Here is a 72,089-nt window from a genome sequence, read left to right as displayed (position 1 = left end):
TTAGCTTTATTTCCAAAAACGAGTTCATGTGGTGTAAAACCATGGTCTGAATGTGGGGTTGTATTATAGTTGAAAGCATAGAATTTTAACCATTCATCCCAATCAGTTTGATGTTCATTAACGAAAGATCTCAGGTATTCATTTAAACACCTGTGATTTCTCTCTAACGATCCAATCGTCTGAGGGTGATAAGCTGTACTGAATTTTTGTTCGATTTTAAGCATTTTACAGATCTGCTCAAAGACTTCGTTATTATACTCAGTTCCTTGATCAGAACGTAAAGTTAGAAATGTTCCATAAGTCAAAATAAAATTGTCTACTAATGCTTTAGCAATTACATTAGCTTCTTTTGTGGGCACAGGAATCAATACGACATATTTTGTCAAGTCGCATTGGACACTAACTGCATATCTATTGTTGTTGTGACTTCTAGGTAAAGGTCCAACTGTGTCTATGGAAATAATTTCGAATGGATAAGATGAAGTTGTAGTTACTACTTGTTTTTCCTTGGTATGCTTTATGATTTTGTTTCGTTTGCATAATTCACAGGCCTTAATGAATTCTGCAATCGATCTTTTCATATTGCTCCAATTGTACACCTCTCTTATTTGAAGGTATAATCTATGTTGTCCGATATGTCCTCCAGTAGGGGTATTATGATAATTGTATAATACTTTTTGAATAGTTTCCCTTTTTGTTAAAAATGTTGGTGGATTGTAAATAATAATTTCTATTAAATACACTCGTGCATTTGCTAACGTTTTAAAGTTTTCAATTGATAGCATTTTAAAAATTTCATCTTTAGTTGAGAGCGCTAATTTATTTTGGTTCATTTTAATCATTGATTCTTCCACTTTTAGAAGTGCAGATTCTAATGTCTGACTCCCATTTAAAATTCTTTGATGCACTTGCGCAATAATTTTATTGTTTTTCTTTAATATAAATTTTATTTCATTTTTGTCAACTTTTGTTTCAAGTTTAATTAATTTGTTGGTTTCTGATGGATTATTTGTCATGTACGTAGAGAAGTGATCAAGTTCTCTTGGTACAGAAATCTCTTTATCTGTTGATGTTACTATTCTGTCATCATTTTTTATGTTACGAGTCATTGCTCTCGTGCTTACTCCTAATATGTTTAAATTTTTTAGTTCGTCAGAAGTTGTTATTATTCTCGACAAAGCATCTGCTCCTACATTCGATTTTCCTGATATATATTCAATTGAAAAATCATATTCTTCTAAATCAAGACGCATTCTGGTTAATTTTGATGTTGGATTTTTCATTCCGAACAGATAAACTAATGGTCTATGGTCTGTTTGTACTAAAAATTTTCTACCGTATAGGTAAGGTTTGAAATAATTAATAGCCCAATGTATGGCTGTTAATTCCTTCAGAATAACTGGTTTATTTTTCTCGCCAGGTGTAAAAGTTTTACTTGCAAATGCTATTGGTAAATTTCCGTTTAGTGTTTGTTGTGACAATACAGCTCCACAGCCAATGTCTGAAGCATCTGTTGTTAATATAAATTGCTTCGTAAAATCTGGATATTGGAGTAATCTAGGTGACATTAATGAATTTCGTAATATGTTGAATGCGTTTTGGCAATTATCTGTCCATCTGAATTTTGAATCCTTTTTTAGAAGTTGGTTAAGTGGATTTGCAATCAATGCAAAATTTGGTACAAATTTTCGATAATAATTACAAAATGCAACGAATCTTCTGACTTCATCTGCATTTTTTGGGATTGGGTAATTTTGAATTACTGAAAATTTAGAATCATCTGGTAACATGCCATGCTCTGTTATTTTATGACCTAGAAAGGTAACTTCAGTGCTAAAAAATTTGCATTTCTGAGCATTAAGTTTCAAATTATAAAATCTTAATCGTTCAAAAACTTGAGTCAAATTTGAAATATGATGATTAACTGAACATCCCGTGACGATAATATCGTCAATATAAATAAAGGATATTTCTGGAGTTAAACCAGCCATTGCAATGGTCATCATGCGTTGAAAACTGTTTGGGCTTATATTTAATCCAAACGGTAATCTCGTAAACTGATAATGTCCATTTTGTGTTGAAAATGCTGTAAATTTTCTAGACTCATTGTCCAAAGGTATTTGATGAAAACCTGACATGAGATCTAAAGTTGAAAAATATTTTGCTCTTCCAAGTTGGTCTAAAATATCATCAATTCTTGGTAGAGGAAATTTGTCTGCTAAAATTTTCTTGTTCAGTTGTCTGAAATCGACAACTAAACGCCATTTCTTGTCATTGTCACAAGATTTTTTTGGTACAAGAAGAATTGGTGAATTATATGGTGAAACCGAGGGTTCGATTATATTACTCTCTAACATTTTATTCACTTGTCTATTTATTTCATTATGTTGAGCATGAATCGTCTTGTAATTAGGAATATATACAGGTACTTTGTCGTTAAGAACAATATTCTGTGAATAGAAATTGTTTCTAGTCACATCCTCCTCTGGGAGACAAAATATATCTTGATATCTAGCAATTAAATTTTTAAACTTGTCTTTAGCATATATGGGGATTTTTTCTGTATCTATGATTTTAAAAATTTCATCGAATCTCTTATTATTTTTGTTATTACTATTAAGTATTGTATAATTATTTAAAATACTTAATGTAGGTTTAAATTCTGAATAGTGTATATACAAAGGTTTGTTTGTGGTATTTACAAATTTTACATAGGGTTTTGCTGGTGAAATTATAGTATTTCCACAGAAAACTCCTGGATAAATTTCTTCCGAATGAACTACCATATCTTCTATAATATTTAAATATGGTATCCTTCTAACTACTTCACTACGGCTTGGTAACATGAAGCCTTCTTTTAAATTATCTTCTATTGGTATTGAAATCTGTACATTAGCTATATTAAAGGTAAGTAGCCAATATTCATAGTCTATTAAACACTTATAATTTATTAAAAAATCCCTTCCTAGTATACCGTCTGCTTGTATTGGTAGGTCTGCGGTAACTAGATGAAAATCATGATTTAAAGTTAAAGTATTATTAAAACACATAGCTGTATTTGTTATACCTAAAGTTTCTACACTGTTTTCCGTAATTCCGGTTAATTTAATTTTATTGTTACTATTTACAGGTTGAGTTGGGAGAATATTTCGTGCTTTAAACAACGAAATATCTGCACCGGTGTCAATGATTAGGTTGCATACTTTATTTCCAGTCATGTGCACTTTGACCTGAATAAAGTTTGATGCATTTAAATTTATTGTCAAAATCGGTGAGTCTGACCGTAACAATTGTCCAGTTAGTCGACATCTGCGTTCAATTGTTACTGGTTGACTAAAAAATAATCAGAATTGTAATTTCCTGATTGCGTCGTTTGATTGTTGGGGTTAGGTACTGTATTGTTGTTATTGAATGGTACCAAAGCTTGGCAATTATTATCCGATTCAATTTGTGGATAAAATTGATTATTGTTAGTATGTGCGTTCCGTCGAGGAATATTTTGATGATTTACAGCGTACATCCTAGCTGGAATGTTATTTCTATTGTAAGTTCCGTTAGGATTTCTATTGTTATTCTGGTAGAAATTTCTTTGAGTAGGATATTGTTGTGACCCTTGGTTGAAATTTCTGTTAATGGGATATTGTTGCCAATTCCGATTGAAATTTCTGTTGTTATTTGGGTATCTATTCTGATATCCGCATTGAGAATAATTTCTCTGGTTGAATCGATCGGTCATCATTGAATTTCTATGGTTAATATTGTGGTTTAAGTACTTGTTATTATTCTGTCCAGAATTGTTTGGTTGCCTGTTTTTTATCGAATGCAGTACTACTGCATTTGTGTCTCTATTTCCCGTCTTCTCGTTCTCCACCATGACATTGATGGCTTCTTGGAGATTATCAAATTTTCCAATTCTTAACATCATTTTCGTTTCTTTATTTGATGTCTCGTCGATAAGTGTTTGGATTGCTGCCTTTTGAGACATTTTCCTCGCTACATTGTCAGGAATTTGTTCTCTAATATAAGTGTCTTTCAATTTGTCTGCTAAAACATCGAGTTGTTTAATAAAATTCTCGATTTCATTGGCGTTTTTCAATTTTAAATTTTTCAAATTAGCTAATGCTAAATCTGAATTTCCTTTTTCTTCACAATTTGACTTTATCTTGGTTGTGATCTCGTCGTATTCGATGGGAGTTGTGGAAAATAAGTTTCTTGCTTTTCCACTCAACTTTGTCAATATTACTTGAATCGCTGCAGCTTTATTTACATCTGGTACTATTGTACTAGTCAGATTAACTGCATCAATAAAGGATTTTACTCCACCTGGACTTCCATCATAGGTGGGTATAAGTGTTGCTAGTTCAGCAGCTGTCTTAATACTTAACGCCATTATCTTTTTGTTGTTTGCTCTTAGATACCAAACTACAATTTTTGCTAGTATTTTGAGCTTAAATTTTCTCTTGACCAGATTTATTTCACTGCGCACTCTTAACAATGAGTCTTCAGTGTCTGGTTTCAAATATTGGAGTAAGCCAGGAGGTTTTTCGCTTGTTTCCGGCTCACTGTCATATTCTCGTTGTATAACTTGAGAATTGTCAAGTAATTTTATACACTTTTGGTATATTACCTTCAATGCTCCGTAGGTTTCTACTTCTTCATTCCACTTAGATGCATTGATTCTGAATTCGAATGTTTTTAAAACTATTCTATATTCCTCCAAGTTTTCTTGTATTTGCTGTCTTTTTATTTCAATATTTTGTAAGGTCCTAGGTCGAAGTTTATTTTTGGTTAGGTTTTGAAATTCTTTCTTTAAATGGAATTCGATTTCTCTAAGTCGATCCATTGAAGAGAACTTGTTCGTTTAATTTGTACACCCTACTTCTCATTTTGTTGGTGTAATCTCTTGCCAGTTTCATAATCTATCCAGGTAATTGGATCATCTCCAGGCAATTCACGTATTCGAGTTAACAATTCTTCCCAAGAATTGAATACTTCGCTCGTTTGTAATGGAGCAAATGGTCCCGTTCCTTTACCTTTTCCTACTTCATCTAGGAATTCTAGAAATTCTTTGAGCTCGACTTCCGAAATCATTTTGTATGTTATTTGTATTTAATTATTGATGAGAAAAAGATTAAATTTATTTTTAAATAGGAGGAGAGAGGAAGAGAAAAAAAAAAAAAAATGTATATACGCATATGTGTTTTTATGCTATCTCCTGTAGACCAGCGATAGTTCGAGCGGCTCTCAAAGCTTCTGTCCGCGTACAATTTTTATACAGTTTGTAAACTTTGTTTAATGCAAGCAATAGTGTGATGATTAAAATCACACACAATATAACTTCATTAGTTTCATGGAATCGAGAATGCTGCTCAAGGTAATTTAGAACTGTGACCTGTGGATCTCCAGTATTCGTTACCTTTTTAGAGCTAAACAATCCCATGTTAGTTCATATTCGAATTCCTTAAAGTTTCATTATTATTCGTGTTACATTTGTGATTCATTAATTTATTTCATTAATTTATTTCATTAATTCTTTGATGATATTTGAATGATAAAAATTATTTAATTGTATAATATCTACTTGCATTTCATTTATTTAGTCTTCTTTTTTTTTTTCAAATAACTCACTCTTGTTTCATCATATCATTTTGATTAAAAAAAAAATTTCTGAAGTGAACTTTCATCGTATATAATCTACAGACGTAATCGATAAAAAAAAACAGATTTAATCATTTACTTGAAAACTTCCTTTGGACCACCGTCTAGGTTGATTTGCTGCTCATCTGTTTGCTGCTCACGCTGCTGCTGCTAGTTGATGGCCTTCGCCGGGAATTTTCTTCTGCGCCTCTTTTGGTTTTCTATCTACCCGCCTGCCAGTTCCTTACTGCTGGCAGTGGTCTCGCCTTCCAAGGAGCACTTGCGAGCCAACTCTTAGGCAGCTTTTTTCCATGTTCATTGCACAGGTCGTTGTTCACTGGACACTTCGGTAATTGTTGTTACAGTCCGTTATCTGACTTTTTTTTTTTTTTTTTTTTACATGGCCCTTTCGCACTGCGATACAGTTAGTCTTTCTTCTGGCACTGTTTCTCTCACTACTCAGTTAGCTGCTTTTTTTTTTCTCTGGCACCGTTTCGCACTGCGATAAAAAAGTTCTGAAGTGATAATCAGTAATGTCCATGCTTTGTTCACTCCAATTTTTGGGTTCACATTTACTATCACAGTTTAGTACATTGTTGTCCTGTCACGGTCGCCATCAAATATTTTTTTACCCATTCTCAACTCACGGTTGTCATCAACTGTTTTTAGTTCACAAACACGGTCAACATCAAATAACTTCTATACACTTTATTTCTCATTTTTTTTTTTTTTACCAAAGACACGATACTCTTTATATTAAATTATCTGAAGAAAACTCAACACGACCTATCGCGTGGCGTGTGTCTCTAGAACTGCCTTAACACTGGTTACTAAAGTCCTAAGCTAGTAGTTACAACAATTTGTGTAGAGTTTCACTGGGAGGAGCCAAGTTGATTTCAAAGGGGAATAGCCAATCAATCGAATGCAGTGTTCGATGTGAATGAGGTCAAGAAATAATAATGCTTACTGCACTCGTAAGCGCGCATATCGATTTCATGGGAAATCGTAAAGTGTCACGACGACTTTGTATATGGTCGCGTATTTCATCAGAATAGAACTAGGTTTGTTTTGGCTACTGGTTTATTGCCTTTAGCTGCGCGCGATATGATGTAAGAGTACATTCATATCGTCAGCGCACGTTGGCTTGTTTCTATGGATGAATGTGGGGAAAAGCAATTAACTAAATAATGCAGTTGTGCTTGAGGAATGTTTCATGGGAATTGTAAATCGAAGTGACTACGCATGAGTCATTTATTAAGAAACAATCAACTGCTTATGAGGATGGGTTTTGGGGATGGATTTAAAAAATGGGTTATGGAATGATATATGGCCTATGAAATATGGGATTTGAAATGAGATTTGGAAATGGGATTTGAAATCATACTACACTTCCAAATCTATTCTCATTCTGGTCAACTTTGAGGAAGGGTTGGTCATTGAGAATAAGTAAACCAATGGGCGATGGTCAGTTCTTACTACGAATTTTCTACCATATAAGTATGGTCTAAAATACATAATAGCCCAATGTATAGCAGTTAATTCCTGCTCTATAGTAGATTTATTACTTTCGCCTTTCGTAAATGAACGGCTTGCATATGCAACTGGTAAATCTATATCGCCATGCTTTTGAGCCAATACAGCACCGCATGCTATTTTTGATGCGTCTGTGCTGAGGATAAATGTTCTACTGAAATCTGGAAACTTTAGGATTCTGGGCGATAAGAGGTTGTTTTGAAGTGATTTGAAAGCTTGTTTACAGTTTTCGCTCCAAACGAATTTAGCATTTTTCCGTAACAGTGCATTTAAAGATGCGGCTAAATCAGCGAAATAAGGAATGAAACGTCTGTAGTAATTGCAAAATGCTACAAACCTTCTTACTTCGTCTGCTGATTTTGGTTCAGGATAGTTTAGTATTGAAGAGTATTTGCTTTTATCTGGTTGAATTCCCTGCTCGGAAATATGATGTCCTAAATAGGTGACATCTGCACAGAGAAAATTACATTTTCCAGGGTTCAATTTTAAATTAAATTTTTGTATTTTTCCAAAAACTTTTTCAAGGTTAGCCAAATGATGATTAATTGAACATCCAATGACAATTATATCATCTATATATAAAAATGCGCTTTCTGGTGGTAATCCACTCAGGGCAATGGTCATCATTCTTTGGAAACTGTTCGGTGATATGTTCAAACCGAACGGTAATCTGTTAAATTCGAAATGACCAGTTGGTGTAGAGATAGCGGTGAATTGTTTAGAATGCTCATCAAGTTCAACCTGGTGGAAACCTGACATTAAGTCTAAGGTTGTAAAATATTTAGCTCTACCTAGCTGATCTAGAATATCATCAATTCTAGGCAGAGGGAATTTGTCGGCAACAATTTTTTTATTCAGTTGCCTGAAATCTACGACTAAACGCCATTTTTTGGAATCTGTTGTTGACTTCTTTGGTACCAAAAGTATGGGAGAGTTATACGGTGATACTGACGGTTGAATTATGTTGTCAGTCAACAGTTTGTTTACTTGTGAATTTATTTATTGTCGGTGAACTTCGGGTGAACGGTAATTTTTAATGTATACTGGTGTATTGTCAGACAAATTAATTTTCTGCTTATAAAAATTGTTACTTGATAATGTATCTCCTTTAGCAAAAAAGCAAATATATCATTGAACTTCGAACATAGGTCCAATAGTTTCTGTTTACATATTTCAGGTGTATCGGTTAAATTTAGTTCTTCAAAAAGTTTTTTGTTTCGGTTATTTTTGTTCGTTCTGTTAAAGTTGAAAACGTCGTAACTTTGAAGTGATATGTATTTTCTTTTAAAATTTTTGTTTATGCGAACTGGTTCAGTGTTCGTATTGATAATTTTTATTACATGATCTTTTGAGTTTACAACCGTGTTGGCACAGTAAACTCCGGGTATGATTTCTTGTGATAGTAATACGTAGTTATTGATTTCTTGTGTAAAAATTTGTTTGAAAACTTCACATCTAGGTGGTTTAATAAATTCTCCGTTAAGGTTATCTTCAATGGGTATTTCGATTATTTCTCCATTGTTAGCAATTGTTAAAAACCATGTATCGTAGCTTATCGAACATTTGAATTTCGACAAAAAATCTCTACCGAGAATTCCATCCGTCGGTATTGACAAATTTGCATCTACGATTTGGAATTTATGCTCGATTGTTGTTCTATTAGGAAGTAAAATTTTAGTCAGTGTTGTACCAATGGTTTCCGTTTGTATGTCATTTATGCCTGTAATACGACATTTTTCTGAAAAATTTATCTGTTGTGTAGATTTGACTGTGTTAATTTTAAAAATAGAAATTTCAGCACCGGAGTCAACGAGAAGGGTGGACTCTGATGTTGAAAATTCTAATTTCAGGTAAACGAAATTACTACATGAGGAGTTTATCTGAAAACATCGCTTAGTGATTAGTTCATTCGAGTGTAGGTCATTACTTGACCTTGCATTTGCCGTTGTGGTCGAATCTGTTGTTCCTGTATCACATTCTGGTACTGACATTGACTCTGTCTTGGATCTTGTCCAGTGCCTTGTCCAGTGACTTGTCCGGTGCCCCCAACAGTTATTTGCTGGGGGGTGAACGCGTTTCCCGATTGCGCTAAGAAAACGCGCGAGCCGTTGTTTCGTGTCGAATTGAATGGTGCCCTGTTCTGCGGGTGTCGATTATAGTTTTGATTATTTTGTTGTCTCTGATAGCCATTGTTAACATCGAGAGTATTTCTATATCTTAAGTATAACTTCGCCCGAATTAGAACATTGGACACTTTTATGTCCTCTGAATCTTCTCTTGTTAATAGATCTTGATACGCTTCCTTTCTGAAAACCCAGACCCGTTTGATTTCCGGACGCTCCTTATTAGCCACGGTAACGGAAAATGTCTCGTCTATCGGTATAGGCTCCTCCGAAACACTAATTATATTATTTGGAGTTCCGCGTGCAACAGGGAGATATTCTGTCTTAGGGAGCTTAACAGAAGGTAACTTCAACTCTGTTGCTCCTACCGCGGGGCCAGGTGGTTTGGGTTTGATAATTGGGAGAATTTGGCTATGCGTAGGTAATGTTGTTGTAGAAGTCTGAGCAGGTGTAACGGGCACTTGTTTGTCTATGCGGATACTTTCTACCATTTCGTTGTTTTGGACGTGGAAGATAATTGACTTGCCATCAGTGGTTATGAAGGTCACTCGATTGCTAGGATCTTGGTTTATGAATCGTAATTCCCTGTTTAAATACTTAAATAACCAGTTATCTCTAGTTTTGTCTTCTTCATCTGGGATGTCGGCCTGATGGAGGCGGGTTTTATTGGGAGTGTCCAGCCCTATATTCAATTCCTGCATCTCTGCATGAAGATCCCTATCTTTGTCCACAGGAGACACTTCCGTCCCACCTGATTCCTCAGATTCAGCACTGTATGTTATATCAACAGACTGATTTTCTTCATCTACCGATATGTCTAATTTAGCTCCTCCAAAGACAGGTGCTTTCTCAATTACAGTTTTGGTGAATTTGCTTGGTCCGGCCAAACTGTGACTGGACAAATCTGGAGTCTCTCCCTGTTTAACATCTACTCCTCCAAGAGACTTAATAACGGCTCCAAGTTTCTTTGAATCCAACCCTGGCCTTCCATCCGGCCCCACAGGAAGCTTCTTTCCAATTTTAAAATCAGATTTACGCGACATTTTGGATCAAAGAGTAGGTGAGTTTACCATATTCATTTGATGTATCTCCTCGATATTAGGATTCTGTCGTGTTTCTTCTATCTCTTTACCAAATATTGGTGTGAGATATTCGTATTGTTTCGTTGTCTTGAAGGTACTTTTGAATGTAAAATTGTGTATGGTGACTGTACAGTTACCTGTTTCGATGATGACGGGTGTCGAGACAATTCGGGAATCCCCGCATGAATCCAGTATATTAACTGCTTTGTGACTGTTAATCAATATAGTTCCTGTATTGATTTCTTTGATGATTGGGTGATCTGGTTCTTTGGACATCAGGCATTTGGCTTTTTGGTTTGTCAGTATGCTGAAGATGCACTCGTCGTTCACAGGGTAGGTGTTCTCACAGATGAAACATTTATCTTTCTGTTTGTAAAGCGTTTGTTGATGCTTGGTAACGTAGCGGATGTTCGTGTTGATTCGGCTTCCATTTATGTTGATGGGTTCCAGCTGCATCAGTGTGTATTCCTCCGGTTCGATTACAGGAATTTTGATGATTATTATGATATGATTGTTTTGCAGGGATACAATTGATTTTATGAATTTGTATATTTCTTCTTCGAACTTAATATTTATTTGCTGATTTGTTAAAAATTTCCAAATGTATTCTTTTTCTTGCGCATTTAAAATATTTTAGTTCAAGAGGTTAGATTTTGAGAATGCGATTTGTTCCTCTAAATCTTCTAAGGTTTTTATTAAAATATCGATATTGAAAATTAAATTGATGAATTCTAGGTCCTTTCGAAAAAGTGTGTCATTTGTGTTGATTTGTTCCTTAATTAGTTTCAATGTTTTTGATACCTTGTTTATAGTTGTCTGCAACAAGTTGTTAATCTTTATCGGTTTTGCTTGATTATCAATTATTTTGTTGCTATTGCTCTCTAAAATTTCCATGTTTTGATTAATGAGGTCTAAGTCCTCTTCATCGGGATTACCAGCAATGAATTTTATAGCTTTTCCTAATACATTAACAAGTCCTCTTTTAGATCTTTTCGGATAAAGTCCATCCAGTTTTTCATGAGCCTTCTTTAATTTGAACTGTAGTGTGTGTTCCAGGTGGTCTGTTACATTTAGAGCGATGGCAAGATTTTCGATGTAGTTGATGTTTTGTCTTATGTCCTCCAGGTTGATTTTGTGCATTAGTATTTCGTAACCTATCATTGTCCTGCCTGTGTCTAGTTTGATGGTCAAAAGTCCATTTTTTGTTGAAACGTCGTGATAGAGTGTTGTTTGCGTCAACGTTATTAGTCTGAAATAAAGGTAAAGGCGAAGAATTACATTTTCAATCTATTTTTATGTACTTTAATGCCATATGAATCTTTAAAAGTGAGCTCGTTGTTTTCTTTAACTTTAGAAACTTTGAAAGGCTCTCTGTCCTTAGTTATTCTTTGAGTAACTTTCACATAAACGTTCTTTCCTATTTCTACTTGTTTGGGTTTTTCTCTCGATTTGTTATCTTCCTCCACTTGTTTTTTATGTTTTCTCATCATTATTTTGATTGCTGACTGTATATTGTTGTACTTTTGTAAAATTTCTTCCGTATCTGTTTTGTTCTGGTAATTGAAGATGATTTGTCTTGGTTTATACCCTGTTGCTGAATGTATTATATTATTATGGATGTCTGTTATAATATTGATTCTGTCGGAGAAACTAAGTTCTTTATATTTTGCTTGTAGAGTTCTATATAACTCAATGAGGGTTGAGTGGAATCTTTCTACAATTCCATTAGAGTTACTAGAGCTCGTGTGGTGTATTTCAATGTTTAGATCTTGCAAAAATCCAATAAAGTCGATGGATGTTAATCCGGGTTCTTGGTCGCAAATTATTGTCTCTGGTCTGCCAAAGATTCTTATGTGTTCCGTGATTGCTCTTTTCAGATCTACGATAGTTCTGGTTTCAAGAGCGATCACGTTTGCGAATTTTGAAAAGGCGTCCACAACCGTTAGCATTTTCTCTCCTTTCATGAAGAAAACGTCGATGTGTACTTTCTGAAATGGTCTTTCCGCGGAGTTGGTTTTTTGAATCAATTTTGGTGGCTTTCTGTCGTACTCGCATTTTTTACAGGTAGGACAGTTGCTTATAAAAAATTTTAGCCTCTTGTCAATTTCTGGGAAGAAATAGTCTGCTAGTATTTGTGCCTTGTTTTCTTTTATGCCTCGGTGCGCGTATTCATGAGTCTTGCGAACGATCTAATCTTGATCTTCTGGCAATCTAACATCCTGTAAGAGTACCTGTGAAATAAAAATCCTAAAGATTCTGTTGTGAGAAAAGTGTTTTCTGTACGTTTCTTGGATTAGTTGTATTAATTATATGGGACAATATATACAATTTATACCTCTTGCATTCAGTTTTGTTTTAAAAATGTTAACTATGTCGATTTCTTTGTATTCCGGTTTTGATATCGTAAATCGGTGGTATTTCGGGAAAATCTGCTCATGAGCTTCGACGTCAATTGTAGAGATTTTGAGTACTATTTGAGTTCTAAATGTGTTAATAGGTTTTTCTGTAGTCCAAATGTAGTGGTCATCGCTTGTGTCAGCTGAGTGCACTGTCATTCCGTCGTTGTCGTCTTCTGTGTTTGTTTCGCATTCTGAATTGTTTTGGTCGTTTGGACTTTGATTGTTTGAATTAATTTCGTTCGGTTGTAGCCTAGATAGAGCATCCGCAACGACGTTCTCTTTTCCAGGCTTGTACACGGGTTCGAAATCGAATTCACTCAAATCCAGTTTCTACCTAATTATCTTTTGATTGGCACTTGTCATGGAGTAGATTAAAGGTTTATGGTCTGTAATGAGCTTGAATCGGCGCCCGTATAAATAAGGGCGGAAGTGTTTCACGGCCCATACAATGGCCAGTAACTCCTTTTCTGTTGTGCAGATATTTTCCTCTGACTTATTTAATGTTCTTGATGCGTAGGCTAAGGGACGATCTTTTCCGATTTGTCCTTGCGACAATACCGCACCAACAGCAAAGTTGCTTGCGTCTGTTGTGAGTATAAAATTCTTCGTGAAGTCCGGGTATGCAAGAATTGGATCCATTGTCAGTAAGGCTTTACATCTTTCGAAACATTGAATTCTGTCCGGGGTGAATTCGAAGAGTGTGTCTTTCCGCAACAATTGCGTCAATGGTTTGACCATCTTAGCGAAGTCTTTGATAAAACGACGATAATACCCGATTGTTCCAAGAAATTGTTTCAATTCTTTCTCGTTTTTTGGTACAGACCAGTTTCTTATTACGTCAATCTTGTCGGAGTTTGGTTTTACTCCATCTTTGGTCACGGTGTGCCCCAAAAATTGCACTTCGTGCCTGAAAAAATAGCATTTGTCTAATTGGATTTTTAGACAGGCTTCTTTTAATTTCCTGAATACTTTGCGTATGTCCTTGATATGCTCTTCAAATGAGCTAGAGAAGATAATTATGTCGTCCATGTAGACTAGGCAACATTTACCGACGAGGTCTCTAAGAACTGCATCCATAACTCTTTGAAGTGTAGCGGGTGCATTCTTGAGGCCGAAAGGCATACGAGTGAATTCGTATTTGCCTGAACTTACAGCAAAGGCCGTTTTTTCGAAATCTTCCTTATCTAGCTGGATTTGGTGAAATCCGGAGACTAGATCTAGTGTAGAGAAGTAAGTGGCTCTACCTAGTTTGTCCAAAATTTCGGTGATATCGGGAATAGGATATCTGTCTGAAATTATCTTTTCGTTAAGTTTCCGATAGTCTAATCGAAATTTCTTAACGCCTGATGGATCTGTTTTTTAGGCACTATCCATACAGGAGATGTGTAAGGAGATATGGATTCTTGAATGATCCCATCTCTTAGCATTTTTTTATTTGTTTTTGTACTTCTTCTTCAAAAACCTGTGGGTATTTGTATGACTTTGTGTGGATTGGAATATTATCCACGGTACGAATTTTATGTTTGATTTGATTAATAAAAGTGAGCTTTTGGTCATCAAAATAAAAAATTTCAGCATTTTCGTCGATTATTTTTTGCAATGCTTTTTTTCTAGAGTAGTGAGTGATTCATCGGTTACTTCGAACCGAATCTTTGAATCGTTCGGCGGTTTTTCTGAGACCGCGAATTCTTCTCCCTTCGTACTCAGTTCAGTGAAGTTAGTCTCAATGGCAGTTTGCTCATGGTTCCTGACTGCCACGTAAGCTTCATTATTGCAGCTATGGTACACCCCAGGAAGGATTGAGAATTTTCCGAATGCTTCCTCTTCGCTTACCACAAAGTCACCATTAGCTGCTATTTTAATTTTCAACAATTGGAACTCTTGTTCCGTTAGGTTAACTTTTTGTTCCTGCAGGAATTTCTTCCTTAGATTAAAGATTTTCCTTCCCACTTTCAATTGATTTCTGCCTATGTCGAGCTGAGTTTTAAGATCTCTCAGTGTCTCATAACCAATCAGGCCGTCAAAAAAGTCGTGAAATTCGAAGACGTAATATTTCACCTTTTTCTTGATTTCGAAAAGATCTAGAGAAACTGATTTAATGATTTTAAGGGTGCCGTTTATATTCTTTACCGTTATTTTGTTTTCGGTTTTAGCGTTTTCTAGATTAACATGACGCGGAGAGATGTAGTTTTTATTCGCGCCTGTGTCGACTAAAAATTTCATCTCTCCCTTCGTTGTGTTAACCGTTAGATATGGGATGAAGTTATTATTTATGTCGGTTCGTTTGGCATGTGTGCCAGCTGAAAATTCAATTCATCGCCTAAAGCTTCGTCGTCTTCAGAATCCATTAAATTCTCCAGTTGTTCCGGTGATTCTGTTTGTTCATAGTTTTCGGGTTCGTTTATTTCGTTGTTATTCACCTGCATTTTTGAAGTGTAGGTCCTCATGGATACGTCTTCGTCATTATTGTTTTTGTAGTTTTTCATTCTTCTAGAACCTGGCTTGAAATTTCCCGAGGGGGGGTTAGTATTTTGTCTAGTCTGTATTCTTTGTGATTGAATTTCGTTTAATTTTGTTCTATATGCTGCATTGGTGAACTGCATGGTTATGCTATATGCGTCCTCTAACGTTTCCGGTCGGCAGCTTCTTACGTGCATAGATACATTCTCATTAAGCCCATCTATGAATCGTGTAAGTGTTACTAAGCTGATTAAGCTGTTAATGGCCCTTGTTGAGTCTTTGTAATCATCCATAGTGGATGCTGTTGTTTTTATAGCTGTATCAATTGATTTAATTTTATTGTAGAACTCTGTCAGTGTTTTCTTCCCCTGTTTAATATAAAATAAGGATTGAATGTGCGAAGTTAAGTCGCGACGATCTCCGTATGAATTAAGGAGCGCGTCCTTGATTTCTGCCCATGTGTTTGGGTTACCTGAGGCGATTAAAATTTCTTTTGCCTCCCCTATTACTTTGGCTTTTACGGCCCTTATTAGCTGCGGATACATGGGTTTGTCCACATACCGTTGGAATAAATCAAGCGTACTTTCTACGTCTTGTATCCATGCTTTAGTTTCTTTTTTATTGCCGCTGAAATTTGGCAATAATTTGATGGGATCCGGCGTCCTGAATTGCAGGATAGGATCCTCTGTTTTTCCTCTTAGATTTTGAATTTGACCAATCAGTAAATTTTGGTTATCCGTTAGAGTTTTTATGTGTTGCAATAAGTTATCAACTGTTATTTGCTGTGGGGGGCCTGTTTGGGGCATTTGAGCTGCTCTTGGTCCCTCTATGTCGTCCAGCTCTGGTGCTGGCATCAGCTTAGGCTAAATCATTAGTTCCCGCTGATCCATTAAGCGTTAAAAAAAATTAATGGGAAAGAACCTTTTAGTTTGTTCTCCCGAAAGTGTTATGAAATGGACTTTTACTGTCTGTCACAGATAGTATTCCCGGGGAACTTCCCGTTTTATATAACAACTCACTAAATGTTGTTTTGTGTTGAAATTCTTTTAGTACTCACGCTGACAGGATGATGATTCTTTCCATCTCCCGGAGTCTTAGTTATAGCGTTGGTTCCGTGGGTGGTCCTTCCTCGCTCCTGTGCTACACAAACAAGATGATGTCCGCTCACTGGTGGCTTTCCCGGTAGCTCAGTCGTTTGCAGTAAACTGTGCTCGGTCGGTTTTCGATTTTATTTTTCTTATGCACCTAGGAAACTCTTGGTTCACAGCAATCCTTATGTTCACTAAGTTTGCTCACACTTTGCGCTTTTTTATTTTGCACTAAGTTTCAGGTCCCTCTGAAATCACATCTACTTCACTCCACTTCACACTTCACGTGAAGTTCATTACTTTAACAATGCAATCGTTCGCTTCGCCGATCGTTGGGGTATTGACTATTCTCGAATTATTGCATGAATCTGAAATTGTTACTTTTTGGTTTGTGTCTATGAGTATGATCCCTTTCTTGATCTCTTCTATACGAATAGGTTGTTTGGTGGCTTTGAAAGCACATTTTGGCGTTAGGTGATTTAGGAGATTATAGATACATTCGTCTTTGATAAGTGTTGTTGCTTCGCAAATATCTCAATTTTGCGTCTGCTTGTAGATAATGTCCCCATGCTTTGCCACTAACTTGACGTCTGTGTTGATCCGTGTGTTATTGATGTTCAGCGTCTGTACGTTGATTAGGTCGAAGTCGTCGTCCTCCAGTATTGGTATTTTGGCCAGGATAAAGATTTCGCTGTCTCTCACGATTACGCTTCCAGAAGTGTATTGAAATATTTGGTCTAGGTAGTTTAGCTTCAGTTTCTGTGCTCTGAGCCTACTTGAAATGTATGTTTTCTCCTCGAAGGAAAATAGGTTTCTATTCAGAATATCTAGCTTTGCGAATTCAATTTGTTCTTCTATGTTGCTAAGTATTTGAATTATAATGTCGAGGTTCACAATCAAATTAATGTATTCTAAATCTGTTTTTATATTTAGTGAATTATTATTCTGTGCTACTATCTGTCTGTTGATCTTTTTAAGAACGTGTGTAACATTATTGATTTTGTCTTGTAATTTTTCATTGATAATTATTTGCTTTGATAATGATTTCGAGAATGAGTTTTCCTGTCTTTCTAAGATGCCTAAGTTGTGTTGTGATTTACAATTTCCATATCGTCGCTGTCTGGGTTTCCAGCTATAAATTTAATTACTGTTCCTAGAGCGTTGACTAGTGCTCTTTTGTTTCTATGCGAATATAAGCTCATCATTTTTCCTCTGGCCTGTTGAATTTTGAAATCTGATGTATTTCTAAGGTGATCTATAACTCTGAGGTTTTCTGAGGTTTTTTGGATATAATCGATATTTTTTTTTTCCAAAATATATATTTTTATCAAGGCTCATATGGCGTTAGCCTCACGGGGCCGGGAGTTCAAAACTTTGACAATTTTTCTTATTATCTATGTTAGTAATATGTAACCGATTACTCGCGGTTGGCTCGAGGTTAGTATTACAAGTGTTTTCGTAATTCGGATGTTGCTGTCTCCAATGCTCTGTACGTGTGCCCGATACGGGATACTTCCTTTTGGGATGCAGCTGACCCTTAATCAGCAACGCCCCCCTAGTCTGTACCTCATATCTAGCGTGGTGCGTCTTTCTCGCCTCGAGGAATCCAGGATAGCATGGTCACTAGCCGGCGCAATCATCAGTTCGTGTAGAGTTGTCATAAGCGGTACAACCTTTGGCTCTTGTTGAATGATCAGTGGACTGCACAACCTTTGGCCCGTGTATCTGTAAAGAGTGTGTGTATGTATTGCCGCGACTAAGTAAAAGTTTATCGATCGGATAGGAGGGATATAAAACGGGGACACAACGAAGGAAACATCATTAAACGTTGACATCGGCGTTTCTGAGGAACAGGTATAGATGAAGCAGAAGATCAGAATCACGGCTACCTAAGATATCCCGGACGGGGATCTCCGATTGTCTGCCTTGTGCTCTCAGTGCTCTAGAGAGCTGAGAGCGAGCAGTATGGAACCGGATACACGACCAGACAACATGCTCGATGTCGTGGTAGCCATCGCCACAATCACAAAGATTATTTGCTGCGAGCCCAATGCGATAGAGATGCGCGTTTAGGTTGTAGTGATTGGACATGAGCCGAGATATCACGCGAATGAAATCACGACCTACATTCAATCCCTTGAACCATGCACTCGTCGAGACCTTAGGGATAATCGTGTGTAACCAACGACCGAACTCATCTCCACTCCACATGCGCTGCCAACTTACGAGCGTGTACTGACGAGGAATGTGGAAAAATTCATTATAAGCAATTTGCCTTTCAAAAAGTGTGCCTTCTAAAGCGCCCACCTTAGCTAGCGAGTCCGCTTTCTCATTCCCCGGAATCGAACAATGAGAGGGAACCCATGCTAAGGTAATCTTGAATAATTTTTCGACCAAAACACTCAATAGTTGTCTTATTCTAGTTAGGAAATAAGATGAGCGTTTATCAACCTTCATTGAACGAATTGCCACTATTGAGCTGAGACTGTCTGAAAAAATAAAATAGTGGTCGATGGGCAATGTTTCAATGATCCCCAGTGCGTAGTATATCGCACCCAGTTCAGCAACATACACGGAACAAGGATCTTTGAGTTTGAAAGAGGCACTGGAATTTTCATTGAAGATGCCAAAGCCAGTGGACCCGTTTATGCATGAACCGTCAGTAAAGAACATTTTATCAGATCTAACTTTCCCATATTCTGCCGAAAATATCGGCGGAATAGAATCTGAGCGTAGATGATCTGGGATTCCATGGATTTTTTGTCGCATGGACAGATCAAAAATGACAGAGGAATTGCAAAAGTATGGGAAGCAAACTTGGTTGGAGATGCCTGGTGAAGGGTGCACGTCGTGGGTAAGGTACTCATGGTATAAAGACATAAAACTTGACTGAGGAATCAGCTGGAGTAGATTTTCGAAGTTATCAATCACCAATGGATTCATGATCTTGCAACGGATGAGAAATCTGTAGGATAATTCTGTGAACCGAAGAGTAAGCGGGGGTACTCCTGCCAAGACTTCGAGACTCATCGTATGTGTCGAATGCAAACACCCCATGGCTATACGCAAGCAACGATATTGTATTCTCTCCAGCTTGAGAATATGAATCCTGGCAGCTGATCGGAAGCAAAAACTACCATATTCTAACACTGATAATATCGTTGTTTTGTACAACTGAATGAGGTCTCTTGGATGGGCGCCCCACCATGTTCCGGTTATTGTTTGGAGAAAATTGATTCTTTGCTGGCATTTCTGTTTCAAATACGCAATGTGTATTCCCCAGGTACATTTAGAGTCAAAATATACTCCAAGGTATTTGAAAAACATCGAGTGCTTGATCGTTTTGCCGGATAGGTGAAGCTGGAATTGGGCGGGTTCGTGCTTCCTAGAAAAAACAACCATTTCAGTTTTCACCGTAGAGAATTCGATACCCAGCTTTAGGGCCCACGTGAACAGATTGTTCAGGGTATCTTGCAACGACTTTTGCAGAACGACGGGATTAGTACCCGTGATGGAAATAACTCCATCGTCTGCAAGTTGTCTCAGCGTGCAATCTCTAGTTAGACAATCATCCATATCATTGACGTAAAAACTATACAAGAGGGGGCTTAGGCAGGAGCCTTGTGGTAGGCCCATAAAACTGTATCGAGAAGATTTCAAGCTGCCATGATTGAAAAACATGTGCTTTTCTGACAGTAAATTGTACAGGAAATTATTCAGAATTGGTGAAAGTCCACGATTATGAAGTTTCTCTGAGAGAATTTCCATGGAAACTGAATCAAATGCCCCTTTGATATCGAGGAAAACGGAAGCCATTTGTTCTTTGCGAGCAAATGCGATTTGGATTTCAGAAGATAGCAGCGCCAGACAATCGTTCGTCCCTTTACCTCGGCGGAAGCCAAACTGCGTATTTGACAGCAAATTGTTCGCTTCAACCCACTTGTCCAAACGAAGTAGAATCATTTTCTCTAACAATTTACGAATACAGGATAACATTGCAATCGGCCTATACGAGTTGTGATCGCAAGCCGGCTTGTTGGGTTTCCGTATGGCTATCACTCTCACTTGTCTCCAGTCATGCGGGACAATATTCAGCTCCAGAAACTTGTTGAACAAGTTCAGCAAACGCTGTTTCGCCAAGTTGGGAAGATTCTTCAACAAGTTGAATTTAATCTTGTCCGACCCAGGAGCTGAATTGTTACATGAGAGGAGGGCAATTGAGAATTCTACCATCGAAAAATTCTCATAGTCGCATTGGAGCGGAATGTCGCGTACGACGCTTTGTGCAGGAACGGAATCGGGACAAACCTTTCTTGCAAATTTGAAAATCCAACGGTCAGAGTATTCCTCACTTTCATTTGTATGGTTCCAGCCACGCATTCTCCTAGCCGTATTCCAAAGAGTGCTCATAGCGGTCTCCCTTGACAAACCATTGACGAACTTTCGCCAATATCCACGCTTTTTTGCTTTAATCAGACCTTTTAGTTTGGCTTCTAGAGCTTGGTACTTTCGAAACCATTCCACTGATCCAGTTTTCCTGAATTTTTTGAAAGCGGATGATTTTTCAAGGTAGACCTTTGAACACTCCTTGTCCTACCAAAGTGATGGAGGACGACGTCGGAAAGTGGTAGCAGGAACACGTTTCTTTTGAGCTTGAAGTGCGCTTTCATAAATCAAACTCGATATAAAGTTATACTCTTCGAGTGGAGGAAGTTCATGCATTGAAACAAGTGCTTCAGATATTGTTTCTGCAAATTTTCTCCAGTCAATATTTTTCGTGAGGTCATACGCAATATCGACTGTCTCACGAGAACCTGATTCATTGGCGATCGATAAAATTATTGGCAGGTGATCACTACCGTGGGGATCTTGGATTACCTTCCACGTGCAATCCAGGGATAACGAAGAAGAGCAAAGTGATATGTCTAGCATACTTGCCCGTGCAGGAGGGTTGGCTATTCTAGTTGCTTCCCCAGTATTCAAAACTGTCAATTTGAAGTTGTCGCACAAATCATAAATCAACGTGGCACGGTTGTCATCGTAGAGTGAACCCCATGCTGTTCCATGGGAGTTGAGGTCACCTAAGATTAGCCGTGGCTCCGGCAGTGCCTCGATGATATCAAAAAACTGATGGCGGCCAACCATAGTTCTTGGAGGAATATATATCGAGGCAATGCAGAGGTCTTTGCCATTGATTTGTGTCTGGCAAGCGACAACTTCAATGCCTGTCATCGATGGGAGAGTGACTCTATAGAAGGAGTGACATTTTTTGATCCCCAATAGTACGCCACCAAACGAGTCATTTCGATCGAGGCGAATAATGTTAAAATCGTGGAAATTCAGTTCGTCGGCTGAAGAAAGCCATGTTTCACAGAGGGAAAATACATCACAGTTAGAACTATGAATTAAAAATTTAAATTGATCTAGTTTAGGGATGATGCTTCTGCAATTCCACTGTATTACAGTGGTCAAATCCTTGACCTCTTGCACTGAATCAGGCATCGAGGGAAATGAACGCTGCTAAAAAACCACATTTTTCTTTCAAAAATGTTCTCACAATCGGGAGCAAACATAATACTATGCTTTTAAGAGGGTCATTTATATTTAAAGCATTTAAAATATTGTCCACAAGGTCAGAAAGCGCAAGCAAGCCAGATTGTGGCTGTTGCCTCGACCGCGAAAAAGGAACAGACGTGTTGGGCTCTGCTCCGGGAAGTGCTGAGGACCCCTGGTGCGTAGAAGAACCGCTTAAACCAGGAGGTACTTGCTTCGGTCTATTCTCAGCACGTTCGATACGAGGTTTCATTCCAACTTGGGAAGTTTCGGTCTTCTTTCTGGGGAGTGATGGAAAAGAAGTAATTTTTCTTTTCCTAATGGCACCCTGCGATGTACCGGAACTTCCTGCATTAGGAGCGTCAGCAACAGACTCGTCGTTCTGCAGAATGGAGTAGGGATTGTCCTGAGTCGTTGGAACGGAACTCTTAAGCATTTCTGCATAAGTCCGCTTGGAACGTTCCTTTAAGGAACGCTTGATTTTTTCCCCTCGTTGTATGTACACCGGGCATTGAGAAAGATCATGGGGGGCCCCGTCGCAATGAAGACACTTGCGCTCTTTTGCGCAAGAAGTCCCATCATGACTCTCTCCACAATCTGCGCAACGTTGTTTATTGCAACAATAGGCGGCCGTGTGACCGAGTTGCATACATTTGTTGCATTTCATTACCCGGGGTACAAACAACCGAACAGGTAAACGAAGTGCACCTATTGCAACGTAGTTTGGAAGAGCGGAACCCTCAAATGTCACACGAAAAGAGTTTGTCCGATTGAGAACTCGTTTTCGTTTCCCTTTTCGTTTATTACACCGTCTATTTCAACGTTGCAACAGGGTACGTATACGCGATACTCAATCGCAAAGAGATCACAGCGCGTTATTGCATTCGCTTGGGTCCTGCAAGAGACGACAACTCGTAATTTGTCTGGCCCCATCCGAGTAATTTCAGTAACTTTGGAAAATTTCTGCGTTAGTTCTTTTGAGATGCGAATGACATTAAGAGGTTTTGATTTTCGTCTAAAGTATACAATGAATGGACCTTTGAATCCCTCCGGGTATTCCTTTAGACGAAAATCATGTTTTTCATCAATTTCCTCATCTTCAGAACTTTCTACTTCATACACAGAATTTTCCTCCTCAATGTCTGCTTCATCCTCCTGCTCTTCAGGAGGTGGGTCAGCATCAGAAACATTCAATGACGTGGATGGGGGATCCTCCCCGCCCTCAGCCATAATAATAAATTAGTCACCTGTTCGATGTGAACAGTATAGAATAATAATAAAAAAATAGAAAAAAAAATAAATGAGTAAATAAATTATATTTGTATTAAAGGTATATATAAATTATATTTATTTCAATTTTTTATTGTATAAATTCAAAAATGAAAAAAAGTTTCAACAAAAGTTCAACGGTAATGTATGAAAAATGTACACCCCTAATGCCAACGCTTGCCGATTTGGTAAATACAATGTTGGACAATGGTGTAAATCGTACACAGGAGGTTGAAGGAATGATAAATGGAACAATAGAAAAATAAACTTCTACTTGCCGCTGCTGTGTAACGTGTGATGAATGTGTGTTGATCTGAACTGGATCCTCAGCGTCTCGATCGTGCACCACTTTTTATTGAGCTCGCTTCACTCGCAAGCGCTGATGAAAAAAGCACAATATAAATCTGCGTGAAAAAAAACACCGTTATCGGATCGATTCTCAAACTTGTCCGATCAGCTCGCGAGTTCCGATATCGGCCTCGTCACCATGATTCGTGGCAGTGCTGGTTCTCCAAGCTTTAACTGCAGTGGGATTTTTCTTAGTTAACTCCTATGCCGGCTACCGTGCATGCGAATGGAGGGAGTTAAAATACCCAGAAATCGAGTCATAGAGGTATATCATAGCGTATCGGCCTTCAGCTATGAGACGGCGATAACGTATTTGGTTATGCCGTACGGACTCATCAATTGACATGATAGGTTGGAACGGACCTTCATAATCAAAGCTACTATTTATGGTATCAATCCAGCCCTCAGGGACTTGGTCTGGATGATCACCTGCGGTCTTGTAGCAACAACCGGGTGACTCAGGTAATCTTAGGCGGCGGTATGTATTGATAACACTGGATGATATACTTCCTGGATCTAAATCCGCGGGGGAACACAAAGTGCCACTTTCAAAACGAAGGATATCGTCTAACTGGCCACTGTGTCGCATGAAGCCGTATAACGCCAGGGAGCCTTTGTCTATTGGAGGTAGACCTTCCATAAACTTCATCTTCTCACGTAGAGGTATGAAGGCGGCTTCCTGCTTGCTCCAGAGTATGGGATTGTACTGCAAGCGTGATCCAACTGCAGCTGTGGACCAATGTCGTTGAGCGTCCTGATAATCTTGAACGCATTCTGGATGCCAGGCTCTTGATTGTGGATAATATCCTAGGAAGTTATTAGTGGGCTGCATCCTGTGTGGTGTCAAAGCGGGGGGGAGTGGTTCGTAATCTACGATTCCTGGACCTACATGTAGTAGCTGAGCTTCAATAAGAGCTCGCGTTGTGTAGGGAGCGATCGCAACCTCATAAACGTTGTGATTTTCCGCGTCTGGTAATCCAAAATCCCCTCCTGCTAATTGGGTCCTGTTGTGGATGCGGCGAGGCTTAGGTATAAGTAGTTCTGGTACGTTTGCCGCATACTTGTACCCCTCTTTGTCGGTTATGTGACCGATGCCCTGAAGCCAGCTGTAGACCTCGATTGGGATGTGCACTGTTGTGGAGTTAACTAAACGTTCACAGTCAACACAACTTAGGCGACTATCCCATAACGACGAAACAACGATATTGTTCTCTATAGATTTGATGTTGATTTTATGTATAACTCTCTCGAATCCTACTCTTATTCTGGTCTGCTTCAGTTTTATGGCGATTCTGCCATTATTATGGGATATGTCTTTAAACTTTGTAGCGTTTGTTAGAGCGACGCATATTAATCTGCAACGAAATCGAATGGTTTATTTAGAAATTAGTTCTTTATTCGGTTTTTGTGTATTTTGATGTCGTAAGAGTCTTCGAATGTAAATTCATTGTTTTGTTTAACGGTTGCTGGTTTAAATGGGTCTTTGTCTTTTGTTAGTCGTTGTGAATTTTTAATGTATTTTGTCTCTCCAGGGTTGAGATTTTGAGGCTTTTGGTTATTTTTGTTTAATTGTTCATATTTATCTTTCCTTTAGCTCAATTTTTATCAATTTTTACTGTCGATTGTAAGTTTTGAAATTTATCTGAGATTTCCTCCATGTTTGTTGAACCCGAGTTGTTAAATATTAAGTTTCTTGGTTGATTTTTGGTTGTAGTATGGAAGGTGTTGTTATAAATGTCTATGGCGATATTTATTAGATTGTTTAATGTGACATCTTTAAATTTCGATTTGTTTGTTCGAAAAATTTCGATGAGGGTGGAATGAAATCGTTCTACGATGCCGTTTGAATTTGAGCTGCTTGCGAAGTGTATTTCAATTCCGAGATCGTTTAAAAATCCTATGAAGTCTATGGATCTGAAGGCCGGTTCTTGGTCACTTACTATAGTTTTGGGTCTTCCAAATTGACGGATGTGTTCTGTTAATGCTGTTTTGATGTCAACGATAGTTCTACTATTTAGTGGAATTGCGTTGGCAAATTTAGAGAATGAATCGACTATAGTAAGCCATTTTTGACTTTTTAGGAAAAATATATCGATGTGTACTCTATCAAAAGGCTTTTCTCCGAAAGTACTTTTTCGAATTAATTTAGGCGGCTTCCTGTCGTATTTGCCTTTTTTGCAAATGTCACAGGAGCTGATAAAAATTTTGAGCTTCCGATCTATCTGTGGAAAAAAGTGGGTTAATAATATTTGATTTTTGTTCTCTTTGATACCTCGGTGTCCGTGGTTGTGTGCTTTCCTTATTATTTCGTCCTGTTGATCTTCCATCCTCACATCTTCCAGCAGGGTTTATTTTATTTATTTTTATTTTACCATCTTTGGTCACAGACCACACAGACTATTTAGACATTCTTAATTCTATCTTTAAAAACTAGTCTACTTATGTTGAAATCAAAAATATCGTGCACATCGTTAAAAAGCCTACAGCATCTATCTAGCGGATTGTTATATCCGTATGTAGTACGGTGCCCTTGAACTCTGAGAAAGGAAGTGCTTCGGAGTTGGCGGTTCGGAACGTGAATATTAATATTTTGCAGTATGCTGCCGCAGTCGATGTTGTTGCTTAGTACGTCGTAGATGAACAGCCTTTGCAGAAAACTACGCCGGCTCGACAGAGTTTGGAGTCCGATGAGCGCGCATCGATGTTCGTAAGGCGGTAGATTGTCGGGATTTGTCCATGGGAGCCGCCGTAATGCACTTCTTATAAAACGTTTCTGGATTTTTTCGATACGTGTTACGTGCACACTGTAATACGGGGCCCAGATCTGCACTCCATACTCTAATACGCTGCGAACCAGAGAACAGTACAGTGACTTCATGGCATGTACGTCGTCAAATTGCGCTGTATTTCTTCACAGGAAGCCAAGCATGGAGTTTGCTTTAGTGACTGTCATCGATATGTGCTCGTTGAATCTCAATTTCCTGTCTAAAAGTAGCCCAAGGTCCTTGATAGAGCATACTCTCACAAGCGGTGACTCATTCATCGAATATTCGAACGTGACCGGTGTTCGACTTCGGCTGAAGGTGATGATTTTGCATTTGGCTGGGTTTGCCAACATTCCGTTCATCTTACACCACGATGACAAGCGTTCAATATCAGCTTGCAGAGCCAGGCAATCAACCGTCGTCTTGATAATGCGGTAGAGTTTTAGGTCATCTGCATACAAGAGCTTGCAGCAGCTTAGGTGGTCGCATACATCGTTTAAAAAAAGTATAAAGATGAGAGGACCAAGGTGACTACCCTGAGGAACCCCGGACGGTAGTTGAAACGCATTCGATGTGGCATCGTGAACCTTCACGAAAGCTTTCCTGGACGAAAGGTACGATTCTATCCAGCGAACAATCCACGAAGGAAGACCGAGGCGGCTCAGTTTTGTGATAGCGAGACCATGCGGAACTTTGTCGAACGCCTTGGAGAAATCGATATACACGGCATCAACTTGACGACGCTTCTCGATGGCACCAACCAGAGTGTTAGTGAAGGTCATCAGATTGGTAATGGTGGAGCGTTTCTTCATAAACCCGTGCTGAAATTCCGAGATTAACGATCGGACTGCCGTGTATAGCTTATCGTGTAGCAGTCTTTCCAGGACTTTCGCCAAACAGTCCAGTATCGAGATTGGACGGTAGTTTTCCACGCTGTGAATGTTTCCAGATTTGAAGATCGGGGTTATGGATGCTAGCTTCCATGACTCAGGAAAGACGCCGTCAAGAAGTGATCGATTGAAAATAAACTTCACAGGGATGGTCAATGATGCAGCACAATTCCTAATGAAGGAAGGTGGAATTCGATCCGGACCAGGACCTTTCGAGGCGTCAACAGAAGAGAGGGCTTTGAAAATATCGTCGTGGCTGAAGGTGATTTGCTGTAGACGAATATCAAAACTCGGCAAGTTATCGATGTATTCCTGCGGAGTCGGAGCCTGATCGACTTCGTAAACGGTTCGGAAGAATTCCGCAAAGAGATTAGCAGAGCTAGCAGCGTCAGAGGAGCTTTGACTACAGTATGTAACGTCCACTGGAATACGTGCAGAGCCTTTTCGGGAATTTACGAAATTCCAGAAAGATGATGGATTTATCTTGAAACTACTCTGCAAATTGTCAATGTACTGCCGAAAGCTAAGTTCATGTAAACCACTATACTCGGCTTCAGCCGACTGTACAGCAGTTTTATTAGCAGCTGTTTTGGAGCGGAAATAACGTTTCCGAGCTTTTCGCAGACGGTTACGCAGATTACGGAGTTCGGAATTCCACCATGGTTGTGTGAAATTTAGGGAAGGCTTACATCTTTTAACAGGAACGGTGTCTTGAATTATTTGATATATGTTGTCGTAGAAGGCAGAGACGGCTGCATCAATGTCAGAGAGGTCAAGAAGCTCTGTCCAATTCAACGAGCCGATTCGCTCGTTGATAGCGTTAAAGTCACACCGTGCAAAGTCATACTCACTGCGAGCTGCTGGAACACCGGGCGGGCGGATCTGGCCAGGCGAATGGACGTCAAGTTTTAAAAGTAACGGCTTATGATGATCGTCGATTTTTAAAATAGCAGATGGTGGATCAAACAGCTCAATACCGTCTGAATCGCTAACGAATACCAGGTCAAGTAACTTGCCATTCACATTGACTAGATCGTTGATTTGCTTGAGTCCAACGGACAAAATGGACTCGACAAGAGCAAGTTCTTGTTCAGACGATGCATTGAGTGGCAACAGGCCGTTGATGTCTTCTTCGAAATTCCACACTAGATTTGGTAGGTTATAATCACCCACGACGATAGTTGAATCATGAGGCTTTGCCATATCTATAAGTTGTTGCACAGACTCGGCGTGTTTGGTATAAATATCCAGATGGCTGTTGGGACGAATATAGATGCAGCATAGGAAGAGCGATCGATGTAGAAGAACAATTTGTACGGCAATTTGTTCAAGGTTCTCACTGTCTAACAGATGCACGGATTTGCAATTAAGTCTGGGATTGACAGCAATCAAAACGCCGCCGCCGCGTTGAAATGAGCTGGTGCGAGAGTTCCGATCACAACGATAGATTGTATAGTTAGCTGCCAACTCGGTATTCGCAATGTCGGAATGAAGCCACGTTTCGGTGAAAATTACCACGTCGAAATCACAGGAGAGCAACGAGTGAAGCAAAGCGTTCGTTTTAGTACGTAAACCACGGACGTTTTGATAATAAATGGTCAAGAAATCACGAGTGCTGATTGAGGTTGGCAGAATTGTTACGTCGACGTTGCTCCCGGGTCGGCTATTGGCACAGGTTTCCAAAAATGCCGTGTGGAGGTGCCATTGTCCACGAATTCGCGAAATTCAATTCCTTGCGGCCAAGTAGAGGGGTCCATTGCCTTCATCTTCAGGTTTTGGTTGATTCCCAACTTAAACGACACAAACGTCAACGTGGTTGACGGTCGGCCCCTTGGAATAAGCGATTTTGCCACTACATCATCCGTCTGCAGACATTCCTTGGCGAGGTTTTGGATCTCCACTTCAGAAACTTCGGGTGAAATTTTCGAAAGATACAACCAAAATCTGTTATCTGATCTTTCTGTGGCTGCGATAGTTGCTCCGTTCGCCATCAAACCTGTACCACGAAACATTTTCGTTGGCCGTTCAGGTCGTTCGGGATCTTCGTCGCGGGCTCTTTTCGGTGTTGATCGATTGCCAAATTGAAAACGGTGAGGCAGGGGCGACAATACCGCTGGAGAAATTTTATTGAAGCCTCCTTGTATCTCCACTCTCAGCTCGGCAATCAAGCTGTCTTTTATCTCCGTCTTCAGATTATCGACAACCTTTTGGTACACATCGTTCAGTTCCTTGGTGGCAGCATTCATCGATGTTATCGTGTTCTTAAAGCGTGCGTTTGCCATGATGTCGCGACATCCTTTACACATCCAGAAAATAGCGGGATTTCCAGAGATTTCCTTGTATAATGTATCCGTTATTCTGGCGCATTTAAAATGGAAAGACGCTTTACAGAAACCACCACAGACAACTTCAGCAGATGTCATGTTTGATGCGCAACTATTGCAGATTTCCATTTTACGGAAGAGCAAAAGAACTGGCAGCACTGTAATACTTCTCGAAAAACACCACCTGGGCGCACGTATAGATGTCAGATGGTAATCAAAACACACAATAGGCAACGGAACGGGACGACGAAATAGAAAGAAACTATTCGCTCTGAGCAATACGCACACTAACTCACGATTGGTATGTTTTTGTTTTGCTCTTGGATGACGATGAGGGTGATAACTGCCGCGATGCGGAAAAACTGATGATGATGGATGTATGTGCGAGCTGCTTGTGGGTCTGTTTCGGAATCCGGAGTGAGAAGATGAGCAGCAGCGGGATAAATATATTATCAGATTGATACAGATGAATTTTTATGACAGTGGAAATTGATGATGAGATGATGAACGAATGATGAGCTAATGTTTTTATTTCTATAATATTGTATTTCTCCCACAATATCACCACCGCTAACGGATATATCAGTTTTTTTAAATGTTTTAATTCAGGAATGTGAACTGTTCGAAAATGGACTATCCTTTGCGCCCAAGCTGGATCATCTAAATCAAATAATTCCAAATTACTTAGAAATACCATTGGTATTCTATCTAAGACTTGTAAATCGCTGTATTTTTCTCTAATTGCAGCTTGTCCTCCACCAGCAATATTCTTTATGTACTCACTCTCACTACTAGAAAATTTGATATCATTTGCTAAACCTATTCTTGCTCGCAAAAGACCCATTGTAGCGAATAAATCTTGCTTACTTAACGAGTTCATTTGGCCAACTACCAAACAAAAATTTAAAAACGGATCCATTATAAAATTTTTACCACTTCCCGGTGCTCCATTTATGTATAACGTATTGCACTTTTGATTTTTTCTATCAATTATTTCATAGACTGTTTGCAAAAATTTTTTGACGTCTTCGAATTGAACTTCAATAGCTTTCTCTAAATACTTAACAGATTTTCCTAATGAATAGTATATATCCGAACATTTGCTTGTTGCAATGAATAAAGGCCACCTGTTTAACATTTCATAGTAATGCACAAATTCAGCTACAGTGTAGTCAACAAATCTTTCTTTTACTGAACGAATTGCTTCTTCAAATATTTTATTTTTCGATTTATAATGAATCAACACAGGATTATTTTTCCATTTTCGAACCTTAGCACAATTTTGTAGAGGAGTACAGTTATATTTCAAAATTTCTTTCATTAAAATATTTTTCAATTGTATTTCCTTTAGTTGTTCTTTAGTACACAAATTTAAAATACTTTTATTTAGTTTTTCTTCTTCAGAGCTTCCGTCTCCAGTTGCTCCCAAAACTGTGTTGACTTCACTGCGTTGACCAGAAGATTGTTTGCGTCGGCTTCTAAAGGTGTCACCATTGTCGGAATTTTTCCTTTTTCCTTTGAAACCACTAATTTGTTGCTGGCTTTGTACTGCGCCAACATCTCTTTCGTCGATGTCACAATCGTTCCCCGACAACTTGCTGCCTCCAGCGATCCATTTTGTTGCAGCTCATGTAGGAATTTGCATTGTCGTAAATTTTGAACTCGATGATCCTGCTCCTGGAAGAGGGTTTGACCATCCCTTTGTATGAGTAGGATGTATCGCCACGTACCGCATAAATATTCGATGCAATTTTTCCAGTATTCGGCCGAGAGTTCCGACAGAGGAAGAAAAGGTCCTCGTCGTCGGAGTCGCTTTGTTCCACGTAGGAAGGTACAGCGGCACTGCGAGCTGGTGAAGGTGCACGAATGGTAGACATGTCCGTGGCCGCGCGCTTCGATGGTACATTGGTCTCTAATTCTTCGCTGTTGTCCGTGGCAATACTCACAGTTGACTCCACCGATGCACGTCGCTTCCTCGATGTGGAAGGCAATGACGAAAGATTTCCGTCCACTTCGCTCGTCTCTTGCCTTTTGAGCAACTGCAAGAAGTCCCTGAAGACTGACATCGATAACGACATCTCTAATCCAATAATAAACAGGTTCACTTGGGTCTCGAGATCTGCTTGGCCCTCGTTCGATTCCGTCAATTCCGAAACGTTGCGACAGCTGATGTTTAACTGGTACATGAACTGTCGCAATTTCGCTGCTTTTGGCTTCTTGATGGATTCGATCCATTGTTCAAGTTTTTTCACGAAATTATTCTCAATTATTGCTGCAGCGAATCCACGAATATCTAACACTTTGGCGATTGCCAACGGCGCAAGTATTTTAAATAATTCAAACATCCTTTTGGTTCACTAAGTTTTCAACTTTTTCAAACAAACAAGCACTTAAGTCTTCACTAGTGGTTCACCCGAAGAGAAGTCACTGACTGGTAGCTTGTCCATAATTCCGGAGGAATTATATCAGCCAGCAGCACGGCACAACATGGGTTTCTGAAATTACTACTTTATATGTTTTATTAGATGCGAAATGTTTCTTGAAGGTTTCCTGCACCAGTTGTGCTAAAGATATGGGCACTTTTAAACAGCTTACGCCTTTCGGGTTAAGGGTTCGTTTTAGTATTTCTACTACCTCCTCCTCGGTATAACCTTTTTTTACTATGATGTGTCTATGGAATTTGGGAAAGATTTGTTCGTATGCTGTAATTTCGATGTTTCCAATTTTGAATAGGATTTGGGTTCTAAAAGAATTAATTGGTTTTTCAGTATAGGGTATGAAATAGTCGTCGCTCGTATCGGCGGAGTGTACTGTCATACCGTCGTCGTTTGAAGTGTCGTCTTCTTGTTCAGAGGGTTCGGCTTGCAAGGAGTTTATGTTGATGTCGTGTTTCGGGTTTAATCGAGATAAAGCATCGGCAACTACATTTTGTTTACCAGGCTTATAAATCAACTCGTAGTCAAATTCTTCTAATGCAAGTTTTCCTCTTATGATACGGTTGTTTGCATTCGTAAATGAAAAAGTCAATGGTTGATGGTCGGTGAACATTTTGAATTTTCTACCATAGAGGTAGGGTCTAAAATGGTTCACTGCCCATACAATTCCGAGGAATTCTTTCTCTGTTGTAGAGTAACGTTCCTCTGTCTGATTCAGTGTTCTTGAAGCATAAGCAACAGGTCTATCGTTGCCTATCGGCCCTTGAGATAGTACCGCGCCTATTGCGTAATCGCTTGCATCTGTCGTCAATAGGAATTCCTTGCTGAAATCCGGATAGGTTAATACCGGGTCTAGCATTAGAAGTTGCTTGCACTTCTCAAAACATGCCTCGATGTCAGGTGTGATTTTGAATTCAGTATCTTTCCTTAGGAGTCCTGTTAATGGCTTTACTATTTTTGCGAAGTCTTTGATGAATCGCCTGTAATAGCCTAAAATTCCTAGAAACTGTCGAATTTCTTTTTCTGACTTTGGAATTGACCATCGTTTGATCGCTTCTATTTTGTCACTATTGGGTCGTACTCCCTCTTCCGAGACAGTATGACCTAGAAATTGTGTTTCCTTTCTGAAAAACTCGCATTTATCAAGCTGTATTTTCAGTCTGGCCTCTTTAAGTTTCTCAAGTACTTGAGCTAAGTTCTTAAGATGTTCTTGAAGAGAGCTGGAGAATATTATTATATCGTCCATATAGACGAAGCAACATACTCCTTCCAAATCTCTTAGAATACAGTCCATAACCCTTTGAAAGGTTGCGGGTGCATTCTTTAGCCCGAATGGCATACGTGTAAATTCGTATTTGCCACCGTTCACTGTAAATGCCGTCTTTTCCCTATCTTCATTAGCCAACTGGATCTGATGGAAGCCAGAAACTAAGTCGATAGTAGAAAAGTATTTTGCCTTTCCCAATTTGTCCAGGATATCCGTTATCTCTGGGATAGGGTACTTGTCATTAATGGTCTTCTCGTTTAGTTTCCTGTAATCGATAACTAAACGGAATTTTTTTTGACCTGAAGAGTCGGTTTTCTTAGGAACCACCCATACTGGAGAACAGTATGGTGAAATGGATTCTCTAATAATTCCGTCCGCAAGCATTTTCTTTACTTGCTCTTGTACTTCCTTTTCATACACATACGGATATTTGTATGATTTGGTATGAACGGGAATATTATCCACTGTGCGAATGTGATGCTTGATTTTATGGGTAAACGAGAGCTTATCTGTTTCCACATACAAAACATCCTTGTATTGTTTGATCACTTTTTCCAGAGCGTTTTTCTCCTCCACATTCATGTGATCGTCTCGAAATTTATACTTAGTGGGGTCGATTTGTTCTAATGATTCAGTCAAATCGAACGGGTCATTTTCTAACATTTGATTCGGTTTACAATGTGTATCAACCTTGTTGAATAAATCGTTATCAATTCCAAGTTCATTGGAATTGATTTCCATCTGAGTTTTTGAATGATTTTGTATTGCTACAAATGCTAAATTGTTCGAGCTCTTGTAAAGTCCAGGCAAAATCGTAAAATTTTTGTGAGGTTTTTCGTCCTCTATGAGAAATTCTCCATTCATTTTTGTTTTGATTTTAATAAATTGAAATTCTTGTTCGGTTATATTTACTTTATGATCTTCTGGAAATCTCTTCTGCATTTGAATAGTCTTTTTCCCAATTTTCAGTAGATTTTTACGAATGTCCATCTGAGCATTCAGGTCTCTGAGTGACTCGTAGCCAATCAGTCCATCAAAAAATTTGTGAAATTTAAATATGTAAAATTTCAACTTTTTCCTAATTTGAAATGGATCGAAAGATGCCGATTTGGTAATGTTATGTGTTCCGCTTATGTTCGTGACCTTGATGCCATTTTCCGTTTTGCAATTTTCAATGTTGACATGTTCGGGTGAAAGATAATTTTTGTTCGCTCCTGTGTCGATCAAAAATTTCATTTCTCCTTTGGATGTCTGTATAGCAATGTATGGAATAAAATTATTGCTCTTTATCTTTCGGTTTGTGGGGTTTCTTCCAGGAGAAAATTTAGTTCGTCGTCAACGAAATAATCATCATCATCTGACTCCATCGTTGAGTTGTTTTCATGAGTGGGGGTTTCATGTTCCCGCTCGCAGGCATTGCTGTTTTGGCATTGTGTAGCACAGCTGTTGTGGTTATTCACCTCCGCTCTGGACTTAGCTGTTTTCATAGAAACATCGTCATCCAGGTTGAGCTTCTGGTTTTTGAATTTTCCGGATCCATTAGATTTATTCTGATAATTATGTGAATTAAATTTACTTTGGAAATTTTGATTCTTAGGTGGGGCTAATGGCAGTGCCTGTGGTAATGATTTTTTGTTATCCGCATACAATTGCCGGTCTTGCGTTGGGTTTTTATCAAACTTCTGCCGGTAAGCGGCATTTGAGTATTCTCGTGTAATAGAATACGCTTCTTCTAAAGTTTCTGGACGGTAACTTCTAACGTGCATAGACAGTTGTTCGCCTAAGCCATCCATGTAACGGGTGAGCGTCATTAAGCTAATCAGTTTATTTATTGCTTTTGTTGCTCCCTTGTAGTCGTCAAGCGTTGAGGCTGTTGCTTTGATAGCAGTGTCTATCGCTTTTATTTTATTGTAATATTCGACTAAAGATTTATTTCCTTGCCGAATGTAGAATAATGATTGGATATGTGATGTTAAATCACGTTTGTCGCCGTAGGAATTTTGAATGACTATTTTGATATCGTCCCAATTACTTGGGTTACCGGCGGCAATAAGAATCTCCTTTGCCTCTCCGATAATTTTGTTTTTTATTGCTCTAACGAGCTGTACGTAAATTGGATCTCCTCTATAACAGTTAAATAAGTTTAGAGTAGTTTCGGCATCTTCCAGCCATGCCTGAGTCTCCTTTTTGTTGCCTGAAAATGTTGGCAGATTTTTGATGGGATCAGGTGTTCTGAACTGTAAGAACGGGTCGTCAGCTTTCGCTTTCAGCCTATTTATAGTACCTATCAGTTCATTCTGGTTTTCGGTAAAGTGTTTTATGTGGCTGAGCAGAGCCTCGATTGTCATAGGTTGCTCTTGTGTTTGGGTTAATTGCTGAACTGGTTGAGCAGTGTGTAGCTCATCTAGTTCGGGTGCGGCTGGCACGGATGGTGATATCGAAAAGTCACGATCCATATTCGCCAAGTTTGCTTTCTGAATTTCTATTCGTTAGTTTCTTCTGCGTTTCCCGCAGGTGTTTCGTTTATCGTTTGTGTGTTTTTAGCGTTAGTAATGCACACTTGTGATATTCAGGTGTTCGCTTACCTCGAGTAGGGGCTAGCACCTCTGAATTAGTAATGGGGTTTATGTGTTTTAGCAATACTTGCACTCTGGGTGTCTGATTGATTTTAAAAATGTTAGGTTAAATGTTGAAAGAAAAAAAATTCGATCACTTACAGGAGAATGGTTATCTGCATTTCCTGGAGTCCTCTAATCGTTTAGTCGTTGTGTGCGGGTTCTTTGTTGCGGATCCTTCTTCGTGACTACGTAGCATTAACTGACTGATATACACTCAACAGCGGTTTCCCGGCGTACGCAGCTGTTTTATTCTTAAACTTCACTCGGTTGGTATTCGCGCAACACTCCGTCGACTGCGCCAATTATGTCGGGTTTTTCACAAGCGATATAAAAAAAAACACTTAATTAACTTTCGACACTATTTAATTTCTTACACTACGAACATCGATTTGAGACTCTTAAAATCTATCCTGCACTCCTTTTTATAAATTACATTCTGCTGACTGGCGGTTCCTGTGGTGGCCTGATATTCCCGCGACCCTCGATCGCGTGGTCCGATTTATATTGCACGCGTCATCGATTTGTCGGTAGCGGTCGCACGTTGTTGGTTATATATTGGTTATACTAAAACTAACTAGATTTTATTCCCATTTCCAGTCTCCGGGATCGCTGAATCTGCACCTCGCGCGCTTATCTGTTGGCGGCAATTATGCCGTTCAAATTTGATACCGCCATGGGTGGTATCAAATTTGAACTCTCTATAATATAGTCCTCTAAGTCTATCATATGATAGATTTTGTGATCGCCGTCTTTTAAAAAGCTATTTCCTGTTACCAATATGAGCAATCCGGGATTGTTGCTAAGATCCGTGATAACCATCTTGGTTGCGCATAGTGGGCTACTACAAAATACAAGATATAAAATTAGCTTGATGTCCATGATTATCGTCGCCTATAAAATAAAAAAAACATTAGAATGTTGTTCGAGGAAGTAAGTTTGATATTATAATTGTTTTTATGATAGTTTTTTTTGAATGAGAAAAGGTTACTCTCGCTATTCTCTTACTCTTCGCATTTTTGCTTTGTGTAATTTTCTGTTATTTTCGTCTATGTAGGTTTGGTTCTTGTCTTCCGTTACAAGAGCAGCTTCGAACCAATTCTTGGTTTTAGCTTTAATGCCTTGAATTTTGGCTCTTATTGCTTGTATCCAGGCCCTATACACGGGGGTATTCCTAGCGGCTTCAAGTAGAGGAATAAGATTATCAATTGCTTTAATAAAGCTATGAAGTTTAACTGGGTTGCCATCAAAGCATCCTAATTATCTGTGGAGTCTGTAAGGATTTCAAAATCCTCTCCACTGGAGATAATTCTTGATTAATGTTAGGTACTGCTGCTGCTGCTGCTTGACCTACGCGAGCAGCTTGCACAGCGTGAGCGGCACCTGCTGCTTCTATTTCAAGCTGCTGGATGTGGTCATCCCGGTCCTGAACCGCGGCTTCTAATTCAGCTACACGTTGTTGGAGCTGGTAAGGATCCATTTTTTAAAATTGGAGTTTTGTTTATATCAGTAGTAATAATGCTTTGGAACGTTCGAGTGCGGAGAACAAAATTGATAAATTCCCACTATTCAATGCACTGGTGAGTAAAAGCAAACGAAAAAAAAACTTCGAGGAATCCACTGAATTTCTTTTATTGAATAACAACACAAAAAACAAACAGACCGTATGTGGTTTATTTCAGAATGAATAAAACTTTTTCACCAAGGGAAATTTAATTGAATTCACTTTTTTTTAAAAAAAAAGATAATGTTTCATTCAGCAACTAAAAAAAAAATTAATGCCATTCACGAAATTCACCGGAAAATTTGAATTGATTAATTATAATTCACGAAGTTCACAAAAAAATCGTTGAATAAAATAATTACAACTAATTACATTCACTGCAAAATTTTTCTTCGAAAATTGATTAAATTCACACAATTCGGTAATAATAACTAACACTCTAAATCAATCAATCAGTAATCAATTATTTCTGCACAAAAAAAATATACAACCAATTTTCACTCGGTTGGGAGAAAACTTAACACTAGCACTTTTACATTAGCTAATCTTAATAAATTACTTACAAATTACTGCTCACCTTGGCGATATGCTGTCGTCTCGGTGGCTGATAAAGCGTGGCTCGGGTGCCTCGTTGTTGTTCCACAACTTTTCGGTAATCCGCCGAAAATAGCTGCAACGCTGGAAACACAACTTTCAACACCAACTACCGACACGCGCCAGTTATAGTTGCTGGGCAACGTTCGGGTTTTTTAAAAAACTAACACTTGACTGCGCCAGGTCCTAACTAGAACTAACTAGATTTTATTTTCCAAAAGCTTTTATTAATCACAAAACACTTCGTCAGCATTCCATGCCGTTGTTGTAGTCCGTCCGTTGTTTATGGTTATCCGATGATGCGAACCGATGCTGTCGAGATATTTATGTTCCCATTTCCAGTCTCCGGGATCGCTGAATCTGCACCTCGCGCGCTTATCTGTTGGCGGCAATTATGCCGTTCAAATTTGATACCGCCATGGGTGGCAGCAATGCAGCTGCTGTTGATAATCTATTGTAGGGTTCTCTGACACACCCGTCCGTAACTTATATATAAATATATATATATATATATATATATATATATATATATTATATATATATATATATATATATATATATATATATATATATATATATATATATATATATATATATATATATATATATATATATAATAATAAGACTTACGGAAGGTAGGTCATAAAAAAAACTTTATTTCTTCGCTTAAACACTAATGTTACACTTTTGGGATCGTAATAATAACTGAACTGGCTAATTTGGTTACGGCCCTTATTTAAAACCTAATTCTGTTGAACTTGCAACTTCTGTCTGGCGTGGTCCGGCTTCTCCAATTATGCTGACTTGGCTGTGGTGGCGTGATTGGTGATATGGATGGTCGAACGTGTACTTTGATCCTCTGACTCAGCGTACACGTGGAGGTCTGTTGCATAACTCCTCCGGGGGTAGAATGAAGGGCGTCCTCGAACTTCTACTCAATCTCTTTGGGATGATTCTCGTTTTCCAATCTTAATGACTACTCGCTTCCTAAAAACGCAAGTCGCTGTTATGACGATTAGAATGATCATTGACGTTGATAGGCCTCCGATTAAATTTGCCTTCCCTCTTCTTGAGATTTCGTGGCAACCGGAAATGTTTTTGATTTGTTTATTCTTTATAGTTTTTAGGTTTTTTAAAACACCGGGTCGTATAACATTTTTATTCGCCCCTGTATCTATGAGTAGTCTAATTTTTGTTTTCGTTTGTGAGTCCGTGCATGTAATGTAAGGTAAGTAATTTAGGTTGTCGCTCGTTTTTGCTGTGCCAAGCAAAAATTTATGTCTACATTTTCGCTTTCGCTTTCTGTTTCTGTTTCCGATTCAGGGTTCTTATCTTCGACTTCGTTAATGTTCACTTGGCGCCTGTTGAGCGTCAGTTTACTTCTAATGGATCCTATGTCCATTGGCTGGGGAGTGTCATTGACCGGCTCCGACTTTTCAGTTTTATTTTTATCGAATTGGGGTTTCTTAAAATTTTTATCATGGGGTTTAAAATCTCTCTGTTTTTTATTGAAGGTGTCCATGTGCAAGGCTGTTGTCTCCTTACACTTAAATTTACATACGAAGGCATAAGCTGCCTCCATGTCATCGGGTCTAGCAGCTTGTGCATAGCCGAAATAGGGTTCTTTGAGACCGGCCAGGAAGGCTGCCAGAGCATCTTCCTCAATAAATGCATTTATTGCATCCCAGTGTTCTTTATATTTGGGTTTCTGTTTTGCAAGAGACTTGATATTCTGGCAAATCTCTTTGCACTTGTTATAATACTTGTGTATTGACATATTATCCATCCTAGTTTGCCAGAGTTGGCTTTTGTAGTACGTTAACTCCTGACGATCACCAAGAGCGTTAGTTAATATTTCTTTAATCTCGTCAAATTTTTGTGGGTTGCCCGCAAGACAAATAATGTCTTTGGCCTTTCCCTCGATTTTGTTGATAACTGCAGTTACAAATATTCCAAATTGTTCATCTGGTACAAGGTCTTTAAATACATTCAGCGTATTTTCCGCTGTCGTGAGCCATGCGGCGAGTTGCTTCCTATTCCCATCAAATTTGGGAATAGATTTGATTGGGTCTGGAATTTTGAATAATGCTTCTACTGTTATATTAGTAGGAATAAGTTGTGTGCGGGCTTGTGCAGTGCTCGTTTGCGCTTGCCCTTGTGATAATGCATTCAATGCATGTTGTTGCTGCTCCTGCTTATTTTTTATGTCTTCCAGCATTTGAGCCAGCGTACTGATTTGGGCCGTCAGCTGTTCCATATTGTTGGAATCTACACCGTCGTTTAATGATAGATTTTGCAAAGAAGGCACGTTTTTCAGGGGGACGTGCGAAAATTCTGTACTTTCGTCACTTTGTGCCTCCGATTCGGAGCTGCTTTCGGTTATTTTAATTTGCACCGAGTTAAGCAAGCGCCTTGTTTTCTTGAGGGCGATTACTTTGTCAGCTTTTGGCATTAGAAATTGCCTAAAGCCTAGTAATCAATGTTACCACAAAAGAAAAAATAGAAAGTATACTTTGTTTCACAAGCACACTAAATGGTGTTGATTCGCTTGTTTCTATGAGCACACTTAAGAGTGTTGAATTGCTCAATTGGAAGCACACCGTAATTGGTGTTGATTCGCTTCCTTATCGTGAATAATAAAAAAAAAATACTCACAGTTGTTTTGAGTCGTGTGCGTAGTCCCGGCCAAACGCTGCTGGTGCTCCAGGTGATGTTAGCGGGGGGATCCTCGAATCTTCGGCGACGTCGTTTAAATCACTCTGTCTGTTTGCCTTAGACGCCTTTTTCGGCGGAATCACTTTTGCTAAGTTGGTTTTTCTTAGCTACCACTTTTTGTCACTAACACTCACTTCAGCCGGTTTCCGTACGGCTGCGCCAATAATAAGACTTACGGAAGGTAGGTCATAAAAAAACTTTATTTCTTCGCTTAAACACTAATGTTACACTTTTGGGATCGTAATAATAACTGAACTGGCTAATTTGGTTACGGCCCTTATTTAAAACCTAATTCTGTTGAACTTGCAACTTCTGTCTGGCGTGGTCCGGCTTCTCCAATTATGCAGACTTGGCTGTGGTGGCGTGATTGGTGATGTGGATGGTCGAACGTGTACTTTGATCCTCTGACTCAGCATACACGTGGAGGTCTGTTGCATAACTAGATATATATATATATATATATATATATATATATATATATATATATATATATATATATATATATATATATATATATATATATATATATATATATATATATATATATATATATATATATATATATATATATATATATATATATATATATATATATATATATATATATATATATATATATATATATATATATATATATATATATATATATATATATATATATATATATATATATATATATATATATATATATAAATTATGCCGTGACTTAACTCGCGGTTTAAAAAAAAACTTTTATTTAATTTCTAATTACCCTTTTTATTCGTTTATAACACTTTACATTCGGTTCATAAACCTTTATGCCCGTATTCAACTCGGCTACGCTCAAGACTAAATTCTATAGTCGTATTACAAGGCTTAAATAGACTACATCTGCTGATCTCATTATTTCCGTCGGTGGTTCGAACCTGATCGAACCTTTGTTCGCGTCGTTCGATTGATTTCCGCGGCGTCGGCAAATGTTGGTTTACACGCGCGGTGTAACTTTGACGCCTCTGTCTGTTGCTATGGGTCTCGGCTGAGCTTTTGCTGACGTCTTGACTTCTGGGACGCCTTGGTCGGTCGGTTGTGGTGTAACGCCTCCCCCCTTAGATTCTCGTCCGTCCTCGGACGATCTTTCGAAAAGGACGAGACTCGGTAATGGTCCAAATTCTCCTTTTCCAATGGTTTGTTTAAGTTCCGTGGTGGTTCCAACATGGCTTCGAATTTCCAGAGTTGCTCTTTCCTTCGCTTTGAATCTTCTGTCGATGATATAAATGGTAAAAGAACAGATAATGATTAGCATGAGGAGGACTCCTCCTCCGATGGTTGTTGTCCTTTTTGAACGATGCAGGTCTAACTTTATGTCCTGCAGACTGTTAAGGTTTTCCAATTTGAGGTGGTTGATTTCATTATTCTCCTCTGTATAGTTTAATTGTATCAACTTATTTCCGTATATTGGGAGAAGGTATTCTTCACTATTTCCAAAAGTTACTTGGTTATTGAAGGTGATGTTCATCACTTTGATTGTACAGTTGTTTGTTTCGATGATTGTCGGGGTGTTGATCAGTCTGGAATTGTTGCATGAATCAGAGATCAATACATTTTTGTTTGTGTCAACAAGTATGACTCCTTTCTTAATTTCTTCGACACGGATGGGTTGTCTGACGGGTTTTATGATACATTTTGGTGTTTGGTGATTCAGAAGGTTATAGATGCAATCATCTTCGAGAAGGGTTGTAGCTTCGCAAATGTCGCAAAGTTCGCTTTGTCTGTAAATGATGTCTCCATGCTTTGCCACCAGTTTTACGTCTGTGCTGATTCGTGTACTGTTTATGTTGAGCGTCTGAATGTTGATCAGGTCGAACTCGTTGTCCCCGAGGATGGGTATTTTCACCAGTATTATAATTTCACCTTGGCTTACAATAACGCTTCCTGAGCTGTACTGGAATATTTGATCTAAATAGTCTAGCTTTAGCTTTTGAGCATTGAGTCTGTTGAAAATGTACTTCTTCTCTTCAAATGAAAATAAATTTCTGTTTAAAATGTTGAGTTTAGCAAACTCGATTTGTTCTTCAATATTTCCGAGAATCTGAATTATAGAGTCAAGGTTTACAATCATGTTGATATATTCCAAATCTGCTCTGGTTACCAAAGAATTGTTCCTCTGTTCCACAATCTGTTTATTGATCTTTTTGAGTACGTCTGTTATGTTATTAATTTTGTTTTGTATTTTTTCGTTAATGATTATTTGTCTTGATATAGATTTCGATAGTAAATTTTCCTGTTTCTCTAAAGTTCCCAAACTATGGTTTATAATTTCTAAATCGTCATTATCAGGGTTTCCTGCTATTAATTTTATTGCTGTTCCTAATGCGTTTACTAATGCTCTTTTACTTCTGTGGGAATACAAGCTCATCAATTTACCTTTTGAGTTTTGTATTTTGAAATCTAAAGTACTTCTTAAGTGGTCTATAACTTTAATATTTCCTGCGATTTTTTCAATGTAATTGATATTATGTTCGATAGAGTGGATATTAATCTTTTGGATAATTCTCTCGAATCCTATCCTAATCCTGACTTGTTTTAATTTTATGGCAATTATACCATTGTTGTGAGATAGATCTTTAAGTTTTGTGCAATTTATTATGACGATGCATGAAAATCTGCAACGAGAGTTAAATAATTGATTTATCGGTTATTTCTTTATTCTATTTTTGTGGATTTTAATATTATTGACGTCTTCAAATGTTAGTTCGTTGTTGTGTTTAATCGTTGTTATTTTAAACGGATCTTTGTCCTTTGTTAAACGTTGAGAGTTTTTTATGTATTTAATTTCGCCTGGTTGAAGATCTTCAGGTTTTTCGTTATTCATATTTTGTTGTTCGTATTTATCTTTTCGTCTATTTAGTTCGATTTTAACTGCAGATTGCAGGTTTTTAGATTTTTCAGATATTTCTTCCATATTCGTAGATCCAGAGTTATTAAAAATCAAATTTCGCGGTTGGGTTTTTATTACTGAGTGGAAACTATTATTGTAAATGTCGATGGCGATATTTACTTGCTCGTTTAATGTTAAATCTTTAAATTTTGCTTTGTTTGTGCGGAAGGTTTCAATTAAAGTGGAGTGGAAACGTTCCACGATACCATTTGAATTGGATCCACTTGCGAGGTGTATCTCTATATTGAGATCATTTAGGAATCCCATAAAGTCTATGGACCTGAAAGATGGCTCTTGCTCACTCACTATAGTTTGAGGTCTTCCAAAATTTCGAATGTGTTCGGTTATTGCGGTTTTGATATCAACTATTGTTCTTGTGCTTAATGGAATCGCGTTTGCAAATTTTGAAAATGAATCAACTATGGTGAGCCACTTTTGACCTTTTAGGAAGAAAATGTCAATGTGGACTCTGTCGAAAGGTTTCTGTCCAAATGTGCTTTTTCTAATTAGTTTGGGTGGATTTCTGTCATATTTGGCTTTTTTGCAAATATCACAGGAATCGACATAAATTTTGACCTTTCGATCGAGTTGCGGGAAAAAGTGTGTTTGTAGAATCTGGTTCCGGTTTTCTTTGATTCCTCTGTGTCCGTATTGGTGAATTCTTCTTATGATCTCGTCTTGCTCGACTTCCATTCTGATGTCCTCCAACATGGTCTCTGAAATAAATACTTTGTAAATAATATTTGAGGAAAAATGTTTTTTATACGTCTCCTGCACTAGTTGTGCTAATGAGATAGGTACTTTTATACAACTCAAACCCTTCGGATTCAGGGTCCGTTTCAACGTTTCAACTATGTCTTCTTCGGTGTATGTTCTTTTTACTATTGTGTGTCTGTGATATTTTGGAAAAATTTGTTCGTAGGCTGCAAGTTCTACATTTCCTATTTTGAATATGACTTGTGTCCGAAAAACGTTGATAGGTCTCTCAGTATACCGAATAAAGTAGTCATCACTCGTATCCGCTGAGTGTACTGTCGTTCCGTCACTTTCGTCGTCTGAAGGTTCGTTTCCTCGCTCAGAAGGTTCAACATTTAGGGAAAGCGATGATTGCGAGTGTGCGTTCAGGTGTTTTTCTATGTTTACGCGCGACAGCGCGTCGGCGACAACGTTTTGTTTTCCCGGTTTGTAGATTAGTTCGTAATCGAATTCCTCTAAAGCCAGCTTTCCTCTAATTATTCTGTGGTTAGCGTTCGTGAAAGAAAATGTTAGTGGTTGGTGGTCGGTGAACATTTTAAACTTTCTACCATAGAGGTATGGTCTGAAATGTTTCACTGCCCATACTATCGCGAGAAACTCCTTTTCGGTAGTGGAATATCGTTCTTCCGTTTTATTCAAAGTACGTGAGGCGTATGCGATGGGTCGGTCGTTACCTGCTGGCCCTTGTGACAACACTGCACCAATAGCGTGGTCACTCGCATCCGTTGTTAGTGAAAATTCTTTGCTAAAATCAGGGTAAATTAATACCGGGTCGATCGTCAGGAGTTGCTTACACTTTTCGAAGCATGTTACTACTTCTGGTGTAATTTCGAATTCAATATCCTTTCGGAGAAGTGCTGTTAACGGCTTTACAATTTTTGCGAAATCCTTAATAAATCGCCTGTAGTAGCCAAGCATTCCTAGGAATTGTCTCACTTCTTTTTCGCTTTTAGGTATTGGCCATTGCCTTATTGCATCAATTTTGTCGCTGTTTGGTCGTACTCCCTCTTCAGAGACTGTATGACCTAAAAATTGCGTTTCTTTCCTAAAGAACTCGCATTTGTCCAGCTGAATTTTTAGTCTTGCTTCTTTCAATTTTGCGAAGACTTGCGACAAATTTTTCAAGTGCTCTTGAAGCGAGCTGGAGAAGATGATGATATCGTCCATATAGACGAAACAACATACTCCTACTAAATCTCTCAGAATGCAATCCATGACTCTTTGAAAAGTCGCTGGGGCATTCTTCAAGCCAAATGGCATACGAGTAAACTCATATTTGCCACCGTTTACGGAAAAAGCAGTTTTTTCTGTATCTTCCTCCGCTAATTGAATTTGGTGGAAGCCAGAAACTAAATCGATTGTTGAAAAATATTTCGCCTTTCCTAATTTATCCAGAATATCCGTAATTTCTGGTATAGGGTATTTGTCATTAATTGTTTTCTCGTTTAGTTTTCGGTAATCGATCACTAAACGGAATTTTTTTCGTCCAGATGCATCGGACTTTTTAGGAACCACCCACACAGGTGACGTGTAAGGCGAGATTGACTCTTTTATGATTCCGTCTTTCAGCATCTTTTTAACTTGCTCCTGCACCTCGCTTTCGTACACGTAGGGGTACTTATACGATTTGGAGTGTATCGGAATACTGTCCACGGTGCGTATTTTATGTTTAATTTTATGGGTGAATGATAACTTATCACTTTCCACATATAAAACGTCGTTGTATTTCCTGATCAATTTCCTGAGGGTATATTTCTCCTCCTCATTCATATGATCGTCTCTTATGGTGTAATTTTCAGAGTCAACCTTTTTCGGTAGCTCTGTCAGCTCGAATGGGTCAACCTCTGTATCCAAGTCATTGCAAAGCTTGATCTCGTTCGAATTGATTTCCATCGATTTTTTTGTATAATTTTGCACTGCTACAAAGGCTGTGTTATTAGCACTTCTGTAGAGGCCTGGCAAGATAGAAAATTTTCCGTGAGGCTTTTCTTCCTCTATAAGAAAATCTCCATTTTTCTTGGTTTTCAATTTTATGAACTGATATTCTTGTTCATTTAAATTGATTTTATGTTTCTCGGGAAATCTCTTTTTCATTGCGAAAGTTTTTCTCCCGATCTTCAATGTATTTTTACTGACGTCGATTTTAGCATTTAAATTTCTCAATGACTCGTATCCGATGAGTCCATCGAAAAATTTATGAAATTTGAAAATGAAAAATTTCAGTTTTTTATTTATAAGAAATGGGTCGAAGGAAGCGGATTTATCGATTGTAAAGGTTCCCTTAATGTTGGTTACTTTTGAAATCGGTTCTGTTTTGCAGTTTTCTATGTTTACATGCTCGGGTGATATGTAATTTTTGTTCGCTCCTGTGTCGATCAAAAATTTCATCTCGCCTTTGGATGTTGCAATGGTGATGTAGGGAATAAAGTTATTATCGTTCATTTTTTTTCTTTTTGTAGCGCCTCGGCCACGTGAAAATTTAGTTCATCGTTGACGAAATAATCGTCATCTTCCGAATCGAGGACGGATTCGTCCAGCTGTTCCGAAGTGTCAGGTTCTGTTTGATGATTTTTGCTGTGTTCTGCTGTTTCGTGGCTGTTAACCTCTGCCCGTGATTTCGCTGTCCTCATCGAGACATCGTCATCTGGCGGTGGAGCTCTAGCTTTGAATTTCGCAGACCCGTATGGTTTTTGATTATGCAAGTTATTGTTAGAATTTGAGGTGGATGGCTTCGCGTTAAAGTGATTGCCATTACTATTGGGGTTGGGAGACGGTTTCGAATTATGTGAACCGTTACTATTGTTGGATCTGATATTTTTATTTGTGTCAGATGGTTTTTGGTTTAACTTCTGCCTATATGCAGCGTTGGCATATTGTATGGTGATTGCATACGCTTCCTCCAGACTTTTAGGTCTGTAGCTTCGCACGTGCATAGACAATTCCTCTGTGAGCCCATCTATGAATCTAGTGAGAGTCATAAGGCTCACTAGATTATTTATTGCTCTTGTAGAGTTGTTATAATCATCCATTGTCGCTGCTGTGGATTTAATAGCAGTGTCTATGGTTTTGATTCGGTTGTAGTATTCAGTGATGGATTTTTTTCCTTGGTTTATATAAAACAACGATTGGATATGAGATGTCAAATCTCTCCTATCGCCGTATGAATTTAGAATAATTTCTTTGATTTCTGCCCAACTGTTCGGGTTGCCGGCAGCAATCAAAATTTCTTTGGCCTCTCCCACGATTTTATTCTTTACCGCTCTGACCAATTGGCTGTAGACCGGATCATCTCTGTATCTTTCAAAAAGATGCAGGGTGTTTTCGGCGTCTTCAAGCCATGCGTTTGTTTCCCGTTTGTTTCCGGAGAATGTTGGTAAATTCTTAATAGGATCCGGAGTTCTAAACTGCATAAACGGATCCTCCGCTTTTGCTTTAAGTGTTCTCAATTGCCCAATCAGTTCGTTCTGATTGTGAGTTAGGCTCCTTATGTGTTGGAGTAACCCTTGAATTGTTATTTCTTGTTGCGGAATTGGTGCATGATCATCCAATTCCGGGGCCAGAAGTTCCGGAGAAATCATTTGCTCCCGCTCGGCCATTTTAATAAATTTGTTTTTTTCAAAAGAGTTTGTTCTTTTTTTTTCTTTTTTTTTTTTTTTTTTAAAAAATCTTACGTACTTTATACGCGCGAGAAAATGTGTTGTTCTACACTTCACTTGTTAATGAATTAGTTATTCACTTTGTGATATATCAAGTGTCCGCTTACCACTGGTGGGGGCTCGCACTTCTGAATTAGTATTTTGTTGTGTTAGGTTTAGATAATTGTTCGTGTTTACTTACAGGAAGATTACTGCTTTCATCTCCTGGAGTCTGGGTAGGTTGAATCGGTTTCCTCGTAGATCGTTCGTTCCAGGTGGCGGGATTAGTTTTCCTAACGGCAGCGAGTCCTTGATTTTCGCTCAGGGGGTCCTCTCGCTTGTTCGTTTGGTTTCTTCAGTAGATGTAAACTTCTCCTCTTTAACTCGGTGGCGGTGCTTCCAGATATCCGCTCTATAAACACTACTCACTTCGTTGTACCACTTGGCCAATGACTGCGCCAATAATGCCGTGACTTAACTCGCGGTTTAAAAAAAAACTTTTATTTAATTTCTAATTACCCTTTTTATTCGTTTATAACACTTTACATTCGGTTCATAAACCTTTATGCCCGTATTCAACTCGGCTACGCTCAAGACTAAATTCTATAGTCGTATTACAAGGCTTAAATAGACTACATCTGCTGATCTCATTATTTCCGTCGGTGGTTCGAACCTGATCGAACCTTTGTTCGCGTCGTTCGATTGATTTCCGCGGCGTCGGCAAATGTTGGTTTACACGCGCGGTGTAACTTTGACGCCTCTGTCTGTTGCTATGGGTCTCGGCTGAGCTTTTGCTGACGTCTTGACTTCTGGGACGCCTTGGTCGGTCGGTTGTGGTGTAACGTATATATATATATATATATAATAATAAGACTTACGGAAGGTAGGTCATAAAAAAAACTTTATTTCTTCGCTTAAACACTAATGTTACACTTTTGGGATCGTAATAATAACTGAACTGGCTAATTTGGTTACGGCCCTTATTTAAAACCTAATTCTGTTGAACTTGCAACTTCTGTCTGGCGTGGTCCGGCTTCTCCAATTATGCTGACTTGGCTGTGGTGGCGTGATTGGTGATATGGATGGTCGAACGTGTACTTTGATCCTCTGACTCAGCGTACACGTGGAGGTCTGTTGCATAACTCCTCCGGGGGTAGAATGAAGGGCGTCCTCGAACTTCTACTCAATCTCTTTGGGATGATTCTCGTTTTCCAATCTTAATGACTACTCGCTTCCTAAAAACGCAAGTCGCTGTTATGACGATTAGAATGATCATTGACGTTGATAGGCCTCCGAATACGGCAAATAGCAGGTTCTTGTGCTCGAATTGTTTCAACGCGACGTGTTGTCGCGTGGTCCGAAACTGTTGAAGTTGAAGCGAATGTTTCTGTTGTGATCTTGTCCTGTGGTTCGATAGGGATTGGCGTTATTGTTTCGAAGTTGTTAATTTTCAACTTGAAAATTTCGCCTATAGAAGGAGGGTCTTTTTTGTCTGTTATGATTCTGACTTTCGAGTGTTTATTCTTGGAGTTGTATAGGCCTGGTTCGATTATAACGGATTTATAGAGTTTCTGAAACGTTGGTACCAACCAATCGCCATTCTTTGTTGTGTTTATTTCAATTGTATGTGAATAGAGTTTGCTAGCCGGGAAGTATTTTTCGTAAGGGTGTTCAATATTTTTTACAGATAGAATTTCTTTTTCATAGTCGATTTTAGCTTTGGTTTTAGCGAAAAATTCGGAACCTAGAATTCCGTCAAAGAAATTGTGAAAGTTCAGTTCATAGTATGTTTGTGAAGGAACCCCGTGACCAATTAAATTTGCCTTCCCTCTTCTTGAGATTTCGTGGCAACCGGAAATGTTTTTGATTTGTTTATTCTTTATAGTTTTTAGGTTTTTTAAAACACCGGGTCGTATAACATTTTTATTCGCCCCTGTATCTATGAGTAGTCTAATTTTTGTTTTCGTTTGTGAGTCCGTGCATGTAATGTAAGGTAAGTAATTTAGGTTGTCGCTCGTTTTTGCTGTGCCAAGCAAAAATTTATGTCTACATTTTCGCTTTCGCTTTCTGTTTCTGTTTCCGATTCAGGGTTCTTATCTTCGACTTCGTTAATGTTCACTTGGCGCCTGTTGAGCGTCAGTTTACTTCTAATGGATCCTATGTCCATTGGCTGGGGAGTGTCATTGACCGGCTCCGACTTTTCAGTTTTATTTTTATCGAATTGGGGTTTCTTAAAATTTTTATCATGGGGTTTAAAATCTCTCTGTTTTTTTATTGAAGGTGTCCATGTGCAAGGCTGTTGTCTCCTTACACTTAAATTTACATACGAAGGCATAAGCTGCCTCCATGTCATCGGGTCTAGCAGCTTGTGCATAGCCGAAATAGGGTTCTTTGAGACCGGCCAGGAAGGCTGCCAGAGCATCTTCCTCAATAAATGCATTTATTGCATCCCAGTGTTCTTTATATTTGGGTTTCTGTTTTGCAAGAGACTTGATATTCTGGCAAATCTCTTTGCACTTGTTATAATACTTGTGTATTGACATATTATCCATCCTAGTTTGCCAGAGTTGGCTTTTGTAGTACGTTAACTCCTGACGATCACCAAGAGCGTTAGTTAATATTTCTTTAATCTCGTCAAATTTTTGTGGGTTGCCCGCAAGACAAATAATGTCTTTGGCCTTTCCCTCGATTTTGTTGATAACTGCAGTTACAAATATTCCAAATTGTTCATCTGGTACAAGGTCTTTAAATACATTCAGCGTATTTTCCGCTGTCGTGAGCCATGCGGCGAGTTGCTTCCTATTCCCATCAAATTTGGGAATAGATTTGATTGGGTCTGGAATTTTGAATAATGCTTCTACTGTTATATTAGTAGGAATAAGTTGTGTGCGGGCTTGTGCAGTGCTCGTTTGCGCTTGCCCTTGTGATAATGCATTCAATGCATGTTGTTGCTGCTCCTGCTTATTTTTTATGTCTTCCAGCATTTGAGCCAGCGTACTGATTTGGGCCGTCAGCTGTTCCATATTGTTGGAATCTACACCGTCGTTTAATGATAGATTTTGCAAAGAAGGCACGTTTTTCAGGGGGACGTGCGAAAATTCTGTACTTTCGTCACTTTGTGCCTCCGATTCGGAGCTGCTTTCGGTTATTTTAATTTGCACCGAGTTAAGCAAGCGCCTTGTTTTCTTGAGGGCGGTTACTTTGTCAGCTTTTGGCATTAGAAATTGCCTAAAGCCTAGTAATCAATGTTACCACAAAAGAAAAAATAGAAAGTATACTTTGTTTCACAAGCACACTAAATGGTGTTGATTCGCTTGTTTCTATGAGCACACTTAAGAGTGTTGAATTGCTCAATTGGAAGCACACCGTAATTGGTGTTGATTCGCTTCCTTATCGTGAATAATAAAAAAAAATACTCACAGTTGTTTTGAGTCGTGTGCGTAGTCCCGGCCAAACGCTGCTGGTGCTCCAGGTGATGTTAGCGGGGGGATCCTCGAATCTTCGGCGACGTCGTTTAAATCACTCTGTCTGTTTGCCTTAGACGCCTTTTTCGGCGGAATCACTTTTGCTAAGTTGGTTTTTCTTAGCTACCACTTTTTGTCACTAACACTCACTTCAGCCGGTTTCCGTACGGCTGCGCCAATAATAAGACTTACGGAAGGTAGGTCATAAAAAAACTTTATTTCTTCGCTTAAACACTAATGTTACACTTTTGGGATCGTAATAATAACTGAACTGGCTAATTTGGTTACGGCCCTTATTTAAAACCTAATTCTGTTGAACTTGCAACTTCTGTCTGGCGTGGTCCGGCTTCTCCAATTATGCTGACTTGGCTGTGGTGGCGTGATTGGTGATGTGGATGGTCGAACGTGTACTTTGATCCTCTGACTCAGCGTACACGTGGAGGTCTGTTGCATATATATATATATCTAGATATATATATATATATATATATAGATATATATATATATATATATATATATATATATATATATATATATATATATATATATATATATATATATATATATATATATATATGTATATATATATATATATATATATATATATATATATGTATATATATATATATATATATATATATATATATATATATATGTATATATATATATATATATATATATATATATATATATGTATATATATATATATATATATATATATATATATATATATATATATATATATATATATATATATATATATATATATATAACTTAACTTCCCATGTGAGGAAGTGGAGTTTTTAAAAAAAAAACTAACTAAACTAAGCTAAAGCTAAAAAGGAAAACGCGACTGTTCTCCTCGGCTCACTAATTTAATCTGAATCTTTATTCAATTTCTTTTTGGTACAATACGAGTTGGAAATCATTATTACTTGGAGAGATGTTGAATCGGTATAATTTGATGCCTCCGCGGTTGGTCTCTGCTGCGATCCGGTTCCGTTGTTTACAGTCACAGCACGTCTTATGCCGTGGGTATGGTTGCTGGTTTGATTATATGGGCCTGGCGATAACTTGTGGACCTGGCGATAACTTCTCCCTTTGGTAAGAATGAGACGTCCCGGCTCACTAAGGATGATTTAGCTTCTTCGGATGCTGTTATGGGATTTTCTGCTGGTTTTGGTAAACGATCTAAGAAAGATTCGTGTGGTTGAGGTTTTCCAAGAATTCTGATATTGATGCTTTTGGATTTTATTAAGTACAGCACGATCATTATTATAACTCCCAGGATACTGACAATAGATAAACTCATTGATGAGTAATGGTGAATTTTATAGCTTTCCACCAATGAATCCAGATGATTTCTGTTGATAATGTGTAGATCTTCAATAGCGGTCTGGATTTGGGTAATTTGTACTTCGATTTTCAAACCATCGAAAGGGAGTATTATTGGAATTTCGTTTCTGATTATTTCTGTGTTTGTAAATGTTGTTTTGTTCACCTCGATGCTGCAGTTATGAAACTCAATCAAAAATAATCCAGATAAATTTCTATCAGTAATTCCGCAGTTTGTTTTGATTTCCAGAGGAATCATAGATTTTAAAACGACATGGTGATCAGTTAGAAGCTTGATTTCATTTTTCCGTTCATATTTTTCAAACGTACAATTTCCAGTAAATCCTCGTAATATTTTTGAGAAGCATTTATCATCGCTGTAGTTTAGGAGCATGTCTTCGTTACAAATGTTGTTCTGCTCGATCTGCTGACATTCTCTCGTGATGAAGTAAGTTCCTATCTCGCTCGTCATAGCTTTGTTTGCTGGTATGTTCAATATCTTGTTTCCAACTGGTAAGGTTTCTAGTATCAAATTACTATATGTTACATTTTGAAGAGGAGGTATCTTGATTACAAATATCAGTTCAGATGAATTAAAAAATGCAGATATTTCAAGGAAGTCGTAAGCTTGCTCTATATTTTTGATTTCTATGCCTTTTTCTTCTAATCTTTCTATTGAAAACAAAAGTTCTTCTGGGTGGAGGATATGTTTCGAGATAATGTTAAGTTTTGCTAAATGAATCGACTCTGCTATGTCCTTGAAATGTGAGATTAAGTTATCTAGTAACATGTTGATTTTCATTACATCTTTGATTATTTGTATTTGTTTTGCTGTGTTATCCATACGAGCCTGATTGAAATTTTTGACAATGATTTCTTGCTGTTTATTAATTTGTTTTATAAATGTATCTATTCTGTTATTCAATTGATAATTTATCTTGGCTTGTTTGTTATTTTCATTGATAAGTTGATTGCCTTTAATTCTTAGCTCCTCCAAATCTTTAATAATTTCATTGTAATCTTCGTTATCCAAGTTTCCGGTGATAAATTTTATTCCGCTTCCCACAAAATTCAATAATCCTCTTTTGGGTCGTGGTTTATTCTGAAGGCTATGATAAAGATAGTTAAGATTATTAAATTTTGAAAGGATAATTTCGTTCAATTCCGATGTATTGCAAATATTCTTTATTCCGTCGATCATATTTTTTATCGTTATCAAAGTGGGGTGATAAATTTCGAAATCTATGATGTGGTAAATTTTGTGTTCCCCATCTTTGATGTAGTTTTTACCTGATGCTATTGCTAGCAGACCTGGATTGTGACTAAGTTCCATTATTTGTATGGTAGGTTGCCTGCCCATAGTTCCAGATACTAAAACGAGAAATAAGAGAGTTCGGACGGCGGTCCATATCCTAAAATAGAAAAATAGATTAGAGTTCATTTTATTACTTCCTTATTCTACGCATTTTTGCTTTATGTAGTTTCCTATTTTTATCGTCTTCATACGTTTGGTTCCTGTCTTCGACAACTTTAACAGGTTGAAACCATTCTTTAGTTTTTGCTTTAATACCCTGCCGTCTATTAAAAACTGTTTGATCGGCTTCAAGTAATGGTGGGTCTTCTCTAGATGCATTTTGTTGTTGATGTTGTTTCTGCTGTATATCAGTAGCTCTAGCCTCTGCTTCTTTATAAATTTTGTCACGGTATTCCAAAAGCTGGGCTCTATCTAAAGGTCGTTCTTCTTCGCTTTTTATTCTGTAGAATATTTCGCGAGGTCTCATATTGGTAGAGCTTTGAATTGTATTATTGTACAAGCTACACGATATTTGAAACATTTCCTTATTGGTGACATTCTCATATTTGTCTTTATTGCATCTGAAAATTTCTTCTATTGTTGAATGGAATCGTTCTACCGTTCCATTTTGTTCACTGTAGTTGGTTGGTGTAAAATACTGTTGAATATGAAGTTTGTCTAGCATGTCCCGCATTTCAATGGATTTGAATGCTGGTTCATTATCAGATATTATCATTTTAGGTGTTCCGTATAATGAAATAAATTTGACAATAGCTTTTCTAATGTCTACTGTGGTTCTTGATTTAATAGGAAGTAGAAATCCAAATTTAGACAGTTTGTCTATAATTGATAAAAATAAATTAGGTTGGGATATTAACACATCAATGTGGATAATATCCAATGGTTGCTTTGGGATAGGGGTTTCGCCTAGAAGAATCTTATACGGTTTTCTCTCATACTTCATTCGATTGCAGGTATTACATAATATGATAAACTTCCTTATCTTAATTTTCATTTTTGGAAAATAGAATCTTCTTCTCATTACTGCCAGATTTTCTTGAATTCCACGATGTGCAATTTCGTGAGTTTCTTCAATTAAAGTATCTTGCTCCTCATCGGATCTCACGTCTATTAGTAAGCGTTGTGATATTCTAACCTTGAAAGTACGACATCTACTGAAATAATTTTTATAAACTATTTGAATTTGGTTTATGAGATTTTCTGGACATATTATGCAATTTGTGCGTCGAGGGTCCATATATTCTTTAAACTTTTTAATTAGAAACGGTACGCCAAATATTACTTTGGTAATAGTCCGCCTGTAAACACTGGGAAACACTTCTTCGAAAGTAGTACTTTCTTCACCAATTTTGAGTATAATTTGATTATGGAAATAATTTATGGGAGCCTCTGTGCATTGTATGAATTCTGAATCATCAGTATTCGCTGAATGCACGGTGATATCGTCGGAAGATGAATCAGTTTCATTAATGTTAAGTTCGTGGAAAACTCTGGACAATCCATCGGCTACCACATTCTGTTTGCCAGGTTTGTATTGGATGTCAAAATCAAATTCTGATAAACTTAACCGCCAATGAATGAGCCTTTGATTTGGTTCTTTGAGGTTTAGGCTGTAGGTGAGCGGTTTGTGATCAGTATAAAGTGTAAATCTGTTGCCATAAAGGTATGGTCTGAAATGTTTGCAACCCCAAACTATTGCTAATAGCTCCTTTTCTATGGTGGAGTAGTTCTCCTCGGATTTATTAAGGGTACGAGAGGCATAGGCAATTGGCCTATCTTTACCTATTGGCCCTTGCGAAAGTACGGCACCTATTGCGTGATTAGACGCGTCAGTGGTCAAAATAAAAGGTTTTGTGAAGTCTGGGTACTGAAGGATGTCACTACTGGTCAAAATGTTTTTGCATTTGTCAAATGCCTTTACGAAGTCTTCATTGTGAACTATTTTTTCACCTTTTCTCAAAGAGTTAGTCAAAGATTTTGCAATTTTTGCAAAGTCCTTTATAAATTTTCTATAATAACCGAGTATTCCTAGAAATCCTCGAAGTTCTTTATCACTCTTAGGTAAAGGCCAATTTCGAATTGACTCGATTTTATCCGGGTTGGGTCTCACACCTTCGGATGTGACGACATGTCCCAGAAAGGCGACTTCTTTACTTAGAAATTCGCACTTATCCAGCTAAATTTTCATATTATATTTAGACAATGAATCAAAAATTTTCTTTAGATTGTCTTAATGTTCTTGCAAACTTGTAGAAAAAACGATGATATCATCCATATAGATGAAACATCGCAAACCAATATGCTCTCTAAGAATATTGTCCATCACTCTTTGAAATGTGGATGGCGCATTCTTGAGTCCAAATGGCATTCGTAAGAACTCATAGTGCCCATTTTCGACACTAAAAGCCGTCTTTGGAATGTCTGTTTTCTCGACTTCTATCTGGTGAAAACCAGACGCTAAATCAATAGTAGAAAAATAATTACATCTCCCAAGCTTATCGAGAATATCGGAAATGTTGGGGATTGGGTACCGATCGTTGATTGTTTTATCGTTCAGTTTACGATAGTCAATCACTAATCTCCATTTCTTTTTGCCAGAGGCGTCTAGCTTCTTGGGAACTATCCAAACTGGAGAGGTCCACGGGCTAACTGAGTGTCTTATAATACCCTGTTGTAACATCTGGGATATTTGTTTCTGCACTTCTTCTCGATGGCAAAAAGGGTACCTGTATGATTTGGCATAAATTGGTAAATCGTCTTTTGTTTGAATATTATGCTTAATAGCATTAGTGAATGATAAAGCTTCTCCTTCTAATAGAAAAACATCTTGGTTTTCCGCAATTATTTTCAGTAGCTTCGATTTTTCTTCTGAGTTGAGGTGATTCAATCTTAGTTGATCAAAAAGTTGTAAGGGGGGTGCTGTGCGAGCCTTTTAAAATCGCCGACTTTTGCGACTGGTCACCTACTCGTTTCAAAGTCTTCGGTTTATTGGAACTGGAGTTGTTGAGCGAATTTGTGTTTCAAAATTATTCAATTCGAATTCAAAGGGTTTCTCAATGTTAATTTTAGTAGGTTCCTTTGAGTAATTAGTAATTGTCATGAAAGCACGATTGTTTACGGCGTTGTATATTCCAGAGTGAATAAATGTGGTATCGGAAATATTCATGTCAGTGTTCACGAAGAAATCTCCTTCACTGATTGTTACTGGAAGGCTCACTACTTTCGTTTCTTCAGGATTCAATTGTATTTCAGTAGCAAACGGATATTTTCTTTTCATTTTTATTTTCCCAGTAGGAAATTGTAACTCATTTGTATTTGTGAGAATGTCGATTCGAAGCATTTGTAAAGATTCGTAACCAATCAGTCCATCAAAAAATGGATGAAAGTCAAAAACGTAAAATTGCAATTTTTGTGTTTGAGGCACTTGAATGAATGGATTGAATTCTACAAAACGATTAATTGTATGAGAACCGTTAATATTAGTGACAATGGCTGGATCGGTGTGTCTGCAATTTTCAAAGTTAACATGTCGGGTGCTTATGTAGTTTTTATTTGCCCCGGTATCTATTAAAAATTTTAAAACTCCTTTCGAAGTAGGAATTTCGATATAAGGTATGAAATCATTTACGTTGGATTGAATTCTGCATCCTGCTGTCGAAAATTTAGGTCATCGATTTCATTTGTGATTTTCTCTTCGTTATTGGTTTCAATTTGTTGGTCTGATGGCTGGGTTTCTGAGCAAATCTCATTGCTTTGGTTTTCGAAATTTTAATATGCGTAATAGTATTCGTCATTATTGGGGTAATAGTAATTTTCAGGATTTAATTCCTCAGGAATTTGGAAGTTGGGTCTATTCATATAATTGACTTGACGAGTTCTCATGGAGTGGTCAACCTCCATCGGTACCGGTCTCGGTTGTTGATCGTTGGGTCTTTGTACATACGCGTCCCTTTGGGGGTTCGGTAAGTTGAAGCGTGGTTGATTGAAAGATTGTGAGTGATGAGCTCTTGGAGGTGGATGGAAAGGTGGTTGCAATGCTCTAGGTTGTGGTTGAAATGCTCTATGTTGTGGTTGGAATGGTCTATGTTGTAATTGGAATGGCCTAGAATGTTGCTGTGATGATCTAGGGTATTGTTGGAATAAATTTGGGATCGAATTGTTGGGTCTTGGTGGAATTGGGGGTGCAGCTTTAAAAGGGTTTCTAACATAATTATAATTTCCTTCCTCGAGGCAGAGTCGTAACGCTTCCTTTAGTGTTTTTGGACATTGCGCTCTTATGATTGGTCCAAGTGGATCCTTTAATCCTGCCAAAAATACTTTTAGACCTAATTCTTGATAAAATGAATTTTTCGCTGCTTTCACGTCAGCATTATTTTCGTTCAAATTGAGAAGATTCACTAGCAGTGAAATTGAATGAGAAATCCGACTATAAAATTCTTCTACGGTAGTGCTCTGGTTCGATTTAAATAAATCCCGCGTGAGGGAAATTTCGTCACGCTTATCGCTATAATGTGTAATCAATGTGTTTTTAATATCGTCCCAATCTGTCGAGGTGCCGTAAATTTCCAGAACGGTATCGGCATCTCCTATTATTTTGCTACGGATGGCTTGCATCCAGACTTGAAATATAGGGGAATTTCTAGCTTCGGCCAGAAGTGGAATTAAATTGTCGATGCATTTGATGAAACTGTGCAGTTTCACTGGGTTTCCATCGAAACAAGCGATGTCCCTTATGATTTGTGGTGTTTGCAAAGATTTTATGATTGTTTCTGTTCTGGCAAAATTGTTGGCAACATCGTTTTGAACGTTCACAGGTTCAGGTTGATGTTGAATAATTTGTGCTGCTTGCGGAGCAACAATTTGTGGGGCGGCATGTTGAGCAGCGCGTACTGCTTCAACGGCCCCTTGTATCTCAAGCTGAAGCTGTTGAATTTGATCATCTCGGTCCATGATGGCTTGTTGCAATTCTGCAATATGCGCATCCATTTTTACTTTAATTAATTCCGCACTTGATAAAAGTAAATAATCAAATCACTATTTTACGGTGTACTTATTGTTCTTTTGAAAGTATTTTATTTCACTTATATCTCTTATTTATTTAATAGAATAAACTCTTTAATTATTTTGGCACTTGATAGATAGTTAAATCGTAATTGAGTGATTGGTATGTATTGTTTTATTTCACTTTTATTTTTCTTATTTATTTAGTAGAATACAATAAAATTCTTACCTTAGAAAAAGAAATGGTCCCATATCCTTTGGGTTCTTTTTATGTAGAAGCAGGTCGTTAGCTCCGTGATGTGTCAGCTGCTGCGTTTTGTATCTGATATGCACTCAGGGAACACTTTCACTAAACACTCAACACGGGGCGCTAACTAATCCTACCGACTGCGCCACTTAACTTCCCATGTGAGGAAGTGGAGTTTTTAAAAAAAGACTAACTAAACTAAGCTAAAGCTAAAAAGGAAAACGCGACTGTTCTCGTCGGCTCACTAATTTAATCTGAATCTTTATTCAATTTCTTTTTGGTACAATACGAGTTGGAAATCATTATTACTTTAAGAGATGTTGAATCGGCATAATTTGATGCCTCCGCGGTTGGTCTCTGCTGCGATCCGGTTCCGTTGTTTACAGTCACAGCACGTCTTATGCCGTGGGTATGGTTGCTGGTTTGATTATATGGGCCTGGCGATAACTTATATATATATATATATATATACACATATATATATATATACATACATATATATATATATATATATATATATATATATATATATATAACTTACGTTTTTAAATTAAAGGAGAGCGTTTTTAAAAAAGAACTACACTTGTTCACTGTAAGATTAAGACTAACTTTATTATCGCTTCCAGTTTACATGACTTATGATTTATGCCTACTCAATGAGCCGAAGGGAATTTGATACCTACATTCTCGAGTTGCGTACCGTTGCCTGTTATGCTGATTCGTGTTGTGGTGTCTACGTTGAATATGTTATTTCAGTGAAGATGGGACGTTTGGCCAAAAGTGATGATGCCGCTGTTTAGGTTGTTCGAGCTGGTGCATGGCTGGTGTTGCCGTTTGGAATTGACGGTAACTGCTCCCTCATGAAGTTCGAACCGTCCCGGTTCGATTTTAGCGGATGTTGGTTTCTCTGAATTTTCCTTCTTCTCTGGTAATGTTCTGCGGGGTTCTGGGAATGGATGCTGGCCAATTTTAAATACGTTACTAGTGCGTTTGTTGATTTTCGTTATGGCTATTACTATTCCAGAAATTATAATTATCGAAAATATTCCGATATTTGTTGAGATATGGATTGCAAATGATTCTTCTATTGAATCCATTCGTTCACGGTTGCGGATGTTTAATTCTTGTAGTTTTTCTATAGTTATATTCTCCTCGAGAGCGCCTTTTTCTATTTGTAGACCATCTAGCGATATTGCCAGTGGTGTTTGTTTGTTGTGTCTTTCTCGATTGTCAAACTTTGTGCCATTGATGATTACTGCACAGTTTGAGAAGTATATTAGAAAACTACCTGATAGTGTTCTGTTTGTCAGTTTGCAATCCGTTTGTATGAATACTTTTTGAACGTCCTTCAGCACGATATGGAAATCAGTTAGCCGCTTGACGCCTGAATTGGCATCGTGATCCACGAAGCTGCACTTTCCGGAAAATCCTCGTAGGATTTTGGAATAACATGCGTCGTTGGAAACGTCTATCAGATTGTTCTGATCGCACATGGTATTTTGTCCCACAGGTTGGCATCGCCCGTTGAGAAGATAAGTTGATTGGCTTCCTACTATTGCTGTCCTTGATGGTAGTTTTAGAGATGTTCCGTTGATTGGTAATGGTTCCAGCAGCAACTCGTTAAATATTTCCGTTTTAACAAATGGCACTGAGATAACAAAATATAATTTGCTGTTCTTAAAGACTATTTTTATACTTATAAATTCATAAGCCTGTTCTGAATTAAGCAATGTAATGTTCTGTTTTTCTAACTGATGCACTATGACTTTTAATTCCTCCGGTTCTAGGAAGTTCCTCGAAATCACATTTACGCGAGCTAATTGAATGGTTTCGAATACGGTGTCTAGGTGGTTTCGTATTTGGTCTAGGTGAAATGAAACTCTGATTACTTTGCTGAGGGCCGTGAAATTTTGGTTTACATTGTTGGGATCTAATATAGCTTGTCTATTTGAAATAATTTGTTTTATCTCGGCCCACGTTAGGTTGGTGCCGTATAGTTCGAGTACGTTGTCAGCGTCCCCAATTACTTTTGTGCGGATCGCTTGAATCCACACTCTATAGACGTTAGTATTCTGTGCCTCATTCAGCAGAGGGATTATATTATCAATCCCCTTTAAAAATGAGTTTAATTTTAACGGGTTTCCGTCGAAACACGGAAGATCCCGAATAATTTGGGGCGTCTGTAACGATTTTATTATCGATTCCGTTCTTTGCTCCGGCACTTGAATCACCTGCACGGGGTTCGCTTGCCTGTTGGCAGCCAGTTGGGCGGCAAGTGATTGAGCATTTCGCTCACCTTGCGCTGCTTGGATTTGTAATTGAGCGATCTGCTCATCCTTCTCGGCCAGACGGCTGGCCAGTTGTTCCAAACTCGCTTGGAGAAGTTCGAGCTGGTTCTCTGCCATGTCTCGGCCTCGATTGAAATTCCTAAATCGCTTAATTTTGGAAATTAAAATTTCCTTGTTTAAAAAAGTATTTTACTTGGTACCGGTTATAAAAATTCACCTTTTTATTCGTTATTAAATCACTAAATATTAAATCACTATACCTAGTCTCTTTTTGCTTACCTTAATTTTTGCGATATTCCTTCGCTGGTTCTGATCGCTTGGTTTTGTTAGTTGTCCTTGGGGTGCCACTACAATCGATAAGCCGTCGATTCGGTCACACACGCGAACTTCCAACTAAAACCGCAATCCGCACGACTGCGCCACTTACGTTTTTAAATTAAAGGAGAGCGTTTTTAAAAAAGGAACTACACTTGTTCACTGTAAGATTAAGACTAACTTTATTATCGCTTCCAGTTTACATGACTTATGATTTATGCCTACTCAATGAGCCGAAGGGAATTTGATACCTACATTCTCGAGTTGCGTACCGTTGCCTGTTATGCTGATTCGTGTTGTGGTGTCTACGTTGAATATGTTATTTCAGTGAAGATGGGACGTTTGGCCAAAAGTGATGATGCCGCTGTTTAGGTTGTTCGAGCTGGTGCATGGCTGGTGTTGCCGTTTGGAATTGACGGTAACTTATATATATATATATATATATATATATATATATATATATATATATATATATATATATATATATATATATATATATATATATATATATATATATATATATATATATATATATATATATATATATATATATATATATATATATATATATATATAACGTTCCTCGACGTTTACTACTATAATCATCTTTATTCAAGTTGTTGAAGCCTTTTTATAACTTCCCTAATCCTGTTTACTAAACTAAGCATACGACGGTCTCGCTGCGCATTCCATCGATAGTTGGGTAGCTGGCGGAATATGACACCTTGTTGACGGAATATCTGATTGTGCGTTATTCGTTGATAGTTGAACGGCTGGCTGGCTGGCTGGCCGCGTTGCTGACGGGATGTTTATTCGTGGGAGGTTTGATGCTGCTGATGAAGCGAGATACACGCTTGGGGCGGTTGGCGTTTGTTTCCAAGTTGGGTTTGCAGTTTCGTCGTTAACTTGTATATATATAACTTACATTTGTTAACACTAAGGAGGTCTTTTTAAAAAATTTTAAATACAACTGCACTACTTGACGATCAGAACTAGAGTGACAATGTTCTTACAGCTAAAGACCTAACTGTCCTGCCTTTTTCCCTAAAACTGCTAACCTAGCGCCTAGCGATGATCCGATTACATTCTCCGTGCTGGTGCTGTCATCGGATGCCGCCGCATTCCTGTGGTTGCAGATAGTGTCCAGGCTGGGTGCTGCTGACTCGGCTGTCTGGGTGTCATCGTGATGTTCTGCTGATGCGTGGGGGCCAACGGTTGACGGCATCGGGGTGGCTCCGTCTATAATTGATGTCGCTGGGGTGGTTCCATGTTTAACTCGTCCCCCCTTAGACATTGCTCGTCCCGAGCAATTTCCTGTTTTCGCAAAGCCATAGTGTTTGAGGATAAGCAAAGCCAGGAGAACGAATGCGAGGATAATAAAGCCGCTGAGCGATACAAATCCGATCTTGTTTTTTAGGTTCATCGTTTCAAGGTGTTCCCGATTTTTCAGGTGCAGTTCTTGGATTTCTGTCATGTTGACGTTCCTCTCGATGGTTGAGATTTTTATTTGTCCTGGTAGTATTGGATTGATGATTGGTTTATTAAACCAAAGTTCATAATTTTCGTGGAGTTCATTATTCACGAGCAAGGAGCAATTGTGAAACGTTACCATATGAATACCGGTTAACGTTCGGTTGCTGATACCGCAGGTGCTGTTGATGTTTACGTCTTGGTGAACGGCTACCACCAACAGTGTTCCTGGGGAGATTATTCGAATCTCGACTGCAGGTGATTTCTCTGACGAAGGACATTGTCCGGGTTGTCCTTTCAAGAGTGATGCTTCACAAAGATGATCGCTTATGTCGACTAGTTGTCTCTTCTCGCATATTGTGACCTTGTTGATCTCCTGACAAGCTGATGTGATGGCCAGAATTTGGTTTGTATTTTGGAAAACTACGTTGTGCATCAATTTGATTGACTGGTTGAATCGAGGTAAGGGTTCCAGGATTATCTTCTTGAAGGCGTTTGGGAGAAGTCGTGGAATGTTAACGCAGATGACTATCGATGATCTCCGATGCAGCACTGTTGTTGTAAGGTAACTACTGGCATCGTCCAAATTAGTGATTTCTATGTCCTGTTTGCTCATCTCCTGCATAATTGTTGTTTTCTCTCTAGTTGATAGAATCAATTGATTTATAATGTTCACCTTTGCCAACATGATGGCGTATTCTATAGATTTCAAATTTTCCAAAAAGGAGTCTAATTGTAATGTTAACAATATTTTTTGATTTTCTGCTATTACTGATCCGTCTTGTTCGACAATTCTTCTAATAAAGTTTTCTTGATCTCTGATTTGTTTATTGATTAAATTGATTCGGTTTTCATTAATTTTAATCTGCCGATTGTTTTGTTTTATAAAAATGTTTTCATTTTTCCTTAGTTTGTTTAAATCAGAATTGATTACTTTTAAATCTTCAGCGTCCAAGTTTCCAGTTATAAATTTGATTGCGCTCCCTAACATATCAATTGCTCTTCTTCTTCTGTTTCTCTTGGTATTTAGATTGTTATAGATGGATCTAATTTCGGTTACTTTTGTTTTGATAATATCAGAGAATTGGCTCGAGCTGTCCGGAATTTCGTTTACGATTTTTTCTATTATTGATAATGATAATTCAAATTGAGCAAAATCAATAACGTGCAACAGTCTATCATGTCCGTCAATAATCCTTCCCTCCCCCCTTTGTAAAAGCAACGCTCCTGCGTTGTTGGTGATATCATGTATTTGGATGGAGGATGGTGTGGATAATGGAATTATAAGGATGGTTAGGATGGATAGGATTGATGGGATCCAGTGGAGTGCATTCATTCTTTTCGTCCCGTCGTGTGATCTAAAAATAAAAAATTTAGTTTATTAATATGCTTGTTTTATTCCTAAGAGTTAGTAAAATTTTTAGGTGGTTAGAAGGTTAGAGGTGTTGTGTGTGTATTTTTTTTTTTTTTTTTTTAGATGGTCGCATATTTCATCCATCAGTTTTACTAAGGAATCTGTTGATTCTTTGGCCATGTTGCTCTCCACGGCGGCTGCAGATGCAAGAACGAATAAACTCTCGCATATTCTTCGCCATGCCGCGGCTGCTTCTTTTTGATGTTGATACTGATGCTGAAATATAACGTTTGTGATGTTGTTTAGTTGTGCATAACACAAGCTAAACGTTATTCGATCTTTGAGATGATGGTCCATCCTGGAAAGAGAAAGTTCATTAGATACGATTAATGTTATCTTTATGTAATTCCCTATTATTATTGTCGATAAGGGTTCTACCTCTATTTTCCGCGACAGTGATTGGGGAATACTTGGGTTTAGTTTTCTTTCTAATACCCTGAACTTTGTTGAAAGCTATCTGCTCTTCGGGGAGTTCTGGTGCAGGCTCTCTTTGTTTATTGTGATAGTTTAGGTTTTGCTGTTTTGACTTCTCATGAGCCAACATGACTTCGTCATATATTTTATCTCTTGCTTCAACCAAGAGTTCCATATTTAGAGGTCTTTCTTGATTACTTTTTAATCCATAGAAAGCTTCTCTGGGCTTCATTTTAATTGATGAATGAATAGTGTTGTTGTATTGTGTACAAGCGATGTTCAAAACTTCTTTCGTGCTCAAGTCCCTGTAATTGGGTTTGATGCACCTAAAAATTTCTCCGATAGTGGAGTGGAATCTTTCCACTAATCCATTGCTTTGGCTATGGTTTGGTGGAACGAAAAACATTTCCACGTTGAGGTCATGGAGGAGTCCTCGTACTTCAATTGCTCGTAGTGCCGGCTCATTGTCGCAAACTATGAGACGAGGGGTTCCGAATATTCTGAAGAATTTAGTCAGTCCCTTTCTTATATCGATAATATTTCGGGATTTAATATGAATGAGTGTGCCATAACGGGAAAATTTGTCAATGGCGGAAAGGAAGTACAGTTTTTCTGCTATGAAGATGTCGACATGCACTATATCCAGTGGTCTTTCCGGGTTTGGAGTAGACCCTAGAGCAATTTTGTATGGATGTCGATCGTACTTATTTTTATTGCATGTTTCGCAGAGTTTAACGTATTCCCTTATTTTCGCTTTCATTTTTGGAAAATAAAAACGCTCCATTATCTGTTTGTGGTTTTCCCACATGCCTCTGTGAGAGCGGTCATGTGTCTGTTCCACAACTAAATTTTGTTCCTCTACTGTTTTGAGGTCAATCAAAAGTTTTGGCGAGAGGCAAACTTTGAAAGGTTTCGCTCTGTTAAAATGGTTTTTGTAGGTTATTTGGATGGTATTCATGACATTTTCAGGACAGTAGATGCAGTTAATCCTTTTGGGATCCATGTATTCCTTGAAAATCCGAAAAATAATAGGCATACCGAAGATGAGTCTAGTGATCGTTCTTCGGTACACTCTAGGGAATATTTCTTCATAATTGTCTTGAGCATCTGGTCCAATTTTCATGACAATTTGATTATAGAATGAATTGACCGGTGATTCTGTGCATTTTATAAGATCCGAGTCGTCCGTGTCGGCCGAATGTACAGTTTGATAATCAGACGACGTATTTTCATCATCCGAGTCGGTAGCAGAAGATGCTTCGGTATCAGGTGATGTGTTTTCAATCATATTGAGTTCGTTACGAACTCTAGAGAGGCTATCCGCCACTACGTTCTGTTTCCCAGGACGATAGCGGATTTCATAGTCGAATTCTCCGAGTGATAGACGCCAATGCACAAGTCTATTATTGGAGTCTTTCAAATTAAGCCCGTAGGTAAGGGGTTTGTGGTCCGTGTATAGGACAAATTTCCTTCCGTAAAGATAGGGGCGGAAGTACTTACAAGCCCATACTACAGCTAATAGTTCTTTCTCTATTGCTGAGTATTTTTCTTCGGACTTATTCAAGGTTCTGGATGCGAAAGCTATCGGCTTATCACTTCCGATTGTTCCTTGTGACAGTACAGCGCCAACAGCAAAATTGGAGGCGTCTGTGGTCAAAATGAATTGTCTTGAGAAGTCAGGGTACTGCAAAATATTGCTACTAGAGATAATGCCTTTGCATTGTTTGAAAGCATCAATAAACTCTTTCGAGTGATTAATGCTTTCCCCTTTTCTTAAAGCATTTGTCAGTGGCTTAGCAATTTTCGCGAAGTCCCTTATGAATTTGCGGTAATATCCTAGGATTCCTAGGAAGCCGCGTAGTTCCTTTTCATTTGAGGGTAATGGCCATTCTTTGATAATTTGGATTTTATCCGGATTCGGTTTGACACCATCTGGAGTGACAATGTGGCCTAAGAAGGCAACTTCCTTTTGCAGGAATTCGCTCTTGTCCAATTGTATCTTCAGATTATGTCTTTCCAAAGTACTGAATATTTTCGTCAAATTATCAATATGTTCCGTCAGACTGGTTGAAAACACTATAATATCATCCATGTACACAAGACAGGTGATACCAATGTGTTCTCTCAACACATTGTCCATAACGCGCTGAAACGTTGATGGTGCATTCTTTAGCCCGAAAGGCATTCTCAAAAATTCATAGTGCCCGTTCTCGACACTAAAAGCAGTTTTGGGAATGTCCTTTTCGTCAACCTCGACCTGGTGAAATCCAGATGCGAGATCTAGCGTAGTGAAGTACATGCAACGTCCCAGTTTGTCAAGGATATCCGTAATGTTGGGAATGGGATAACGATCGTCTATCGTCTTCTCATTCAACTTACGGTAATCTATTACCAATCGCCACTTTCTCTTGCCGGTTGCGTCCAGTTTCTTTGGCACAATCCAGACAGGAGAAGTCCAAGGGCTATTGGATTGACGGATTATTCTTTGGTCCAGTAGTTCCGAAATCTGTCGCTTGACTTCCTCTCTGTGGCAGAAAGGGTAACGATATGATTTCGTATGAATGGGCATTTCATCCTTCGTTTTGATAGTGTGTTTGATAGCACTAGTAAACGAAAGCTTTTGCCCCTTTGTAAAAAATATCTCACTGTGTTTAGAGATAACCTTCAAGAGTTTCTCTCTTTCGTCAGCATTGAGGTGGTCAATCTTCAGCTGATCGTAAAGAGATCTCTTTAGGCTTTGATTATCATAGAGGAAATTATCGGGTGTACCGATTTCAAAGTTATTTACTTCTAGTTCGAGAATATTGGAGGGTAGATTGATTTTACATGACTTGTTGGAATTGTTAGTGACGTACACTTGGGTGTATCCGTTTTTCGCTGTGTACAGACCGGAATGAATAAAGACGTTCGAAGTAATTTTTATGTCTTCTTCTAAATAGAAATCTCCAGTTGCGTTCGAGAAAAGGTTCACTGGTTTATTTTCGTGTGCGTTCAAATACAACGGCTTTGAGTTCGGGTATTTGCGCTTCATAGGAATAACACCGTTTGGGAATTTTAACTCATTGTTGGAAGTGATTATGTCAGCGTTTAGGGTTTTTAAAGATTCATAGCCTATTAGGCCATCGAAAAAGGGATGGAAGTCGAAGATAAGAAACATTTGCTTTGAAGTGCCTGCGATTTGTGGAAATGAATTCAATTCTACAAATCTGTCAATGACATGAGAACCACTAACATTTCTCACGGTTGTTGGATTTGTTAACCTACAGTTTTCAAAATTTACATGCTGTTTAGCCAAATAGTTTCGATTACTTCCTGAATCAATGAGGAAATTCAACTCTCCTTTATTTGTTCGAAGAGTGATATAGGGTATGAAATTGTTTATGTCGTCGGCCGATGAGTTTCGGCTGTATGAAAATTTAAGTCATCGATCGTTAACTTATTTATCTGGTTTGTGACAGTATCTGTTGTAGGAACATTTTCGGTTGCTGGTGGTTCCAGCTCTTTCGCGTGATCATCCGACTCATTTGTCGTTTGATGTTCATAATAGTTATAGAAATCAGACTCATCGTAATAGTCATGATAGTCATAATACGGGTAGTAATAATCTTCCGGTGAGGGGTAAAAGTTCTGATTGTAGCCGCATGCTTCCTCTTGCATGTGGAAGTTGGGCCTATTAATGTAATTGATTCGATGCGATTTAACGGAGGGAGACTGGCGAGCGGTGTCATTTGGGTTTGCCATTTTCGGTGGAAAATTATTCCTACTTGTTACGAAAGGTGGAGGCTTAAATTGCTGGGAATATGGTCTTTGATTGGGATGGAACGGTGGTTTATGATTGGGGTAGAATTGGGGCCTTGGATTAGGGTTCGGTTGGAACGGCGGTCTGTTAAATTGTGGTTGTGTGTTAAATTGTGGCTGGTATCTATGGGTTGGTCTTGGCGGTGGAAATGGCGGTTTTATTGGAACTTGTGGTTTGGGGATGGCTCCAGTCAAGGGATTGTGGGTTTTAAAAGGATTTCTCGTATATTGGTAATTCTTTTCCTCAAGACAAAGTCTGAGGGCTTCTTTAAGAGTTTTTGGAGATTGTGCTCTTATTATCGGTCCTATGGGCTCCTTTAGCCCTGCCACAAACACTCTCAGGCCTATATCTTGATAGTATTGTTGTTTCGCGACTTTCACAGCCACGTTTGTTTCATTCAAATGCATTTGATTAACTAGGAGTGCAATGATATTCGAAACTTTGCCATAGAATTCCTCTATGTCATTCGTTTGAACAAGCTTGAATAGGTCTCTCGTCAGAGAAACTTCATCTCGCTTGTCGTTGAAATGCGTTATGAGACAGGTTTTTATTTCGTCCCACGCAAGTTCCGAGCCGTACAATTCTACTACGGTGTCGGCTTCCCCTATAATTTTAGTACGGATGACTTGCATCCATACTTTATAAATTGGTGAATGTTTGACAACATCCAGTAATGGTAGGATGCCATCCACAGTTTTGATAAACTGGTGTAGTTTGATGGGATTTCCATCAAAACTTTGTAAATCCCGCAGAACTGAAGGTGTCTGCAAATTTTTTAATACCTTTTCAATAGGGGTTTCCTGTGTTTGGGGCGTGCCCCTATTGTAGGATCTTTGCAACTGTGTTGCAATGTCCTGAATGTCATGTTGCAAGGCATTGATTTGCTCTTGCCAATGATTTCCTGAAAGATTATTTCTTCTTTCATTCCCAGCTCCGAGTTCCTCGATGGAATTCGAAGCTACTTCTGCAGATAACACGTCTTGCTCCTCCAGCAATGCGGAGAGCCGTTGACTGCGTGTTTCTGGCATTATATAAGCACTAATGTTTTAGATTGTTTTTTAAAAATTATTGTTTCACTTGTTAATACAAATAGTTGATACAAAATATTCTTTCTGTTTTTATTTTTTTTTTAAAAAGTGTAAAATTACTCACCTTTGAACTCGAGTACAGCTACAGTAATTCACTTCACGATTATGTCTAATTCGCTAATTTATTACGTCTGATTCACTTATCTATATTTTAGGTTACTATTTTTGTTGGTTGCGATATTCACTCGCGTTTTTGGTTCGCGGTTTTTAGGAGGATTACGCACTATTCCTACGATATTCACTCGCGGAAGCTATCAAAGCTGACGTTAAACACTTCTAAAAAATCCGCGCCGACTGCGCCACTTACATTTGTTAACACTAAGGAGGTCTTTTTAAAAAAATTTAAATACAACTGCACTACTTGACGATCAGAACTAGAGTGACAATGTTCTTACAGCTAAAGACCTAACTGTCCTGCCTTTTTCCCTAAAACTGCTAACCTAGCGCCTAGCGATGATCCGATTACATTCTCCGTGCTGGTGCTGTCATCGGATGCCGCCGCATTCCTGTGGTTGCAGATAGTGTCCAGGCTGGGTGCTGCTGACTCGGCTGTCTGGGTGTCATCGTGATGTTCTGCTGATGCGTGGGGGCCAACGGTTGACGGCATCGGGGTGGCTCCGTCTATAATTGATGTCGCTGGGGTGGTTCCATGTTTAACTTATATATATATATATTTTTATATATATATATATATATATATATATATATATATATATATATATATATATATATATATATATATATATATATATTTATATATATATATATATATTTATATATATATATATATATATATATATATATATATATATATATATATATATATAAATATATATATATATATATATATATATATATATATATATATATATATATTTATATATATATATATATATTTATATATATATATATATATATATATATATATATATATATATATATATATATATATATATATATATATATATATAAGTTAAGTTCCCTCCATGAACTTCGGAGTTTTTAAAAACTAAAAATGTCAAACCGTTTTCGATGGTCGCTAAATCTAGACTAACTTTATTTCATTTCCTTATACAGAGGCCTGCCGATTTCTTAGTTTATACAAAGATACTATTTTCTGGGAATCGAAAGCGTGCACTCGGTGTCCCGTTATCGTTGATGCTGATTCTGCATTCTCTTCTATCGCGTCCGCGCTGCGTGTGGAGTTGGGTTCGCGATAAAGCGAACGATGATGTGTCTTACTGGTGGGATGATGATCGCGCTGTTTGTTGATGTTCTGGTTCCAATGAAATGATTGTTTCCGCCAATTGCCGCTGATGTTGCTGCAATCGGTCGAGTTGGCGATTCAAGGTGGTCTCAAGAGGAATGTTAACTTCTCCCTCCTTTAGTTCGAGCCGTCTCGGATCGATGTTTGATTTTGATCTTCCAAGTTTTAATACTGGGCAAATGTTAATATTCTTTATACAAAGAATTACGGCTATGAAGCAAATCACTGTTGACAAAGAAATTCCTCCGAATGTTGTCCATAGACTGAAACGAAGACTATTCTGTCGTAAATGAATGTGATCTAATTTCTGTCTGTTGATAATCGCTGTGTCGCGTATTTCTGTAATGTCATGCTCTTTTTGTAATGTCCAGTGAATTAGAGTGTTATAAAGTGCTCCGTACAGAACTTCGGTTTCACCGATTATTTCTGAATTTTGAAACTTATGACCGTTGAACTTGACTGTACAATTTGCGAATTTGATTATGAAATTTCCGGTGATAGTTCTATCATCGGGTCCACAGTTGGATTTGAGTGTCTGGTTTCGGGCGTTTGAGATTAATATAGTGTTTTCGTTGATCAACTGCTGTATTGTGTCATTCTTGAAAATTGAGATGCAGCGAGACTCCTTTCCGAGTATGATTGGTTTGATACAGTCATCTTCGATTTCGTCAATGTAGGAAGATCTTTGTACAAAATCTTCAGGTTTACTGGTTTTGAAGAGTTTCGGCCCATGTCGTATTACGTGGCTTGGGTAGGTTTTGAT

The sequence above is a fragment of the Toxorhynchites rutilus genome, chromosome 3 (genome assembly GCF_029784135.1).
Source record: "Toxorhynchites rutilus septentrionalis strain SRP chromosome 3, ASM2978413v1, whole genome shotgun sequence".
NCBI lineage: Eukaryota > Metazoa > Arthropoda > Insecta > Diptera > Culicidae > Toxorhynchites > Toxorhynchites rutilus.
Note: the sequence above shows the minus strand (reverse complement) of the source record.